We start from the raw sequence: 72,089 nt of genomic DNA, 5'->3' as shown, positions 1-72,089 counted from the left end.
CGAGATGCGGGCTCAGTCAGCATATCAACTGATTATAAGCAAGCCTCTTAATTTATACTGCAATATGCAACTGCTCATGTATAACGGGTATGAATTTCAAGTGTGTTTCCACATCTACGACTCTTGCGCTTCAGTAATGTAGATCAAATACAAAATAATTATCAAAATTAATACAATAGTGTCCATTATTTAAATCATCATTTTTGGTTTGGTTTGAGGAGTGCATTAAACGTTACACCAGGGCTAACATAGATACATGCCTCTTTCTTCTCTTTTTAAAAGAATAAATACATTAGAAATGCCTGTGATTAACTGTTTCGAAACTTTATTCTTTGTTTGACACAGATAAAAACTGTCAACAATGTAATGGCGACATGAAAAGAATGCCTTCATATAATGTTCCTTATCACAAACAATATTAACAAAAATAAACACCGAACATGGAAGAATTTAATCAGGCGATATTACGTCGTCCTTACTTCAAAACATGAAATACCCGATGTAGGTGAAAATGCAATTTCTAGTGTTCAAGTAGCAAATAAAGCAATTTCTGTGCCACGATTCATAATTGTATGTAATTTACGTGTGAAACGATACGCTAACGCAGCAATAGGCAATAGCATTTTTAGATTGTTTCTGCATGTTACCTGATTGTGATGCCATTAGCATTGCTAAAACAGTAAGGACTGCTGTATTAAATATCTTGATATTACGGTTAGTTCCATTTTACTATTTTTCAGTAAGTCTGGGTGATGCTAGGGATTGGCAGACAATTAACAACAGAATATTAACTTTATATCGATGTACGTAGGGACCCGAAGTAGGAGAAACGAGTACGTAGGAAGTATGACCGGCAGATCCGATGACCGTATTATTAGAAAGATTCGTGTCAATGTTTTCAGCAGTGACCGAAATAGCAAAAAAGCAGGAAAATATAGCGAAAGACCAAAAGACTATGGCTGTAAAAATATCATAAATTACAGTGATCATGCAGAAGCAGGGCGACCTTGCATCCGAGCTTACCGTGCTTTCTGAAAGACACACTAAATTGGTGAAGGAGTCAACTGGCGAGAGATTTTCACCAAAGAGAGTACGTGAAGGAGCTCCATAGGCAGTGAAGACTTCCACCAAGAAGGTCAATGGGTTTCAACAATCGTAATCTGCACTCTGCCAAGATGTCAAACGGCTTTCAGGTAGTATGGATAATTTCGCAAAAGGATAAGGGCAACTTTTCAAAAGGAGCTTGAAATGCAGGGCAAACATTTTGCACAACACATTGCAGCCTGTGCATCTGAAAAGAATACTCTAATTGTACAACTGTTAAATGCTGGGGTACAGATGGCCACAGATATAGTTTCAAGCAAAATTAAAGAGTGATATACCCATTCTGACGATCCCGTAGACAACAAGGTACAGAGAGTGACAGAAAAACAAGGACAGGATAATTCCAGGTAGACATATGCTGTTATGAAACAACTGAAAGATGTACAGACAGAAACCAAAGAAATAAAAAGTACGTGGCTCAGAGAGTAATTCCGTTTCTGAACCGGTGTTATGAACAGCGTAACAAATACCAACAAAGCAGGTGGGTGCATCTATGTGCTACAAGACTGCAGGAAGAAAGTGTAATCTAATACAGGCAATTTCAAACCTTATTGGCAGAAAAGAAATCGTGTGAACGTATTTATTTTCTGGCAAAAGCCATACAAAAATCTTGGCCAGACCTACAAAAAACAGGTTTCATTAGTGGCTATATACAGGGTGACAGAGCAGTGAGGGACACAGAAGCTGTATAATACTGCAGAGCATATGACAAGTTTGAGAGGGCATTTCTGGCGAATTGCTGGTCAGATGCGATACTAGAACAACTTTGTAAAAATGTATTTAACCTTAAACAATTTTTAATTTGGTAATGAAGGTCCTACAAATATTTTGAAATATATATCAATAAATTAATTTAGTGGAACAGTCCCATATCTAACAGAGACGTACTTAGAATACTGAAGGCAAAGTTACCAGTACGTATATGGAAAAAATTAATTACAGTCTCCAAGACGAATTTAGACACATTCTTATCGATACTGGATTCGATCGATTTTATACAAGAAGACGCAACATCAGCACCCTACAATAGACGATTGAGTGGAAATCAAAAGGGAGAAAATATTCTGATTGAAGATCACCCTGCAGTTCACAGCAATGGACGAAACTATTTTCCACAAGATCGGCACAACGAGAATATGAATAATGCGCAGAACCCATATAACAACTTCGAAGCAAAGAAGGCATGATAACCGCCAGAATCTGGGCTATATAAATAACAGGAACCACAACCTGTGCCAGCAAACGCGACAAGTTAGCTAAGGTAACCTGAACTGCCATAATCCAGTTCGTATAAGTGAAGAGGAAGGCGATAGAAATCATCCAGCCCTGTAAACCAATCTCGGCCATGTAAAGCCCCGAAATGATGGGTGATGGGTGGGAAATTGGCGAAAATCAATTAGTTAAGCTGATAAGATATATGGATGGACATAGCATCTAGGGTGAGATTTATTGAAGTAATACCAAATGTGATAGTGAAACAACATAGTACCGCAATCAACACCCACTATGTATGTAAGCAATGTGTTAATTACAATAATGCTAAACATGGGTGCCGCCTTGGATGTTCTATCTACGAACTTATATAAGAGAAATTGTGAAAGAATACATGAACACACCTTTTCTGTCGCTAAGCGCATTTTCAGGGAGCAACAGGTACCGGATCTTGAAGCTCCGAGTGGCTGGTCCAGCTACAGTTTGACGAGGAAATGCAGCAATGTTATGTACATTCTTAGTAGTAGTAGCTTTTTTAAAGTATTGTTTTTAAAGTATTGGACTGTATATTTGGGATAGAGTTTCTTCCTGAAAGCTACGCAATGAGTGACCTTTCCGTTGGAATGTGCTACTTCTATATTTACTTTATAAAAGTAGAGGTCGAACTGAAAAAGACTGCCAATGGTAAATATTGCCAGGGACTGAAGATTCAAATAATAAGAGGTAGAATGGATGATACAGATACGCAGTTACATGAACCGGTTTCTGTGATTAATATAAGGAACAGATATTCCGAAAAGCAACAGACTCCACATACGTAATTAGTACATAATGTAATGATTTGAAATGTGTGTTTCTGACATGTGAAAAAGTATTTCACAAGACCCGGTTAAATCCGAGATTTAAATGTCGCCTGAATGTCATAATAACAAAGAACATTAATCCTACATCCTGGCCGGCCGTATTGGCCGAGCGGTTCTAGGCGCTACAGTTTGGAACCGCGCGACCGCTACGGTCGCAGGTTCGAATCCTGCCTCGGGAATTGATGTGTGTGATGTCCTTAGGTTAGTTAGGTTTAAGTAGTTCTAAGTTCTAGGGGACTGATGACCTTATAAGTTAAGTCCCATAGTGCTCAGAGCCCTTTGAACCATTTTTGAATCCTACATCTTGCCCTATTCTATAAATTATAGACCTGTCGTCATTAGAGGCACCACAAAAGAATGCATTGCTTTATGTAATTTTAACCTCTTCAATATATAGAATAAAAAAAACTAGGTGGAATGCAGATATGAGTTACTAATAACACTAACGCAGGTAATGCATATGGACAGAATCTACGTAAACCTCTGCTGCCCCACAATGCTCGCTTTTAAGTCTACATACAGACTATACCTCCCCAGCATTTGCTGTTCAGAACCCTTATGCGAGTAGACAAAATAATTCCCTCGAGCTCGTGTTTACATAGTTGAGTTTATTTCAGTATATTATCTGACAAGGGAATGATCCCATAAGACATGTCGAAACCTACCCTGAAAAATTTTACACAGGAAAAAGACAACAGAAAAAATACACTTTCAAAATTTTAGATCCTAATACTGCAAGTATTAAAAGAAAAACCTGAAAATTGCCGAATTCGTAGCGCGCCAGGCGCCGGTAGAAATGTACACCTCTACTGGCGCTGTAGCAACTGCTCATACGCAACTAGGCACACAAACACACACACACACACACACACACACACACACAGCCGAGGTCAGTGGTACATTGGTAAACAGGAAATACGACACAACCCAGAAGTAATTTGTAAAGGACGTTTCAGGTTACCGTTCGTTGATAGTTTCTCTGACACTACAGTACACAGTTACTATTCTCTAGAATTAGTCACTCAAGTAACATATATAACAAATTATCAGTTGCTTTTTGCAGTATTGGTAACTAGTGACAATACAGACAAAGCTGGATTAATATTTATTGTGCTTTCGTAAGGCATGCCTGCTAATAGTATCATTTTTTCTTCCAGTTTCACAGTAATGTGGAATCCAATTATCGTTCTCAATTTAGCAATGATGAAATATGAAGAACGTCGTTTCCAGCCGAAATCACCTACTTCTCCTGAGGACGTACATATGTGTCATTTGTTAGTTGATTTCCTTGTCATTCATTCGAATAATACCGACATTTAGTTTGAAATTGTGGATACGTTAGAAGAAATTGGAAATAACAGTGAGGATTCCATGAATTTTGGTTCGGACGACGTCAGTTGTTCCAGCGACAAATCTGAAGATGAATACCTTCCAAGGAAAAAAAAATACCGTACTGCAACAGCTTTCAGCGACAAAGAAAAGGCAGTGCAATATTGATTGAAGTTACCCAGTGTGCAAAGGCGTTTTCGTTTCGTAAAATCGGAGCGTGAACTGTACAAATAGAATGAATTACATGAAGTAAGAAATATGCGCCACACGTAAACCCGAAACCATCTGAATGAAAAACTCTTCGAAAGATTTAGAACTGCTCGTGAGATGCTATCCACCGTTACCGATGGAGATCTGGGCCCTCCGAATCGAATCTGACATGAACATTGCTAATTTCCAGGCTTATTCGACCTGGCTACGCAGGTTCAAGAAATAGTACAAAACAGTAAGTCGCAAAATTACCAAGTTTACGTCACCTAAACGTGTAGAGCAGCTGCCAGTGATAGACAATCCTATAGAGAAATTCATAGCTGACGTAAAGACGAAACTTGCTGATATCCCCGCAACTGCTGGTTATAAAGTGGATCAGTCAGGTTTCGAGAAAGAACTGAGTGCACATCGCACTTTATCATTTCGGGGTGAAAAAAAGACGGAGTCGGTAGCCCAATCAATGAATGCAATGATACTTTCATATACGATAATGCCAGTGATAAGCATGAGTGGTTTACTGTATCCGTAGCTGTATATCTGTCTTCAAGAACTGCAAGGCAAATTAGGACCAAAAATAAAGAATGGACTGTTCAGTTGCAAAAATCTTGTAATAGACGTATCAAAATCTGGAAAAATGGGAAAGAATAATTTTCATTATTTCGTTCGAAACGTATTCCTATCAGCTGCAGAAACTAATTCATTGCTATTTTTGGATTCATGGTTTGGACATAACGACGTCTCTGTTTTTGTGGAGGACGACGGAGAAGATGTAGATGTAATAGATCTACTAGTGCAATTCAACATCTCGATAAGGAACACTTCGACAGTGGAAAGCATTTTTCAGGAAATTATCAAACATCATAATTTCCGATATCTCTCACTCGTTTCATGTTTATCGGCAGAGCAGTATCCTTAAGCTCCAGTCATTTATGTATTACCAGCTTTCTTCCCCACGCTTTGTGAATTTCATCAAGTATGCCTTTGGGACTGTTTCTGACCCCATCCCAGTTTGGCCGGCCGCGGTGGTCTAGCGGTTCTAGGCGCTCAGTCCGGAACCGCACGACTGCTACGGTCGCAGGTTCGAATCCTGCCTCGGGCATGGATGTATTTGATGTCCTTAGGTTAGTTAGGTTTAAGTAGTTCTAAGTTCTAGGGGACTGATGACCACAGATGTTAAGTCCCATAGTGCTCAGAGCCATTTGAACCCATCCCAGTTCTGTCTAAATAAGACTAGTGGTTACTGCGACGTGCCTCACTGCATCAACTTTTCCTTTGTCCGGTGTGCCTGGTGCAAGAAAAAAATAACTTTTGTTTTTGTTATTCAGTAGACACTTCGCATTTTTGTGACGGCTACAGTTAATATACAGAGAACTGTTTCATTGACAGTCAAATGTAGACTATGTGATCAAAAGTATCCGGACACCCCCAGAAACATACGTTTTTCATATTAGGTGCATTGTGCTGTCACCTATTGCGAGGTACTCCATATCAGCGACCTCAGTAGTCATTAGACATTGTGAGAGTGCAGATTTGGGCGCTCCGCGGAATTTACCGACTTCGAACGTGGTCAGATGACTGGGTGTCACTTGTGTTATACGTCTTACGCGAGATTCACACAATCCTAAACATCCCTAGGTCCACTGTTTCCGATGTGATAGTGAAGCGGAAACGTGTAGGGACACGTACAGCGCAAAAGCGTACACGCCGACCTCGTCTGTTGATTGACAGAGACCGCCGACTGTTGAAGAGGATCGTAATGTGTAATAGGCAGACATCTATCCCGACCATCACACTGGAATTCCAAACTGCATCAGGATCCACTGCAAGTATTATGACAGTTAGGCAGGAGGTGAGAAAACTTGGATTTCATGGTCGAACGGATGCTCATAAGCCATACATCATGCCGGTAAATGTCAAATGACGCCTCGATTGGTGTAAGGAGCGTCAACATTGGACGATTGAACAGTGGAAAAACGTTGTGCGGTGTGACGAATCACGGTACACAATGTGGCGATCCGATGGCAGGGTGTGGGTATGGCGAATGCCCGGTGAAGGTCACCTGCCAGCGTGTGTAGTGCCAACAGTTAAAATTCTGAGGCGGTGGTGTTATGGTGTGGTCGTGTTTTCCATGGAGGGGGCTTGCACCCCTTGTTGTTTTGCGTGGAATTATCACAGCACAGGCCTACCTTGACGTTTTAAGCACCTTCTTGCTTCCCACTGTTGTAGAGCAGTTCGAGGATGGCGATCGCATCTTTCAACACGATCGAGCACGACCTGTGGCGGAGTGTTTACACGACACATAACATCCCTGTAATGGACTTGTCTGCACAGAGTCCTGACCAGAATCCTATAGAACACCTTTGGGATGTTTTGGAACGCCGACTTCGTGCCAGGCCTCACCGACCGACATCGATACGTCTCCTCAGTGCAGCACTCCGTGAAGAATGGGCTGCCATACCCCAAGAAACCTTCCAGCACCTTATTGAACGTATGCTTGTGAGAGTGGAAGCTGATATTAAGACTAAGAGCGGGCCAACGCCGTATGGAGGTCGCCACGAACTTGTAAGTCATTTTCAGTCAGGTGTCCGGATACTTTTGATCACATAGTGTACAACATTCAAACATTGTTTTAAGAAATGGCCTCCAAGAATTGTTATAAAATGTAGTACTGCAAGACACATTTCATTTCAACAAATTGCAAGTCCTCATTGATGGAAGTCGTCTGCGACTTCAAACACTGCCGTGATTTTATTTTCTCTGCTAGCCACTTTTATTAGAATTATGTGTGCAAAAATTGAATTGTCGATACGAAGTTGTTGAAAAAAAGGTTTGTAAAGCTTATGCCTGGTTTTCACGGCGCAAACAAGCTAACAAGCACAAGTAAAAGAGAATTACGTCTGATGTACCCGAAAGGCCTCTTGCAGGCCTTCCAACTGAATGCCACTGCAGCTACTTAAGTGCCCCTAACCTTCCCCAGTTACCTAACCGGAAAATGGAAACCTGTAGTTTAACGTGGAATTCGAAACACTTGTATATCGTGGCCACTCCAACATCTGTGAGAACTGAATACTCGGTTAAAAATAATAGTGAAAAAGTTGTAGTCTGAATGGGATTTGATCCCGTGCTCTCTGGATCACAAAGCGCGCGCCTTGCCACTAGACCATTTTTGTTAAAAAAAATTACTATTAGACCTTACACGCGTAGTGGAAATGCTAGCTGTGTCATGTCTTGAGATGATGTTCGACGTCGGTAATGAGCGTTCTGTTTATAAATTTCCCCTCAATGGTAATGAGAAGCCAGGGAAAAATGGCTGTCCGCATCTCGTGGTCGTGCGGTAGCGTTCTCGCTTCCCACGCCCGGGTTCCCGGGTTCGATTCCCGGCGGGGTCAGGGATTTTCTCCGCCTCGTGATGACTGGGTGTTGTGTGCTATCCTTAGGTTAGTTAGGTTGTCAGTCTGCTTTCCGCAGGGCTGCGGCGAGGACATCTTGTTTACGTCCCGTCCGCGCGGTCGCGAGTGCCCGTCGTTGTTTACTACTGCGTTGTCGCTAGTTTAGAGTCCATCACTACCGACGCAACATGGCACATTCATACAGGCAAACCACCATCAAGATCAGTATTCAAACCGATCATGCACGACCGCGAGCTTTTGAAGTGGAACGTTTTCTACGTGACGACGTTAAAATTGACCCGCGAGACATAATTGGTATCCATCTCTCTATCACGAGCAGTGTTGTCTACGTGAAGCTAGTAAGTGACGAGGTCTGCAACAGAATCGTGAGCGCACATGCGAACGATCTTAAATTAAAACATTCTGATGGCCATATTGGGGCGGTCTCTATCGATCACGCGGGGCTCCGTACGATAAGCGTCTTCGAACTCCCTTTCGAACTACCCCCGGACGTAGTCACCGCGGCTTTCCGGCCCTACGGCAGAGTGATCATCCATATGGCCGAAAAATGGATCACCTTTACAACGTACCCCGTTCTTAACGGGGTACGACAGATTAAAATTGAACTGACCAAACATGTTCCGTCATATCTTGTCATCGGCGGATATAGGGCGATCATTATGTATGACGGTCAGCCACGCACTTGCTCTGGTTGTGGCCAAGTAGGGCACGTCCGGTCGGATTGTCTCCGACGACGGCTTACTCAAATCCCGACAGGTGAACCTATGACTCCTTCTACGGTGACGATCCTTCCTCTCAATTACGCCGAAGTTACACGGGCAGCAACCTTTTCCGATGCTGACGACATTAGTCCGATAGCCGCCCCCGATGGCGAGACCATAATGGCTTCTGCAGTACAGGTTCCGGCCTCTACAACGGCGCCCCCACCTGAAGATAATCACCGACCGACCTTGCAAGAAGGCGTGGATGCCAGGATGGACATTGACCCACGGGTTGTGCCGACAGCGGCTTTTCTTCCAGACACCGGAGCAGCTGAATAAATCCACCCACATTCAGATACTGAAACACACGTCCGTAAACAGCGTTCCCCGCGAAAACACAAGAGACGGCGGCGTGCTCCATCGGACGAGTGTTTGCAGCGATCATCTGACATGGACTGTGGAAATTCCGACGACGGTACCGGCGGTACAGAGGCCGCTGTAATTTCAAACTCAACAGATCGCCGTGGTGACGGCTTCAGCCCCTCCGACCCAACAGAACAGCAGGATGACAAGCAGACAGCCGCTGCCGATTCCCAGCCAGCAGAGCCGATGGAGTCAACGCCGAGTGCCGCAGCAGCCACAAACAGCCACCAACAGCCGATGGTATTTCATGGCGACTGGGCGGACGACTGTGAGGAACACTCCTTGCCCATCGTGTCGGACGACACGGGGGAAAATTTACCCCGCCAGTGTTGATCCTTTCCCGCCGTCAGTTACAGTGACGAGACAGCCTTACAAGGGTATTGATGGCCAACACGGATGCTGTGGATAGACCTCAAACTTATCGCGTTGCAACTATAAACATCAACACTATACGGACGCGTGCTAAGTTATCCTTGCTTCAGGATATGTTGAACTCTGCTTCCATCGACATAGCCCTTCTCCAGGAAGTGTACGTCGACGACTTCCCAGGCATGTACGTTTACGATGCTTGCGTCTCTCCAGCTTCCCCAACAGGCAGCGGTGTCGCTGAACTTCTTCGGGAAGGGATAGTGGCGGACGATATCCTGTTTCTGCCTGGGGCAAGAGGAATGGCACTCACAGTACTGGGTGTCCGCCTTATCAATATCTACGCACCTTCCGGGATGGACAAACGTCGCGAACGTTCACGATTCTTTGCGGAAGACGTCGCCCCGCTCTTACAAGGCCGCCACGACCATCTGGTGTTTGGAGGTGACTACAATTGCGTACTGGCGCCCAGAGACCAACTCCCACGACATAATCCGTGCCCGGAACTCGAGACGCTAATTCGAGACCTGCAGATGGTGGGAACTTGGGAACATCTTCACGGCCACCGACAGGGATTCACGCACTTGACAAGTCACTCTTCCAGTCGTATCGATCGGATTTATGTCCCACGCTCTCTCGCCGCTGGAACACAGGATGCGGAACTGTGGCCTGCAGCATTCTCGGACCACTCAGCTTACATTTGTGCCGTCACCCTGCGGCGGCAACAAGTGTGGAGAAGCCGCAGCCCGTGGAAATTAAACATCGCTCACCTGTCGTACCCGGATTGCCGCCAAGCCGTTGAGGATACGCGGCATTCGTGTGAAAATCGCCTCCGTGCATATCCCACAACGATCCGCTGGTGGTTGGACTGCGCCAAACCGGCACTGAGGCGAACGTTGATAATCTACGGTCGTGACCACGCTACTTGGCGAAGACATACACGCGACTTTTACTTCCGGGTCCTGCGCGAATGCGATGCTATGGCGCCGTCTCCGGAACGACAAACGGCGGTCCACCGTGCTAAGGCTCAGATCCTCGCTCATATGCGACGCCACCTAGAGGGGGTAGTCAGCCGCTCGAGGACGCAGGATCGGATACCTAGCGAACGCCCGTCAATGTTCCACGTCCTTCGTGAACGTAAACGACGCCAACGAGCGCTGATACGCTTCGTCGACACGGAGGACGGTAGTCGCCTCACCACGCAACAAGACATTAACACAGCGTTCTACAATCATTATTCCCAACTCTATTCCGCCCAGACCCCTGATCCGACAGCACTGGAGGACGTCTGTCAGACGATTTACGGCACCGTCACCCCGGCAATGGAAGCGGCCTTGATGGAAGAAATTACAGACGAAGAAGTGATCGACGCCATTAGGAAAGGAGCTGTCAACAAGTCTCCGGGTCCTGATGGCCTCCCCTTGGAATTTTACCGGACTTTTCAATATTTATTAGCCTCCCGATGGACGGACATCTGTCGCGAACTACTATCCCCGGACGTGCCGCTCCCTGCGGCCCTTGTGGAAGGGATGATTATTCCTATTCACAAACCGTCCGGTGGCTCACGACTGCAGGACTACCGCCAGTTGACGCTATTGAACTGCGACTTTAAGATCTTTTCTCGACTGTTGGCGGCGCGGATAAGCCGGACCCTACGAAATGTTATCTCACCCGATCAAACGTCATTAGGAGGCGACAATAATATTCAAACAGCACTCAGTGAATATCGTGACTTGATCTCACTGGCGAGGGCATGTCGTCTGAAGGGTGCACTGGCGGCAATCGATTTTAGTCAAGCTTTCGACCGAGTGGACCACAACTATTTGGAAGCGGTCCTCCAACATATGCGGTACCCACAGCCATTCGTCACTGTCGTCATGCGACTACTCCGTGGCGCGACGTCCAAGGTGATCGTCAACGTCCGACCTTCGCAGCCCCTCACCATTTCTCGATCAATACGCCAAGGCTGCCCTCTGTCCACTTTACTTTACGCTGTGGCCATGGAACCTCTCCTCTGCGGCCTGCGCCAACGACTAACGGGTATGACGTTACGAGGCCACACTTTCCGGTGTAAAGCGTACGCTGACGACCTGGTGATTGTCAAAAAAAAAAATGGTTCAAATGGCTCTGAGCACTATGGGACTTAACATCTATGGTCATCAGTCCCCTAGAACTTAGAACTACTTAAACCTAACTAACCTAAGGACATCACACAACACCCAGCCATCACGAGGCAGAGAAAATCCCTGACCCCGCCGGGAATCGAACCCGGGAACCCGGGCGTGGGAAGCGAGAACGCTACCGCACGACCACGAGATGCGGGCTGGTGAGTGTCATCCGCAACGGTGACGACACCGCTAGCGCACTAAATTGGATAGCGAAATATGGCATGGCCACTGGTAGTCGTATCAACGTCGCAAAATCGGTGGCGATAAACATCGGGATCGGATTGTCTGAGAACAGTGTCACCCTCTTACAGCTCAGAGATAGTTTGAAATGTCTCGGCATTGATTTTACAGACGATATACGATGGACCGCTGCTCACAACTTTCGACGGCTTTTACGAAATGTTCGGACTGGAATTGCCAACAACCGCCTACGAGCCCTGGACATCGTCCAACGGACCCTGTATGTTAACACACATTTAGCGTCACGCATTCCGCACATCGCCCAGATATTACCTATACCGGTGATGTTAGCTCGCCGTATACTTGCGGCTTTTGGGTCCTTCGTGAGTTCAGGAATGCTTTTCAAGATCAAATATGAGACTCTCACCCTTCCCCCGGATCGGGGAGGGCTTGGCCTTTATCACGTTTATGACAGAGCGGTCGCCCTATTTGTGAGCACATTAGTCAAACTATGGCACCGCCGTCCGGACAGTCTGACCAGTTTGTTAATAGAAGAACTAGCACCGCCCTCCCTGTTGCCGCCTGTGCCGATACACCACGTCCCCTCCTCGCTCTTCTACATCGGTGTCTTTTACCTCGAACTCAGTTACGTTCGACTTGCCTTACCAGCGACTCAACTGGCGTCGGCAAAGACGGTTTATAGGGTCCTGCAACGTGGACGACCCGATAACGTCGTGGAGAGGAAGCACCCGAACGTCAACTGGCGAGTAGTGTGGAGGGCAATTCACCACGCAACACTGGACACTGACGTCACGGCGATGTGGTATATCACTGTCAACGGTAAGCAGGTGACCAGATCAAGGCTACATGCGATCCACATGGTAGACTCACCCACGTGCACGAGCTGTGGCGTTCAAGGCAACGATGAACACCGTCTTAGCTGTGGCGAGTCTGCGGCAGTGTGGCACTTAGTGAGGCAAGTGTCATCATACTTCCTTCGGGTAACGCCGAATCATATCGACCCCAAGACTATCTTATTCCCGGATGAAACGTATTACCCACGCACTAAAATTAATGCACTGACGTGGCTTCGTGGACATGCAGTGCATTATTTGTTTCAAGACGACGCTAAGGACACTTTAGACTTTTGGAACTATTTGCAGGAACGACATTGCAAGATCCTCCGTAACCCAAAGTATCGACAATATTTTTCCAATTTTTTGTGGAGTGCGTTCCACGACCCTCCACGTAGCTGGAACATCACGGGTAAGAGAAGCTAAAATTACAATACGATGATAGAACACTACACGGTACAACGTGGGATCTACTTTCATCATTACGAGAAGTCATACCTGGATGATACAGCACATGGAGAGTTTCGTTGTGAACCCTCACACTCTGTAGCAGTATTTGCCCCATTTCCTCTTTTTGTCCCCGGTGCGAAAAGGTCTACGCAGTTTTAGTTTTCCCATCCGGTGCAAGATGTAGCACTGGTTAATGGTGGTATGGATTCCACCCTTCAGTTTTGTTTCATGGTTTCCTTCGCCCCGCACTTTGCTCTCTTTCTTTATGCCTTTTTCTACAACTATTAGCATGGTTTTAGTTATGTGCGTCCCCAACTCGACGCAACGAGTGCACTTACTAGTTTTCAGTTCCTTACTGTTAAAAACTATTTAAAAAAATGTTAAGAAATGAAAAAAAAATTTTAAAAAAATTAAAAATAAGTAAATGAATAAATAAAATAAAAAAATCACAATAATACACCAACAGCATCCTTTGTACCTCATCACATCCCCAGGATAGGAGGGAGGAGACATCGTGGACAGGCCTCGGGTCGCGACCACTGTCGACCTTGCCTCCGCCAGCCCACTACCTGCTCCATCTCAAAAAAAAAAAAAAAAAAAAAAAAGTTGTTCTAAATTCTAGGGGACTGATGACCATAGATGTTAAGTCCCATAGTGCTCAGGGCCATTCGAACCATTTTTGAAAAATGGCTGCCGACATACAAGGAAAATTTTGGACCAGTACTAAGGAGAGATGGAGACGCAATTCCATGTAAAGTGCACGATCCCCACGCGTGTCACCCTTTCATACAAATTGAGATACTAAAATCGTTACTTCCTTGCACCAATTTGGATACTCCGTCAAGAACAGTGTGCTCGCCATGCAATATAATCCTCACTGAATAGCAAAGTTTCGCACTGTGGCTCTAACAAGATAAGAGTTTTATCTTGATGCCGAATGTTAGCTCCAAAAACTAAAAACTAATCACAGCGTTCATAGGCACTGATAGCTTCCTCGAGTTTTCTTCCTTTCTCTCTAGTATAAACGATTCAACCAATGTACAAGCGAATGTTAGTGAATTTTCAGCAAATGCTCATTCGCACGTGTTCACTTCCACTCGCTCCATTATAAACCAGGCTTTAGGTGCTTAAAATTGGTGTCTGTGAACTCCGGATAATTCCGCTACGTGGCGCTGCGTGAGTGATTCGCAGAGTCGCGCGCTAGGCGGGCAGGGTTGTACAAACCGCTGTTATAACCTGACTTACGCTGCCTCTTAGCAGTTAAAATTTTGGCAGTGCATTTCTTTCGTCATCTTCTTCCTGTATAAATAAATGCAGGATAGGATTCGACATGTCTTATTGGCCCATTCCCTTGTGAGTACTGACTTGAAGTTGTTATGTGAGTTATTATATAAAATACGTTCTTAAAAACAATGGCTGTGAAGTGTATAATTTGTAGTGTTGGTGGGAAATGCACTGGATTGGGAAGTGCGGCACACTCCTGCAATCTATCGATTATAGCGTACTGTAAAGCATTGTTATTGTGTTTTAGCCACTTAGTGGTCAGTTAATTAAGAACCATAAAGTAACTTCACTTCTCTTGTCTTTAATTGTGTTTGTGGTAGTCTGCATAAATTTCTTTCATTCAAGAATTACTCTCACTTGTAAGGCGGGCTGCACTGAATGGAGCAGCTTGACACGCATCTACAGTATATCTTCCAACGTGGGTGTGAACATGTCTGACGAAATGGGACTGCTTGTGGTCTAGTGTAAAGCAGTAGACTCGAATAATAAACTGCTTGACTGTATTGAAATCTATTAAGTTCCACAAAATCTGTGTAACCTACTTCCGTTGCAGGAAGATGCAATTTAACCCTCTGAGCTTTCAGATGTTGGGGAAGCTGAGGTTTGATACCCAGTATGATGCGAAAAGTCCTCCATCCAGGCCGGCCGGTGTGGTCGAGCGGTTCTAGGCGCTACAGTCTGCAACCGTGCGACCGCTACGGTCGCACGTTCGAATCCTGCCTCGGGCATGGATGTGTGTGATGTCCTTAGGTTAGTTAGGTTTAAGTATTTCTGAGTTCTAGGGGTCTGATGACCTGAGAAGTTAAGTCCGATAGTGCTCAGAGCCATATATTTTTTTTCCTCCATCCAGTGATAGTGAAGAAATGAAACTGACATTGTTATTGTTGTGTTCTTCAGTCCAGAAACTGTTGTGATGCAGTTCTCCATGCTTCTCTATCCTGTGAAAACTTCTTCATCTTAAAGTGCCTACTACAACCTACATCCTTCTGAATCTGCTTACTGTATTCATCTCTTGGTCTCCCTCTATAATTTTTATCCTCCACGCTGCCCTCCAATACTAAACTGGTGATCCGTTGATGCCTTAGAACATGTCTCTTCCTCAAGTCAAGTTGTGCCACACATTCCTCCCCTCCCCGTTCTATTCGGTACCCCCTCATTTGCCGGCCGTGGTGGCCAAGCGGTTAAAGGCGCTACAGTCTGGAACCGCGCTACCGCTACGGTCGCAGGTTCGAATCCTGCCTCGGGCATGGATGTGTGTGATGTCATTAGGTTAGTTAGGTTTAAGTAGTTCTAAGTTCTAGGGGACTGATGACCTTAGAAGTTAAGTCCCATAGTGCTCAGAGCCATTTGAACCATTTTTGAACCCCCTCATTTGTTATGTGACCTACGCGTCTAATCTTCAGCATTCTTCTGTAGCACCACATTTCGAAAGCTTCTGTTCTCTTCTTGTCTAAACTATGTATCGTCCATGTTTCACTTCCATACAAGTACTTTCAGAAAAGTCTTCTTGACACTTAATTCTATACTCGATGTTAACAAACTTCTCGTCTTCAGAAACGCTTTCTTTGGCATTGCCAGTCACATCCTTTCTACTTCGACCACCATCAGTTATTTTGCTCCTGAAATAGCAAAACCCATCTACTATTTTAAGTGTCTTATTTCCTAACCTAATTCCTTCAGTATCACTACATTGCATTATCCTCGTTTTGCTTTTGTTGGTGTTCTCCCTCGACCCAACCACTGCTTCCACTTCATGCCCCTCGACTCTTGTAACTGGCATCTGGTTTCTGTACAAACTGTAAATAGCCTTTCGCCCCCTGTATTTGACCCCTGCCACCTTCAGAATTTGAAAGAAAGTATTCTAGTCAACATTTCCAAAGCTTCCTCTAAGTCTACAACTGCAGAAACGTAGGTTTGCCTTTCCGTAACCAAGCTTCTAAGATAAGGCGTAGGGTCAGTATTGCCTCACGTGTTCCAACATTTCTACGGAATCCACAGTGATCTTCCCCGAGGTCGGCTTCTACCAGTTTTTCCATTCGTCCGTAAGGAATTTGTCTTAGTATTACAGCGCCATCTATCACAAAGCGAAAAAAGTGGTCCAGCTAAAACATTCATATTTCTTTACGTACTACACGAATATGTAATAAAAATGGGGGTTCCTATTTAAAAAAACGCAGTTGATATCCGTTTGACCTATGGCAGCGCCATCTTGCGGGCCAACCATAGCGCCATCTGGTTTCCCCCTTCAAGCTAGACGAGTTTAGTTCTTTATAGTGTTTTCGTTTGATGCTTATTTCGTGAGATATTTGGCCCGGTCGCTATCAATGGACCACCCTGTATAATGGTACTATTGTGGTAGGCGTGGGCTTCGTGTCTATCTTGGCTACAATAATGTATTCACTATGCTGTTCGTAGTAGCTTACCAGCGCTATTATTGTTTTACTCATTATTAAACCTACTCCTGCATTGCCTCTATTTGATTTTATATTTATAAACCTGTATTCACCTGACCAGAAGTCTTATTTCTCCTGCCACCGAACTTCAGTAATCCACACTATATCTAACTTTAATCTATCCATTTCCCTTTTTAAATTTTCTAATACAACTGCCTGAATAAGGGATCTGACATTCCACGCTCCGATCCGTAGAACGCCAGTTTTGTTTCTCCTGATAACGACGTTCTCCTGAGTAGTCCCCGCCCGGAGATCCGAATGGGGGCCTATTTTGCCTCCAGAATATTTCACTCAAGAGGATGCCATAATCATTTAACCATACAGTAAAGCTGCATGCCCTCGAGAAAAATTACGGCTGTAGTTTCCCCTTGCTTTCAGCCGTTCGCAGTACCAGAACAGCAAGGCCGTTATGGTTAATGTTACTAGGCCAGATTAGTCATCATCCAGACTGTTGCCCCTGCAACTACTGAAAAAGCTGCTGCCCCTCTTCAGGAACCACACGTTTGTCTGGCCTCTCAACAGATAATCCTCTGTTGCGGTTGCATCTACGGTACGGCTATCTGTATCGCTGAGACTCGCAAGCCTCCCCATCAACGGCAAAGTGAAACTAGCATTATTGAACACGTATTGACAGCATCTTACACTTTGGAGAGGCTCTTCAGTGTGGTGTGCAGTTGAAAGCTCGAGCTATAGAATATGAGTTACCAAAGTTATCGTTGTTACTAACATCTGCATTAAATAAAGTTTGAGCGCATTTTGTGCAAAATAAACACTCTCCGGGCATGTCTGCTCATTGCGTCGCTTATGATTCAGAAGGCACGCTGAGGAGTGCCCAAATGACTTTGTGAAACACCCTTCAATTTCTTCTAGTGTTGTTGTGGGGGGGACAGAGTGACGAATCAGGTCATCGACCTTCAGTTTGCAAACCTATGAAGAAATGAAGCACATCAACACAGCTAGCGACCTACTTTCCCTCGTGCTTCCACCCCCCACGTATCCCACCTCAAATATGATACAACCCCCCCCCCCCTTCCCCAACCAACACAATTTTCCCCTTAATACGGCTTTTCTGCACTGAGATGCTATAGACACATTTAACATTTGTTTCAACACATTTTATTCAAAAATAAGCATTCATTTTATACCATTAAAACAATATTTTTAACACAATGGCTCTGAGCACAATGGGACTTAACATCTGAGGTCATCAGTCCCCTCAGTATTTTTAACAATTTGCGATTTTTCCATCTCCTGAACGCGGAAATTATTAGTCCTACTGAAACGTACCTACAACAAATATGTGACATACCTTAAACAAATATAGCCTATGCTCATCTGTGAATATGGACTTGATAAGCAGCCTGAGCTATCAGTAATCGGAATCTAACTGTGGGGCGGCGAGTAAGAGAAGAGAGAAATATATTGTTGTTGCTGTATAAAAGTTTGCATTTTGAATCAGCTTCTGGCTATTAGAATATTGTTAAAGCTGTCTTTCGCCGTTCTCAACACTGGCTCTCTATTTACGTGTTAGCCCCCAGAAAGCGATTTAATAAAACGTGAAGCTTGTAAAAAGAGTTCCTAGTGCCCACTTCACCTGAGAAATCTATTATAGCTGCAGCTTGTAGCTCTGAGGAATCAGGAGATTGTCCGGAATTTATAATCAAACCCGATTTTCCAAAATAGTTGAGTATATTCTGAAATTCACTGGTACACTGCAAGTATCCTTTCAACCTACTAACAGAGCAGTTCAGAGTCTAATGCGCTGATGCAACTATAAATGTCCAAATTAGATGTTAATAAGAATGCTCGCCATAATTTGATGAGAGTATTTCATCAAACGCCACGCTAAATAATTGGTAGAATGTCTGTCCCGCGACGGCACGTGAAAATACGACAATACGCACACTGAAGCTAGATAATGAAAATCACTTGAAATGATTTCATGGTTACGCGCATCTCTAGTAACTTAATACGGCACCCGAGGCTGTTTGTAGCAGTGATACCGGCGCGGCGCGGCTGCCGACACAGATGGCGTATCATTCAGCGTCTGGAGAGAACTGGGGCTTTGCTTCCTCGCGCAGCGCTCTTTTATATAAATCCGCGGTGCGGACGGCTGAGGGAACGCCTGATCAAATCGGCTGTCCCGACTAGGCGCTGGGCTAGTAACGCACCACTTCAAGTTACATAATAAATTATAGCTTCTCTTGCTGATGGCCGAATAAGCTCTTAATTTAACTGTGCATTCAACACGCAGGTAAGTATTGATAATAAAATTTTGACGTGGCTAAGTTAAGTATTGTGGGCGAGAGAATTAATTTAATTGCACTGCACGCAGCAGATGAGCTCTGAACTGTCCCTTTTGAGATCCGCTATCGCTATAATTTTATAGGTATTCAAAAGAAACTTCACACATCTTCATAGTCATAGCGGACCTCCAACCTATTTAAATCTAAACATCCTAGCCTTAATTACTAGCCTACTTAATCTATCTTGCTTCCTTCAGTTTTGAGATGAAAACCACAAAATCTTGAATTTCCACTAAAATCTTAATTTGTGAAATCCAAAGTACAGTTTTCATTAAATCGTTATGAAAGATGAATCTAAATATAAATTTTGAAGTCTCTAGCTCTTTTCTGTTGCGCCAATTATTTTTACAGAAAAACGTCCAAATTTCGGAAATGGCTTAAGTTATCGAACTGATATTTAACACACATTAATTTAGTATTATTTCTGACATGCTATAAAAGATTTAGGTTATTTGCTTGATTATTAAAGTATTGCGCAACATTTATGACGTCAGAGCTAGTTACAGGACTGGCTGGCACACAATGGAAAGACTGATATGCATTTACTACAGCGTGAGTAGGCTGCTTCCCTACATCACCCTCTACTTAAATTTTTTGTTTATGAATGTTAATGAATGAAAAAAAAATTAATTACAAAAAGGGAAGCAAGAGTACAGTTTAACTCCCTATGAAAAATCAAAATTGAAATATAAACATGTAGAAACATTAAAAGAAAACTGATTACCTACATTAATTATTTAAATTGTGGGCATGTTCCCTGCCTTTTAAACAATGTCATTACTCAAAATTTTAAGCAAAGTCAACGAAATATTTTGGCATACATATTGCCTTAGACAAACAGACACATACATATACAAATTGAAAAATTATGAAAATCTTAGATCCATTAAATACATTAAATACATTTTTACATACACAAATTCAAAGTAAATAACATGATACATAAACAGATGATTATCTCTTAGCAGTCTTTTCTAAACCTGAAAGAAAAGTTCACACATAATTTTTTTTTTTACACACGTGGGTGTAGCCGCTTTGGCTGGCGTCCTACACTTCCATTCACAAGGGTTGAGGAGGGGAAGTTGCTATGGTGTGCGTCCTTCTCGATCACTCTAAATTACATGGGGAAAGGGGAGGGGTCACTGTGAGTTGTATCCAAGTCACTCCACGCTTTCACGCAGCTACCAGGCTGCCATTATCTGGTTTGTCCTGTAGAACAAACAAAAAGAGTGCCTCAGACTCTGTTCACTTAATATCTAAGGGTGGGTCACAATGAAATGGGGATATATACATGTTATCCTTCAGTTTTGTTGCTGGAACAAAGTTAACAGAATTTTTTCAATTTTACTCTCACGGTTACTTAACTGTCATACAATCGGTAAACAAATGGCTCAAAACGCCGTTAGTCACGTACTAGAGAAAATTTATGCTCAAGGCATACAATCATAAATCATACTTAATCTGAATTTATTGTTTCTGGGTCGGAACACTGAACCACTGCTCGGTACATTCTTGACACATCTATATTTTATTCACTTAGCTGACATCTTTGATTACCTTATTCTTAGAGATAGTATGAGTATGATTAGTGGTTGTTTTCTCAGCTTCTTATACATATGAGTAACTTTTGGTAATAGTACAGTTGTGAGTGTTCAAAACACACTACGTTTAGTTGATTACTAACTCCACTTATTGGTCCTCTGCTGTTGTCAGTTCCACATCTGCAATTAGGTACTTACTTACTTTCAAGTGTATTTATGCTGAGCTAAAATTTATGTTTCACGTCTGTCATTATGTTATTCAATTACTTTGCTAGTGTATATACTTATTTAACACTCACCCTATTAATATTTAAAGCATAGGATAGCACATTTATTTCATATCCATAGTGTATTGCAGCTGATTAGTTTGCTCACGTGGCAATCCATTTCCACTCGATCGGACGCTGAAACCACAGGTAGTCTCTCTCGACTTACCACTAAAATGCATCAAGTAATTATGGACGAGCGTAATGCTAAATTCCTTAAACCTATAGGTTACCATGAGCTGCTCTGTCTCATCTAACATAAGGGTACCTATGGTCGCATTCACGCCTCCAACTCATAACCTCAATACGTGTAGGTGTATCCTTTCACACACTACACCCAAAATAATGGCTAGCTCCAACTTTATAAATACTTCAGAGACGTGTCCTTCACGTCTCAACCACAAACACTGCTCAATTCTATTACACTGCCTTTCCTTGCTACCCAAGGTGAGTTCAACCCTACAACTTATCTGCATATTTTTCCTAACACTAAGCAATCTCTTTTACTATTTCTTAGTTAGCTCTAATACATACACTAGGTTTCACTACCACTTCAGATCCTACTTGTACATGAATTCATATATCTTTTTAAATTACTGTTGTGGACCATTTCCAATAAAACAACACTTTGTACTTACTATATTACCAGGGTACTATACATACTTGTTACTCAAATACATTTTATATCTTAATTACGTCATACTTCTCTATTGTTTGTCACTATTTGGTTTGTCACATTAGGTATTTTTCTTCACTAATCGGTGGATAGAATGGTTACATAATTCATGGATTGATAACCATAACGGAAAATTTTAGTATTTGGAAAGAAAAAGCCGAAATTTTTGTGGACAGGAAAGATGAAGAGTGAGTGAGACCTGAAAGGGAAAGAAGATCTCACACAGCTGGGACTGCACAGCTGCCACACTGTGTAGAGGTTACAGAACAACCTCCTCCCTACAGCATTCATTAGTTGAATGCTGTATTGATAACCATAACGGAAAATTTTATGTTGGAAGAAGAGATCGAAAATTTTGTAGATAGGAAGGATGAAGAATGAGTGAGACCTGAAATGGGAAAGAAGATCTCACACAGCTGGGACTGCACAGCTGCCACACTGTGTAGAGGTTACAGAACAACCTCCTCCCTACAGTATTCATTAGTTGAATGCTGGCTTAATAGTCATAACGGAAAATTTAATTTGTTGGAAAGAAGAAGTCGAAATGGTTGTGGACAGGAAAGATGAAGAATGAGTGAGACCTGAAATGGGAAAGAAGATCTCACACAGCTGGGACTGCACAGCTGCCACACTGTGTAGAGGTTACAGAACAACCTCCTCCCTACAGCATTCATTGGCTGCCTATGAACACGCCACGTCGATCTGAAAATACTTTATGATGCCTTTTTAGAACCTGTCTCATTTCTTCCTTTTGATCGGCTGAAATCTTATCGATTTCCTGCAATTTAGCTTCTAGTTTGTCTAAAATAATTGCTTCTTCTTCTTCTTCTTCTGTGTTCAGCTTACTTGTACTAAGTTTAACACCATCGTCCCAATATCTCCTATTTTTCAGAACTCGTATAGGCAGCTCCCAAGTTTCATCATCAGTTACTACATGTTTATCACTAAAAGGGACTGTAATTACTCCGGTTATTGGCAAGACCAATTTTAACTGGCTCCTTTCAAAGTCAACAACACTCTGATATTTTGACAAGAAATCTGTGCCAATTAAAACCTCAATACTGAGATCGTTTACAACTAAACATGGATGATCAATTAAATTACCATTAATGTTAAAGGGCAGCAACGCTTCTTGCTTTACTGTTTTTGACACCTTGCCAGTAGCACCAATTATTCTTAGTCCTGATACCCTCATTACTGTAAGCTTGTCTTTACCAGGTAATGCATCAAAGAAGGACTGAGATATTGCACTCACCTCACTTCCACTGTCTAAGAGACAACGTACATTGATACCCAACATATTTACTGTTATTATAGGGTGGCTTATTCTAGGTTGTACAGGTGGTTTCTCAAATTCATCTAATAGTTCTTTTTGGATTCGTCTCCAACTAAAGTGATCGACATCAGTCTTCATTACCTTTAGGTCACAGTGTGTAGGGGTTTCCTGAATTACATTTTCAGCTGCCTTTTCCAGTCGGTCTATTAATTTTAAATCGAAACACCGCACGACTTCATTACATTTAGTTTGCTGAACATGACCCAAACTACTGTAGTCTGAGCGATTCTGCGCCTCCAGACCGGGCATAACATTAGTTACAGCTAAACCACTTTCACCATTATCGTCGGTTTCCTTCTCAAGTGACAACTGGTCACAGCTACTGGGTTCATCGACCCTCAACAGCCTACCCTCTACATTCTTACTTCTCTCCTGTCCTAAATCTATTAGTACATTATCAACATCCTGCACAGGCACTTTAGATAAGAGCACATCATCTTCATCGTAAATATAAGCATGAATTTCTTCTGATTCTTCACCTGTCAATTCAGTATTTTGTAGCTCTTCCCTATCATTACACTGCTGCGCCTTCTCTTTCTCTTCCCACTTAGAAAGCGTCTCTAACACGGTATCTATCAAATACTGTGAGTGATCTAATATTTCTGTTGTATCCTTAGGTGCTACCGACTCTTCATCCACATGTTCAGTTTGAGTATTTTGATCTGTCTTACCAATTCCCTTAACTACTGGCTTAGGAAAAGTAACCGCCTGTTGAGCGCCAGTGTCCTCATAGACGGGAACTAGTTTTCCTGCCTCTGCCTACTACTGTTTCCTTTATTTTCATTATAGTTAGCTGGCATGGCATTGCTTTTCGTACTGTGGTTTACTTGCATAATTTTGTTTGGTACAACATTACTGTCATTTGGATGCCATTGTTGGTTCTGATAATTATTTCCCCAATTCCTACCTCTCCTAGGATGTCGAACACCTACTGTTCTGATGTTTACATTGCCATTTTGCTCGTTCCTAAAATTACTATTACTGTTATTGGCATTTCTGTTATTACGTGCTTGCTCCTCATTGGCAGCAACACGTTCTACACGTTCCAAATATTCAATGAAACGATCCAGATTATCTCTAGGGGCAGATATAATTCTAGTTTGCCAAAACCATGGCAGTTTGGCTTCAAGACCTAGTATAATCATTTCAGGTTTCAGCTTTTCGTCCAAATGTGACAAACGTGAAATCCATGACCTAGCAAACTCTTTAATGGATTCCTTGCCTGCATTGAAGCGTTTTCCACTCCAAAATTCTCTCAACACTTCATTTTGCTTATTGCTAGACCAATACTCATTAATGAAAGCAGTTTTGAACTCCGCTAATGTTTTACACTTTAACATAACGTCAGCTGACCAACGCATGGCGTCACCTGCTAAATGGCTTCTAACAAATGAGATTTTCTCTCGTTCAGACCAAGTTGGTGGAATTACATCTTCAAAATCGTTCCAGAAATCTAGTGGATGGATATTTTTATCGGGATCGAACCGCAAGAACTGCCGATACCCGATAAAAGCGGCGTTTGCAGCTACAACTTGTTGTATGCTACCATTACCAGAAGCTACTGAAGCTACTTTACTCTCAAGGTTAGCCATGTTAGTATTAATATTTTCTACTTTCATCTCAACATTATCTACTCTTTGTACAATATGAGTAGTATCAGTTTTGATTGCATCTATGTCTGCTTGACATATGTTTACCTTTATATTAACATCTTTAAATCTATCTGAGCACAGTTCAGATTCCGCCTCGATCTTTTCTGTTAACTTGTGCTCCAGCTTCGCATCTTCCATTTGGAAGTCTTTGCGAACCTCAGCGACTTCGGATTTAACTGTTTTATACATTTCTGAAAATTGTTGAGCAACCTTTTTCTTAATATCCTCATGATTGTAGTCAATTTTATAATTTAAACTGTCTAAATCCTCTTTCAACTTATTGCAACCAGCCTTGAAGGTATCGTCCATTACCTCCAATCGTTTATTAAAATTAGTTTGACTGGCCACAATCCTGTTATTTACCTCAATTATATCAGATTTTAATTCAGCATTACTGCTTTTGACCTGTTCACTTATTTCATACTTTAATTCAGCATTCATTCTAGCTGACATTTCTGCATGACTGCTTTTGACCTCAGTTATTTCAGATTTTAATTCAGCATTACTACTTTTGACCTGTCACTTATTTCAGACTTTAATTCAGCATTATTGGATTCTAATTTATTGTCCATTGCCTCAAACCGCATATTAAAATTTGTTTGACTGGCAGCTATTGCTTGTAAAATAACATTTAAATCAACAGACCCAGCACTCTTGGGTTGCTCACTAGCTGGCTTTTTATCACACTCAGGTGACGAAAAACTAGCTCCAATACCAGAATCATCAAAACTAAATGAAACTTCAGATTGATCAGTTATATCTAACTTCTCCTTCTTAAACTCTGCCATCTCTGATGATTGTTTCATTTTTAATTCATCAGAGAAACTATCATCCAATAAATTAACAATTTCTGGTTTCTGCTTAACTACAGGGGTCTCTATTATTGAATCATTGCCCTTTCCCACACTACTGTCAGGAGACAATACTTCATATTTCACTTTAACATTACTACTTTCATGCATGTTTGTACTTGAAACGTAGTCTGAATTTACAGTTCCCTCAACAGACATACGTTCTAATTTAAGTTTAAACTCAGTTTCTTGTGGCGGTTCCATCGCCGACAGTCTTTTAGTGCAGGTCAGTAAAATTTTTAACAGCTTTTTACTTAACTTAGTTCCTTCTGCACGACGTAGTCGGCGCGGCGTACCAGGATTACTGATGCGACGTGGCACGTTGAACTGCAGACGGCACTCCGACGGCTGTTGCGTGTTAGCGTGGCCCGTAACTACAGGCTCGGCTCCGGCTGCTGCGGCTGACGACTGCGGTGCGGCGAAACTGGCTACTCGCGATGCCGGCAACACCGCTAGACTCAGTGCCAGCTCCGTGAATCCAGATGCGTTGTTAATCCAATTGCGTCGTCCACATGCACACGTAACACTTTCACTGTTCTATTACTCAGCTGCGTGTCGCATTCCACTCGCGAATCCGAATCGTTACAAATCACTTTCACTTAGTTGATTTCCCGGCCGATGCACCATATGTGGGGCGGCGAGTAAGAGAAGAGAGAAATATATTGTTGTTGCTGTATAAAAGTTTGCATTTTGAATCAGCTTCTGGCTATTAGAATATTGTTAAAGCTGTCTTTCGCCGTTCTCAACACTGGCTCTCTATTTACGTGTTAGCCCCCAGAAAGCGATTTAATAAAACGTGAAGCTTGTAAAAAGAGTTCCTAGTGCCCACTTCACCTGAGAAATCTATTATAGCTGCAGCTTGTAGCTCTGAGGAATCAGGAGATTGTCCGGAATTTATAATCAAACCCGATTTTCCAAAATAGTTGAGTATATTCTGAAATTCACTGGTACACTGCAAGTATCCTTTCAACCTACTAACAGAGCAGTTCAGAGTCTAATGCGCTGATGCAACTATAAATGTCCAAATTAGATGTTAATAAGAATGCTCGCCATAATTTGATGAGAGTATTTCATCAAACGCCACGCTAAATAATTGGTAGAATGTCTGTCCCGCGACGGCACGTGAAAATACGACAATACGCACACTGAAGCTAGATAATGAAAATCACTTGAAATGATTTCATGGTTACGCGCATCTCTAGTAACTTAATACGGCACCCGAGGCTGTTTGTAGCAGTGATACCGGCGCGGCGCGGCTGCCGACACAGATGGCGTATCATTCAGCGTCTGGAGAGAACTGGGGCCTTCCTTCCTCGCGCAGCGCTCTTTTATATAAATCCGCGGTGCGGACGGCTGAGGGAACGCCTGATCAAATCGGCTGTCCCGACTAGCCGCTGGGCTAGTAACGCACCACTTCAAGTTACATAATAAATTATAGCTTCTCTTGCTGATGGCCGAATAGGCTCTTAATTTAACTGTGCATTCAACACGCAGGTAAGTATTGATAATAAAATTTTGACGTGGCTAAGTTAAGTATTGTGGGCGAGAGAATTAATTTAATTGCACTGCACGCAGCAGATGAGCTCTGAACTGTCCCTTTTGAGATCCGCTATCGCTATAATTTTATAGGTATTCAAAAGAAACTTCACACATCTTCATAGTCATAGCGGACCTCCAACCTATTTAAATCTAAACATCCTAGCCTTAATTACTAGCCTACTTAATCTATCTTGCTTCCTTCAGTTTTGAGATGAAAACCACAAAATCTTGAATTTCCACTAAAATCTTAATTTGTGAAATCCAAAGTACAGTTTTCATTAAATCGTTATGAAAGATGAATCTAAATATAAATTTTGAAGTCTCTAGCTCTTTTCTGTTGCGCCAATTATTTTTACAGAAAAACGTCCAAATTTCGGAAATGGCTTAAGTTATCGAACTGATATTTAACACACATTAATTTAGTATTATTTCTGACATGCTATAAAAGATTTAGGTTATTTGCTTGATTATTAAAGTATTGCGCAACATTTATGACGTCAGAGCTAGTTACAGGACTGGCTGGCACACAATGGAAAGACTGATATGCATTTACTACAGCGTGAGTAGGCTGCTTCGCTACATATCCTGCATAAAAGTTTGTGCGTGTTGTAGGAGTGACAGTTTCACTATCATTTAAGCCCTCAACAGATCGTTCTATGAAAAACTCAAAACAAACATTTGGATAAGCTATCTGACTGCGTATTTGAATATGAATCTACAAATGATACAGAATCTGGCTTGTTCAACAGAATTTACTGCATTAGGGTACGTGACGTGTTGTGATGTTTCAGTGTCTCTGTTTTGCCTCTAAGTTTTGTACTCACCTCTTCAGATGGCTGCCTTTTTCCCAAAAAAATGGTTCAAATGGCTCTGAGCACTATGGGACTTAACATCTGAGGTCTTCAGTCCCCAAGAACTTAGAACTACTTAAACCTAACTAACCTAAGGACATCACACACATTCATGCCCGAGGCAGGATTCGAACCTGCGACCGTAGCGGTCGCTCGATTCCAGACTGAAGCGCCTAGAACCGCTCGGCCACACAGGCCAGCTGCAGAGTTAGGTATTCACGTTATTATGTATCCGTTGTATATGTTCATACCCCAGTAAAAGAGTTTTAACCTATACGCAGTACCGAAGCATTTCACCTTTTCTTGTTCCTACTCGCTTCCTACATTCGGCCTACCCTTCAGTTTACAGGAGCAGACCCATGCGCCGCCTACCAGGCGGGATACAAAAGACACAAGTATCAATAATGGCTGAGTGCCAGATTAACAAATTATTTCAGTCTCAAAGTTACATTAACATTTAATAACCACAGCATATTTATGAATGAGGTGTGGAGAATAATTATTATTATTTGGAGGATAAGGAGGCTTCTTTAACTGCCAAGCAAAACATGGGATCTTTGGAAACTCAAACAATCACGAGCCTAAGCTTGCGAATTTTGCCTTGAATTCCATCTTCAAGCGTAGTTAAGCCATCTAAATCTCTCCTGCCATATAAATGAAATCAGGCCCTGAGTGTGGTAAGATGTGCCGTCACCGACTTGAGGGCGCGTGACACGTCTTCTGTCTCCGAACTCTCGACGAACACTACTGACTCGTCTCACAACCGTGCTTAGAATCGCGTACCCATGTTTCGTCCTCAGATTGTTACTATCGATATCTGAGTGCTTATTTCTTTACAATGTTACACACTGCAAAGAATAGCCGTAAGTTGTTTTCGATACTCAGTGTAATATTTAATCAGTGTAAAGGAGAGTTCTGACACACTACTTACATAGCCTCCCTGTTGCTTGGTTAAGAATTTGAATGGGAATTACGTACAAATAGGACAAAAGGAGTTTAAAATTCATAATTATGAAATATATATACACTGCTGGCCACCGTAAATGCAACACCAAGAAAGACAAGAGGTAGCACAACAAAATTTATTTTGTAGATAACATGTTGACCAAGTATCAAATGATTACGTTTACAGACGTCTGTGACATGTGGTTCCTGCCAGAATCAGTAGCCAGAGTAGCCGCCATTGTTGGAGATCACCGCTGCCACACGTCTCGGCATTGAGTCAAAGAGACGTTGGATGTGTTCCTGGGGTACAGCAGCCCAAGCAGCTTCGACACGTTGCCAAAGATCATCTGGTGTGGCAGCTGGGGATGTAATCTGGGTCACTCGTTGAGCAACCATGGACGACATGTTTTCTATCGGCGAAAGATCCGGAGAGCGAGCCGGCCAGGGAAGGAATTCAATCTGGTAATCGACGAAGAACCTTTGGACAATGCGTGCCACGTGTGGTCGCGCATTATCCTGTTGAAATATGGCTGTGGCCGAGCCCTGAAAGTAAGGAAGGACAACTGGCTCCAGCACCTCGGATATGTAGCGCCGGCGCAGGGTGAGTCACCTAACATTACCGCTGGATATGTTTCGTAAACCACATCAAATACTGAGGAATCCATTCCACAGACCGAACGTGAGGAGAGGGGCTAGTGTAACTGGTTAATACAAACCATACAAAAATGCACTGAAGTATGTGTTTTAACACAAACCTACGTTTTTTTAAATGGAACCCCGTTAGTTTTGTTAGCACATCTGAACATATAAACAAATACGTAATCCGTGCCGTTTGTTGCATAGTAAAATGTTAATTACATCCGGAGATATTGACGCTTGGGTACCACTCCTCCGCTGTTCGATCCTGTGTATCGGAGAGCACCGAATTACGTAGGGATCCAAAGGGAACGGTGATGGACCTTAGGTACAGAAGAGACTGGAACAGCACATTACGTCCTCATGCTAACACCTTTTTATTCGTCTTTTTCACTGACGCACATGTACATTACCATGAGGGGTGAGGTACACGTACACACGTGGTTTCCGTTTTCAATTACGGAGTGGAATAGAGTGTGTTCCGACATGTCAGGCCAATAGATTTTCAATGTGGTGGCCATCATTTGCTGCACACAATTGCAATCTCTGGCGTAATGAATGTCGTACACGCCGCAGTACATCTGGTGTAATGTCGCCACAGGCTGCCACAATACGTTGTTTCATATCCTCTGGGGTTGTAGGCACATCACGGTACACATTCTCCTTTAACGTACCCCACAGAAAGAAGTCCAGAGGTGTAAGAACAGGAGAACGGGCTGGCCAATTTATGCGTCCTCCACGTCAAATGGTTCAAATGGCTCTGAGCACTATGGGACTTAACAGCTATGGTCATCAGTCCCCTAGAACTTAGAACTACTTAAACCTAACTAACCTAAGGACATCACACAACACCCAGCCATCACGAGGCAGAGAAAATCCCTGCCCCGCCGGGAATCGAACCCGGGAACCCGGGCGTGGGAAGCGAGAACGCTACCGCACGACCACGAGATGCGGGCGTCCTCCACGTCCTATGAAACGCCCGTCGAACATCCTGTCAAGGGTGAGCCTAGTGTTAATTGCGGAATGTGCAGGTGCACCATCATGCTGATACCACATACGTCGACGCGTTTCCAGTGGGACATTTTCGAGCAACGTTGGCAGATCATTCTGTAGAAACGCGATGTATGTTGCAGCTGTTTGGGCCCCTACAATGAAGTGAGGAGCAATGAGGTGGTCGCCAATGATTCCGCACCATACATTTACAGTCCACGGTCGCTGTCGCTCTACCCGTCTGAGCCAGCGAGGATTGTCCACGGACCAGTAATGCATGTTTCGTAGATTCACTGCCCTGTGGTTTGTGAAACCCGCTTCATCGGTAAACAGGTAGAACTGCAACGCATTCTCTGTTAATGCCCATTGACAGAATTGCACTCGATGATTAAAGTCATCACCATGTAATTGCTGATGTAGCGACACATGAAACGGGTGAAAGCGGTGACGATGCAGTATGCGCATGACACTACTTTGACTCAGTCCACCGGCTCTCGCAATGTCCCGTGTACTCATGTGTGGGTTCATGGCAACAGCAGCTAACACACCAACTGCACCCGCTTCTCCTGTGACGGGCCTGTTACGGACCCGTTTGCGTGCTACGACCATACCTGTTGCATACAGCCGGCCAGTGTGGCCACGCGGTTAAAGGCGCTTCAGTCTGGAGCCGCGCGACCGCTGCGGTCGCAGGTTCGAATCCTGCCTCGGGCATGGATGTGTGTGATGTCCTTAGGTTAGTTAGGTTTAAGTAGTTCTAAGTTCTAGGGGACTGATGACCTCAGATGTTAAGTCCCATAGTGCTCAGAGCCATTTGAACCATTTTTTTGTTGCATACAGTTGGCGGTAGATGTTTTGCAATGTGTGGCACGTTGGATGCTCTCTGTGCGGGTACCGTTCTGCATACACCCTGTAGGCTTCAGTTGCATTTCGTCGACACTCGCCATAGATGAGTATCATCTCCGCCTTTTCAGAGTTCGAATACACCATGGTCACAGTTCCTACAACACTACACTATCACAGACGTCTGGTAACACGGTGTACTACAGTTGGTCTGCGTGCGGAGACGAATGCAGAATAACAATAGCAGCAAGCGCTACATGCGGACACTGCGACAGCTAGACCAAACCACAACAGTGCACGACAGCCACACTCGTAAACACGGTCGTCATCGTAAACATGTCCCTGCAGATGCTGCTCGCCGACCGTGGCCCGTGTTCGTTACAACACGCAACTGAACGTCGGAGGTTACAATCGTCCACTTTAGGTTACAATATCTCCAGATGTAATTAACATTTTACAATGCAACAAACGGCACTGATTACGTATTTGTTTATATGTTCAGATGTGCTAACAAAACTAACGGGGTTCCATTTAAAAAAACGTAGGTTTGTGTTAAAAAACATACTTCCGTGTATTTTTGTATGGTTTGTATTAAACAATTACACTAGCCCCTCTCCTCACGTTCGGTCTGTGGAATCCGTTCGTCAGTATTTAATGTGGTTTACGAAATATATCCAGCGGTAACGTTAGGTGACTCAATATATATATATATATATATATATATATATATATATATATATATATATATATATATATATATATGTGTGTGTGTGTGTGTGTGTGTGTGTTAGACAGTAACCTACACTGTGTACACTAGCTAGCAGCTTGCTCTGATATCTCAGCAGTTTTTAGTCAAGAAAGGACTTGTGTTTTTAGGGTCCCGTACCTCAGTCGGTAAAAACAGAACCCTTATAAGATCTCTTGTTTGCCCGTCCGTCCGTCTGTCTGTCTTTCCATCCGACAGTTAGAAACCCTTTTTCTAATGAATGTGTAAACATCTCAAGTTGAAATTTGCATTACATATTACGGTCCCTTGAGTGTGTAAAAATTTGAAGCTTCTTGGTCAATGCAGTAAAAAAAGACGGACAGTCATGTCACATATTGTCACACACGCAAACTCACTCACTAAAACTTATAGATTATTTTCTGTTAACCTGAAACCATGAAACTTGGGAAGAAAGGCATAACTGAGAAAAAAATCCGATAGTTGCTAATTTCTAATTATATCACACAAAATTTTTTTTCATTTGTTACCTGACTCTGACCGTCGGTCTGTTAAGATCCCTTTGTCCCAGTAATGGGCAGAAATATCAAGTTGAATTTTATGTCACATACTAAGGCCCAGAGTCTCTTGGCATTTTGATAAATGTAAGTTTCCAAGCCAATGCAATCAAAAGATATGGCCATTTATGTCACGTATTCTGATAGCCGAAAACTCACTCATCAAAATCTGTAATGTTTGGTCTAGAATCATGAAATTTGGGAAGACTCAAACGTTCACAGCAAAAGTGAAGGAAAAAGTCAGAGAGTTATTAATTTTTAATTATCTCCCACGAAAATAATTTTTCTGTCTCTTTTAATCCGACTGTCAGTCTTTTCTTCCGTCTGTGAAGACACCTTTTTCTCAGGAACGGAGAGAGGTATCTAGTTGAAATGCATGCTATATAATAATGTTTATAGTCCCTTGGAGGTGTAATAAATGTAAGCTCCTAAATCAATGGAATCTAAAGATACAATCATTTTTGTCACATATCTTTAAACTGGCAGTCACGCATCAAAACCCATACGGTAATTTCCCGTTAACCTGGACTCATGAAATTTGGCAAGAGGCAAGGGTTCACTGTACAAGTAAAGGAATAATCAGAAAACTGTTAGTTTGTCACCATATAACAAAAAATATTTTTTTTGTCGTTTGTTATCCAACTTCTAACTGAAAATTAAGACATTCTCCAAAGACTTGGAATTCCTGGAATTGATATCTTGCCATTATCAGTGTCTATAAGAGGCAAAAATCGTCCAGATTCTCGATTCTCAGGATGGATGAAATGCCTACATATATAATTAAGTTTGTATGGAGCCCTCAGAACGTGGCCAATTTTGTAAATAAACATTTTGATTTGAAACTATACACTATTGTGCCACCTAGTTTAATTTGTAATATCGACTCCACCTAGTCACATTAAATTTATACTGAAGTTAGCAAGATATGAAAATAAACTTGATAAATGTTAATTTAAAGAACGGACTGTTTTGCATCCATTCGCTGTCGTCTCATAAGGCATTATTTTTCGAGGCAAAGTCTTTATTTCGAATCCGACCGAGAGCTCAAGTTCCGCACCCAGGCTGTAAAATGAATTTATAATTTTTTTTTCAACAGGAGGTGAATAAAATGTCACAAATGGGGCCTCGAGTCAGGGATTGTAGGAGACTTGTAGTCGCGGCAAAACTTTAGGTATCCGAGACTTCATCTTGCTGTATTCATGACTTTTCGTATATGAGAATTCACACCACTTGAGCCAACGCGTCGGTTGGAGACTTACTCTCGCATTGCACCGTGTGCAGAGACGATACACCTGGGAAGTGTTGCCGTGCATAGGACCGCGTGCGAGATTGGAGAATTACGTCAGCACATTCGGCAGGCGTGCGGTGACTCCGAGAACGTCTTTTAAGTACTACGCACATGTCAAACGTTTTCCATCGTAATAGCTAAGTTTTAACGATACTTAGAAAGAAATAATTTAATATACTTATACGGCCACAAAAAGGCGCCATGGAACCTCCACTCCGACTTCTGTGGTAAACAGTAGTGTCCGCGTCCGTGGAAAAGATACTCGCGTTGTCGTCGTCCACTGAATTTGAGTCAAGGAGCGTCGCGCTTGCCCACACAATTAACGCCCCCCGTCGGCCTAGTTAGTCGGCGTCGATTGTGCACACTGGCTACAATGCGCTACCGCGGTGTGGCGGTGCCTCCCGCAACCGCGTACCTTCGGCAGCGGCCGGCAAGGCCTTCATTATCTAACACTCCGATAAATTATTCAGGCAATCCGCATAATTGACGGCCAGGCGGGCGCCTCAACTGCATTAACCAGCGCTGCGGGCCGCAGGCTAATCCCCTCGCACCTCCCGAAACAAGGACCCTCTCCTACTCGCATGTGCTGGGCCTCAGGTAGCTGATCACACAACAGCCGCATGTAGGATCCCGTTCTTCGTCACGAAATGTGGCTCCCTTAAAAAATGTGGTGTTAGAAGGCAGCAAACAACATGATACTGAGCTGCTACCACAGAAGCATAATTCACCGCAACAAGCTTTTGTAATTGCGATGTTTACGACTATCGTATGCCGAACTTTGTGAGCGGAGCGAGAAAGCCGTACTGCTTCCTTAACGGATGGCTCTCTCCAGTGTTTTTGTAATTTACCGTAGTTTTCACGTTTCGAGAGTGAATAACCCACTAGTATCGAATTTCTAGTATGGTAGCTCCAAGTTACACCCCCGGGCCTTAAACTGCAACACCAGGAAGGATAGTAAACAAAAAAATTTTACTTATTGAGTGTATGCAGTACATCAGTAAGAGAGATGATTAAATTTGTGGATGGTTTCTAGGAGTACAGGGTGTGAAATTTAGTAGATAGAGCTGCCCCTTCTGTCAACAACAATGGCTCTAATCTGACCGTTCATCGGTTCGAAATGAGATATGCCAGAACTGATGATTCCTACTGGCGGGCGACTGGTGGCATCACACTCTCTCGCCAAATCTAGCCATATGTTTCTTTGGACACATCTGAAGAACTTGTTGGCAACAGTGGACAACCCTGTACACTGACGTAGGTCAAGAAGGCATGGAAAACCGGCGATGTTGCATTATCTTGCTGAAAGACATCATCACGAAGACCTCGAAGACAGGGCACAAATGGTTCAAATGGCTCTGAGCACTATGGGACTTAACATCTGTGGTCATCAGTCCCCTAGAACTTAGAACTACTTAAACCTAACTAACCTAAGGACATCACACACGTCCATGCCCGAGGCAGGATTCGAACCTGCGACCGTAGCGGTCACGCGGTTCCAGACTGAAGCGCCTAGAACCGCTCGGCCACTCTGGCCGGCCTACGACAGGGCACAGATTCCGCTCTCAGCACGTCAGAAATTTAACGGTAGTGGTCCACACTATCGATTATGCAAACCAGAAGTGCTCATGGCTCTGAGCACTATGGGACTCAACTGCTGAGGTCATTAGTCCCCTAGAACTTAGAACTAGCTAAACCTAACGAACCTAAGGACAGCACAAACATCCATGCCCGAGGCAGGATTCGAACCTGCGACCGTAGCGGTCTTGCGGTTCCAGACTGCAGCGCCTTTAACCGCACGGCCAGAGAAGTGCTCATGTTGTGTACTTAGGGGCACCTCATACCATCACGCTAAATGTTGGGCCGTATGACGATGACGAATACAATCTAGCGACGTTCGTTCTTCACGTTGCCTCCACACATGGATATGTCCATCTTGATCGCGTGCGCAGAACGGAGAGGGAATTGTCTGAAAAGACAACGTGGTTCCACTCCATCGTTCAGTGTTTCTGAATGAGAAACCAGCAGCGTAATCGTCTGTTATACAAAGAAAATAAATCGCGCAACTCCTACGTACTTCGTGCGGTTGGGCGGAAACTTTAATCTTTCTAAAAACGTAAAACAAACACGTCATGCCGGTTTGGTGTTTTTTCCATGAAGTCTTCATGATGCTGCAATGCCCCATGTGACAATCGGATTACCAAGAACAGAGTATCCTCTGATAAAGAATAAAAGTATGCAATTCCAGCGTCACGTTTCCTCACTCCTTGGGACACTGAGGTCGAAATATTCATGCACATCACAGTACACGTCCTGCCAAACCTATATGTGTTTGCCTCAGTACTCTGTAATCAGCCTAACGTTTTATTGATCTTTTAATTCGTGGAGTTTCTGCGTAGGTATTTAAATTTTAATTATTGTCCTCGCAAAGAGGACTATTTTAGTCTGCAAAGTATATTGATTGACTAACTTTTATTGATGACAGGACAGGTCAAGTGAACAAAGCACCTAGATGGCGATTTAAAGCAAATTTGTAACCCTGGTAGCTTTGCTGCAACTCCTGGGCGGAGTGATAAAAGGCGGAGAAAATGACGCTGCGTTCTTCATAATACAGGATTGCCACCCTGGGAATGACGAGTCCACTTTGCGTCTCGAAGTAGTGCTTCGTATTCCCTTTAATTATCGTATGATCGTCTTTGGAAATGATGTATTGCTTTGGTAGTGTAAGTTGGCCTCTACTAGGAGCGGATTTTGGACACGTTAGTAAATGCGTCACCAAGGGCCATTGGGAACTATTTGTTTGCAGCAGGACCGAGATCACGTGTGCCTCTCGCCAGGCTAACACTCTCTTTTATTCTTGAGTCAGAAACATAAATAGGTGCACATTTTACATGTCATACGGTCCTTGACCAAAATTTGACCACTTCCATTTCATTTTCTGTCGCTTACTGGAGGTTTTCTGAAATAAAGGAGGCTAGACACAGTTGACAATTAAGCATGTGCTGGACAGTCTGGACTTCTCCATAATCATACTTAATTTTGTTTTCTGTACTGTAGCCCCATCATGTCAGATTAAACCTTGATCTATCCACTCCTGATCTCAGCCTATTCGAAGATTTCTACGTGTAATCTCCCCCTCCTTCCTAATTTCAGTTATTGTCCACAATAGGCAAAGTCATTAATGAAAAATTTGAGAGGAGCGGAGATTACAATAAACCTTCCAGTTTACTTAGATTTTCGTGTAGAGTAGGCTCCACTTCCTCTCGTCTAGGGGTCTGATTCTTGAAGCTGATATTCTCACATTTTAGGTCCTCATGATTGAAATGATCTAAATAAATCTGAAGATTGTTGTTGCAGAATTTTTGTTGTTACATTAATATATTTTGTCAAACTTTAGTATGTCACACAGTCTTTTGAATTTTCACATTAACAAATCCGAAATTATATTGTTCGCCCAAAATACAAAAATAGGTCCGATCACATTAGAGGAATGCTTACTACTATCTCACTCAGCGGAAATAACAATGTTCCAAATGGTTAACAATTTTTCTTCACAAATGAATTTCTGTTAGTTTCGTTTATTATTTCATAAATTAATCCAGAAACACACACAATTAAGAGTACTAGATTGCGTAATTAATGACAGAAATTTTAAGTGTGTTGTTGTTGTGGTCTTCAGTCCTGAGACTGGTTTGATGCAGCTCTCCATGCTACTCTATCCTGTGCAAGCTTCTTCATCTCCCAGTACCTACTGCAACCTACATCCTTCTGAATCTGCTTAGTGTATTCATCTCTTGGTTTCCCTCTACGATTTTTACCCTCCACGCTGCCCTCAAATGCTAAATTTGTGATCCCTTGATGCCTCAAAACATGTCCTACCAACCGATCCCTTCTTCTAGTCAAGTTGTGCCACAAACTTCTCTTCTCCCCAGTCTTTTTCAATACCTCCTCATTAGTTACGTGATCTACCCACCTTATCTTCAGCATTCTTCTGTAGCACCACATTTCGAAAGCTTCTATTCTCTTCTTGTCCAAACTGGTTATCGTCCATGTTTCACTTCCATACATGGCTACACTCCATACAACTACTTTCAGAAACGACTTCCTGACACTTAAATCTATACTCGATGTTAACAAATTTCTCTTCTTCAGAGAAGTATACCAAATAATAAGTAATTTCATTCAAATGTTTCTAAAAAAATAATTTTAACTTTACATTCAGAGCTAGTACTTATCGAGTGTAACATCGAAAATAAAGTAATTCGTTTTCATAAATTTTAGCATCCAATATAACATACTGTGTATAAAATTACATGCAAGTTCTCAGAAAAGCTGCTGAGATAATACTGACCTGTCAAAAATTGGAAAAATAATACTGCTGTCGATAAATACTGTTGAGGAAAAGTAAGGCCAGAGGAGGATATCCCGTTACACAGGTCATCCATTCCTCATCATTTCTTAGAGGCAGAGTTTAAGAAACACATTTCTAACAAGAGGAGTGGGGGGGGGGGGGAGTCTTCAAAGTTGCACCCTGGCATTTTCAGCAGTGGTGGTAAGTACCTTTGACGTTCTAAGGAGACTCTTCCTTGACTTCAGTCGCAGCGAATGCAGTTTATATCCATACAAGGGATGAGTATGTTCTTGTTCCACTTTCTTTTGATCCTTATTCGGCGCAAATTCTCTTCGAATAGGAGGTTGTGCTATTCCTGCAAGGTACACTCTGTACTGATGCGACGTTTTGGCATCCTTTATCGTGATATGTGTGTTTCCTTTGGTGTGAATTTGGTATCATATACTACAACAATGAGGAAATACATGTCATCAGTTGTTAATAAAATGGCCTTGTCCTTGACCGTGTTGCATTTTTCTACGACTGTGTGTAACCAAGGTGGTGTGGTCATTTGCATTAGGGTACTGTACTTTGTCGTCATGATCACAATCTTCTGTACATATTAGGCTTTAACTGTGACGCGCATTTATAAAGATTTGTCTAACTCCTTCAACCAGATTTTGAGTCTCAAAAAGTGGTTCAAATGGCTCTGAGCACTATGGGACTTATCTTCTAAGGTCATCAGTCCCCTAGAACTTAGAACTAATTAAACCTAACTAACCTAAGGACATCACACACATCCATGCCCGAGGCAGGATTCGAACCTGCGACTGTAGCGGTCGCGCGGTTCCAGACTGAAGCGCCTAGAACCGCTCGGCTTTTGAGTTTCCCTATGTTCCTTTCTCCTATTGCATTTCTTGTACATTTGGTGATTTGTCATAATCCAGCCTACTGATGTGCTTTTCCATTTCCCTTTGTCTTCTTCTATTGTTTGTTAAGAGATATTATCGCTAGTACAACTCTAAACAATAAAATTATTTCTTGTGGCTCAATGGCCTGGTGCAAGCGTTTCAGTTGGACACAGTTGGGCAGCTAGTGTGTTCCTAACCAGTCCCAACCTGGAAAAAATTTGCTTTTATTTATATATTTTGCTCTCGGTCATATCTTACGTATCCTGCTACATGTCTGAGTAATCTAATTTCCGCACTTTGGATTCTTTGTGTATCTTCCTTGTTGTTCCTGTCTCCATGGGATATATTGCATCTAATGTACACTCCTGGAAATTGAAATAAGAACACCGTGAATTCATTGTCCCAGGAAGGGGAAACTTTATTGACACATTCCTGGGGTCAGATACATCACATGATCACACTGACAGAACCACAGGCACATAGACACAGGCAACAGAGCATGCACAATGTCGGCCCTAGTACAGTGTATATCCACCTTTCGCAGCAATGCAGGCTGCTATTCTCCCATGGAGACGATCGTAGAGATGCTGGATGTAGTCCTGTGGAACGGCTTGCCATGCCATTTCCACCTGGCGCCTCAGTTGGACCAGCGTTCGTGCTGGACGTGCAGACCGCGTGAGACGACGCTTCATCCAGTCCCAAACATGCTCAATGGGGGACAGATCCGGAGATCTTGCTGGCCAGGGTAGTTGACTTACACCTTCTAGAGCACGTTGGGTGGCACGGGATACATGCGGACGTGCATTGTCCTGTTGGAACAGCAAGTTCCCTTGCCGGTCTAGGAATGGTAGAACGATGGGTTCGATGACGGTTTGGATGTACCGTGCACTATTCAGTGTCCCCTCGACGATCACCAGTGGTGTACGGCCAGTGTAGGAGACCGCTCCCCACACCATAATGCCGGGTGTTGGCCCTGTGTGCCTCGGTCGTATGCAGTCCTGATTGTGGCGCTCACCTGCACGGCGCCAAACACGCATACGACCATCATTGGCACCAAGGCTGAAGCGACTCTCATCGCTGAAGACGACACGTCTCCATTCGTCCCTCCATTCACGCCTGTCGCGACACCACTGGAGGCGGGCTGCACGATGTTGGGGCGTGAGCGGAAGACGGCCTAACGGTGTGCGGGACCGTAGCCCAGCTTCATGGAGACGGTTGCGAATGGTCCTCGCCGATACCCCAGGAGCAACAGTGTCCCTAATTTGCTGGGAAGTGGCGGTGCGGTCCCCTACGGCATTGCGTGGGATCCTACGGTCTTGGCGTGCATCCGTGCGTCGCTGCGGTCCGGTCCCAGGTCGACGGGCACGTGCACCTTCCGCCGACCACTGGCGACAACATCGATGTACTGTGGAGACCTCACGCCCCACGTGTTGAGCAATTCGGCGGTACGTCCACCCGGCTTCCCGCATGCCCACTATACGCCCTCGCTCAAAGTCCGTCAACTGCACATACGGTTCACGTCGACGCTGTCGCGGCATGCTACCAGTGTTAAAGACTGCGATGGAGCTCCGTATGCCACGGCAAACTGGCTGACACTGACGGCGGCGGTGCACAAATGCTGCGCAGCTAGCGCCATTCGACGGCCAACACCGCGGTTCCTGGTGTGTCCGCTGTGCCGTGCGTGTGATCATTGCTTGTACAGCCCTCTCGCAGTGTCCGGAGCAAGTATGGTGGGTCTGACACACCGGTGTCAATGTGTTCTTTTTTCCATTTCCAGGAGTGTATGTCGATGACTGTCCATTTCTGTCGTCCCTAACAAAAATGTGGTAACATGTATCGATATCACTCCATCGGCATCTTTAAGCTGGCAACGGAACTGCACGTTTCCGTCAGACGCCGATAGTGGTCGTGCGGGATCTAGCAGACTCAATGATTCGCGTCTGCGGGGCCACGCCTCCAGCGGCTCTGCACTACAAGCACCTTCCGCCGCAGCGATATACACTGAAGCGCGAAAGGAACTGGTATAGGCATGTGTATTCAAATACAGAGATACGTAAACAGGCAGAATACGGCGCTGCGGTCGGCAACGCCTATGGAAGACAAGTGCCTGGCGCAGTTCTTAGGTCGGTTACTGTTGCTACAATGGCTGTTTATCAAGATTTAAGTGAGTTTTAAAGTGGTGTTATAGTCGGCGCACGAGCGATGGGACACAGCATCTCCGAGGTATCGATGAAGTGGGATTTTCCCGTATGACCATTTCACGAGTGTGCCGTGAATATCAGGAATCCGGTAAAGGATCAAATCTCCAACACCGCTGTGGCCGCAAAAAGAGGCTGCAAGAATGGGAACAACGACGACTGAAGAGAATCTTTCAACTGACAGAAGAGTAACCCTTCAGCAATTGCTGTAGATTTCCATGCTGGGCGATCAACAAGTGGCGAACCATTCAACGAAACGTCATCGATATGGACTGTCGGAGCCGAAGGACCACTCGTGTATCCTTAATGACTGCACAACACAAAGCTTTACGCCTCTCCTGGGCCCGTCAACACCGACATTGATGACTGGAAACAATTTGCCTACTCGGGCGAGTGTCGTTTCAAATTGTGTCGAGAGGATGGACGTGTACGGGTATGGATACAACCTCATGAATACATGGACCCAGCACGTCAGCAGTGGACTGAGCAACCTGGTAGAGGCTCTGTAATGGTGTGGGTCGTGTGCAGTTGGAGTGATGTGGGCCCCCTGATACATCTAGATACGACTCTATAGGGTGACACGTATGTGGCTGATCACCCGTAACCATTCATGACCATCGTGCATTCAGAGGGACTCGAGCAATTCCAGTAGCACAATGCGACACTCTGCACGCCCATAAGTTTTACAGAGTGGCTCTTCTAAGTTTAAACACTTCCGCTGGCTACCAAACTCCCCAGACATGAACATTATTGAGCAAATCTGGGATGCCTTGCAACGTGCTGTTCAGAAGAAATGTCCACCCCCTCGTACTCTTATGGATTTATGGACAACCCTGCAGAATGCATGGTGTTAATTTCCTCCAGCACTACTTCAGACGTTAGTCGAGTCAATGCTACGTCGTGCTGCGGCACTTCCGTGTGCTCGCGGGGGCCCTACCCGATATCAGGTAGGTGTACCAGTTTCTTTGGCCCTTCGGTGTAGAAAGGTCACCGGCAGCCACTCAACCCACTTGCACTTGGAGCCTCTTCGCTATGACACCATGGTTCATGCTTATTACAATGAGCCTCATCCCGGTTGTGGTAGCTGCACAGTGTTTCTTGCTGCATTGTTTGTATGCTTGGAGAAATACAAGCTAAGTAAATCCTGTGTGTGTTGTGTTAACATGCTTGCTAATTATTTCTGCTCCTGTCCAGCTTTCTTTCGACGACAGTTGTCACACCGTTTTGTAGCCTACCTCTCCTTACTGTTGTGTACGAAGTTGTACACTATAACAAAAAAACCCTCAGTCTAGCCACAAATTTCGCTTGGTAACTAGTACTTCTGTCAATAAACGATAATGTGGCACTAAGTCAAATGACTTTTGGAAGTCGAGAAATACTGAATCTACGTGACTGCCTGCGTCATTGGCTTACAGTACGTTATGTGAGAAAAGGGTGAACTGAGTTTCATTTGATTTGTGTTATCGGAATCCATGCTGGTATTAGATAACCTCTTTGCAGGAGCGCGAAATTAAAGCATTATTGTACAGTAATGCTGAACCAAATGGAATTTTTCTGTTGTAAGCAGACTGGTCTTGTGTTCGGGTGGATGAAGGTTTCAGTCTCGATCCGGGCGTCTTGATTTAGGCTTTCTGTGGTTTCTGTAAATTATTCAGGGAAATGCCGGGATGCTCTGTGCTGTAAGGCGGCGGCCTAGGTGGCCGAGCGGTTCTAGGCGCTACAGTCTGGAACCGCGCGACCGCTACAGTCGCAGGTTCGAATCCTGCCTCGGGCATTGATGTGTGTGATGTCCTTAGGTTAGTTAGGTTTAAGTAGTTCTAAGTTCTAGGTGACTGATGACCTCAGAAGTTAAGTCCCATGGTGCTCAGAGCCACTTTTTTTTTCCTGTAAAGCCAAGGCCGACTACATGTCCTATCCTTGTCAAACTAGATCTGCAAGTATGTAAATACCTGTATATGTGAGTTTTATTTCCTTTTTTTAAATCGTAATACCGGAACATGTCCAGTATCCATGTGAAAGAGACCCGTCTAAAATTCAGCCATAAATGAACTCTTTTACAGTTGGAGTTCTTTCTGGTCATCAAACTTTAACTAACAAGGGGAGGCCGCGAATTGTGAAATTCAGATTCGATTCATACTGCGCATAATAAAAGCTCATGGCCAGAGGAGTAATGTGGCAAAGCACCAAGATGCACTTCTCAGTCGTTGTCGAGAAAATCGAGTTAAAAGAAACCGTTGCGGTGAAATACTCTCTACGATTAACAGTTTTCTACAGCGTCGTGGCGCAGCGGTAAGCGCTCGGGTTCGTAATCCGATACATGGCGCGAGATTCGATCCGGCGACCTTCGGATTACATGCATGTTGGTGAAGGCGGATCGGTCTCCAATTGTACCGCCTCCATTTTTCCGTTTTTTTAACAGGGTGTACCAAAGCTCTCCCGTCCGCACTGATTTTCGACGGTGTTATAAGTTGCGCTAGGGACCGCATCTACCTTCTTTCGAAGTTAGCAGGCAACTACGCTGTTATGCGGCGGCTCGTTTCGGCCCAATCAACATCTGTCCTTCAAGTGTAACGAGCGAGTAACGGAGTTTATATTTCCTACCTGCCACAGCGAATGTGTGTTCGTGGGGCCTCTATTCTAATTCGAACGTTTGACTTACGCTATACGTATTCGTTTCGGAATATCGTTTCTACGTCTTCCGTTAACTATACGTGGTTAACATTATGAAGACAATGAAAAACATTTGTGAAATACAACTTTGTTTGCGGAAAACATAATGATGTTCGAAGTCGCGTGTTTTTCCACGACAAACGACTTTCAACAACTTATTATATGCATAATTGTTGCAACTTATTGCCGGGAATTATATATATATATATATATATATATATATATATATATATGTGTGTGTGTGTGTGTGTGCATATATATATATATATATATATATATATATATATATATATATATAATTACAAAAAACAAATACTAGAAAAAAAAGTTGCATGGTGCGAGATTCGATCCGGCGACCTTCTGATTTCAAACCCGAGCGCTTACCGCTGCGCCACGACGCTGTGGAAAATTATTAATCGTAGAGAGTATTTCACCGCAACGGTTTCTTTGAACTGTCGATTTTCTTGACAATGGCTGAGAAGTGCATCTTGGTGCTTTGCCACATTACACCTCTGGCCATGAGCTTTTATTATGCGCAGTATGAATCGAATCTGAATTTCACAACTAGCGGCCTCCCCTTGTAAGCTTAAATCGCCGGATCCTTGCGTCCGAGGAAAATTGCAGTTCACGAGAAAGTAAGCGAAGTACAAGGAACTGACTCTTGACTTCCACAAGTTAAGCGTATATCATAGGATGCAGTCAGAGACAGTTGATAATAATGTGAATAATTTCACAGTAGCATAGTTATCCTGAGGAAACGTTTCCGAGTCTACCACCTGTCCTCTATCACCGAGTCTTATCACCGCTGACAGGCATGCTCCCACGGTAGTACTGCAGGGCGAGAAGACCAACTTCAGCAGCGGAACGGAGCGATTCGGAAACACAGTCCAACGGCAGTGGCAGTGAGAAGACGATGGCTTAACGTATCTCCTGATGATCTCTTTGAAATGGCTCCCAGACAAGAACCGAGTTCTGCTTGGTCTGTGGCCAGTCATACTGCCAGTTTCATAGTTTCCCAGATGGTCGCCAGTCATGGGGCTAAGTTACCGACACTTCCGATGTACATGGTCGCTGCGACACATACGAATTCGTCCGCCAATGGCAAAGATATTAGACGAATGAATAAAACTAATACTAGTAACGCGTTATGCACCAATATGTAAAGTGCTCACAGACCGTCATCAAGTAGCTGGCCAATGACGCCAACTGCCGATCCCGAGGTTCGTCAGGGCCAATTTCAGAGAAGAAGAGATAAGATTTTGGTTCAAGCATCAGCATTTGTGTGTGGCTACCGTATGCAATGCGTTGTTAAGGGGCCGCTCTGGGTTTCAGGACGTCAGGGTCTGGCAGCGGCGCCAGCGACTGAGCGCTCATCCTGCAGAAATAGAAAGTTGCCCACGTCGGGCCGAAAGCAGCTCTTTATGAGTCACATTTCCATTAACACTCGGCCGGCCAACTGAGAATAGGTGGTCGCGTACTAATTGTCCCCTCCCCGTCTCCGCCCACCTGTTGGCGACCCGTGACTCACGTTACCGAGCGGCTCTTTTTTGTGGCTCCAAGATTGATGAGGCGTGGAGGCCCGCGCCCGCACACGTGTCACTGATTGAAGGAAGACGCAGCAGAAAACAGCTGACGCCTCCTCACTCCCTTTTCCTTAATCTACGGTAACGAGCAGCACGCCTACTGCTAAAAGACCTCTGAATATTTATTCTGGGCACAAAGACGTCGACCAGACTCTTCTCCACAACTCATTAGCGGTCGCAGCGGAGAAGCATCCTCCCTTTCCTAACTGCGAGCCTGCCCTTCCGAGGAAATCACGTGGGTTTTTCGCCTCTAACGACAACATTTATCCCCGAGAAAGCAGCTGTAAAAATTCTGTAGGGTAAAAAATTAGACAGCGTTCCGCCGAGCCTCTCATATCTTGTGACTGCGTAATGCAATGAAAAACACAATTGGAGTGGTGGCCACTCGAAGCAGAATTTTAACCTTGGAAATGCTTAAGAGTTCCTAACAAACAGTGTTTCCTGAAATATTAGTGCAGAGGTAAGTGAGATAAGACTGAGCAGTGAGCTGAAACCAGGCACCATGTTGCTGACGTCATTATTTATGCCCGCAGGTGGAAAGATGCAGAATTACACTCCAGTAGTCAAGAAGAAGGAGCGACCATATTGGCGTGTTGTTGTTGTTCAGTTAACCGCATATGTGAAGGTAAACTTGTTTGACGGTGTCATCTGACCAATGTTCTTTTGTTTTTAAACTGCGATAATTTCATAGTCATTAAATTTATAAAAACTCTATTTAGACAGTAATATTAGATGAAAAGTATTTATAGCTAATAAACAACAGAGATTTGGTTCAACAACAGCGTGCTTTAGTTTCGCTTTTAGGTCCTCTTCACTTGGGGTAAGACCGGGTACGCTGAGTCGGGCAAAATCGGAAATGAAAATTAAAGGAAAGGAAACAAATACATCTGAAAACGGTATCAAGGAAGAGAAAGTTGTTTTTTGGAGACTCGGAAAAGAAGGAAAAGACATCCCCAAATCAGGTCATCAATAAGACACCCTTGTAAGGAACTGACATAAAAAGTAGTGTCGTCAAAAAATTCTCAGATTTTCGACAATGCTTGTATGAATGAAGACGATAAAAACAAATTAGACGTCAGTTGCTTCTATTGTGACGTCGTATTTTCAAATGCAGAAGAGGGAAAGAATTGGATTGAGTGCGGTCTTTGCTGGACCTTCGAAAGCTGCACTGGAGCAGATGACGAGGATTCTTATCTTACATGTGAATTTTGTGAGTAATATTGTTAGTTAAATTATATTTCAGTAAACTTTTCCGCTGCTTTCCTACTGAAAATCTTGTTTTTCTATGTTCCTATAGATGTTACCGCTAATACCAGGTGGTTTCACTTTTTCTATAAAAGAACCTCTCATTAAAACAGTAATTAAGCTATGACTCGTAGTGAATAATGTATTGTACTCAATTAAACTGTGGTGTCACAGCCAGACACCACACGTGCTAGGTGGTAGCTTAAATCGGCCGCGGTCCTGTAGTACATGTCGGACCCGCGTGTCGCCACTGTGTGATCGCAAACCTAGCGCCACCACAAGGCAGGTCTCGAGAGACTGACTCGAACTCAGCCCAGTTGTACGGACGACAGAGCTAGCGACTAGACGTACGAAGCCTTTCTCTCTCATTAGCCGAGAGACAGAATAGCCTTCAGCTAAGTTAATGGCTACGAACTAGCAAGGCGCCATTAGCCTTACAGTGATTGTAATTAGAGTCTCACTTGTGTTCACCATAGAGATGTACAAGAAGAAATTAAAGATAAGTATATGAGAAACTCCGTTCTTTTCTTCATAGCATTAATTACGTATCCTGTTCCAGTACTTCACGCCCGTCTGCGTTAGTCTCGCGTGCCTTTTTAAGCCACCTCTATCTACAAGGTGTTGGCCCAGCTGCCGACACATCATAAACAATGATTACTTTTGCTATATCTGACAGTCTCTAGATTAAATGATTTAACTCCAAAGGGCCTAAGAGTTTTAGCTGCCCGGTCTTACCCCACTTTCCCCTGTCACTGAGAAAGTATATATATTTATAAAAATTTTCGTTAAGTGCTTGTTTCACGACCATAAGCACCTGTGGAGAACTAGAATCAAACACATTTTTAACTTCTATTTAGACCACTCAATTGTCTGGCATTCATCCCACTGCAATGTGTGCTCTACTGCCAAATTCTCGTCCAATAACAAATATTGCAAAATTACTTTCACCAATTATTTCATCCTTAAACAATATAATTTTATTATACTGAAGTCAGAAATATTCCTTTTTGATAAAATCTTGTCGGATGATTAGCCGAGTGGTGGCGTCGTCTTGTCGCAGCGTTTCAATGAGTTTCATACCAATCATCTTCAGGATACGAAACTCATTGGAAAGTTGCGAGAAGATGACGCCACCACTTAGCTGATCACTCGAGAAGATTATGTCATTGGAATACGCCGAAAAAAAAATTCCATCCCGTATGTTCCTATTTCTGTCAGTAGAGGAGAGAGTTATACCTGGCGGATAGTGTATCTAGGAACACATTGTGTTTCCAGGCCCTTGTTTAAAAAATGTTCAAATGTGTGTGAAATCTTATGGGACTTAACTGCTAAGGTCATCAGTCCCTAAGCTTACACACTACTTAACCTAAATTATCCTAAGGACAAACACACACACCCATGCCCGAGGGAGGACTCGAACCTCCGCCGGGATCAGCCGCACAGTCCACGACTGCAGCACCTAAGACCGCGTGACTAATCCCGCGCGGCGGCCCTTGTTTAAATTTAGTGACTGATTTTAGAATTACAAGAGGAATGTGCACTAGAAACCACCGTAATCAGTTCCGGAATTTTCTACTGTTTTTATTGTTGTGAGGAGTGATGTGTTTTCTGAAGCGTTTGTAAATATTGTTAGTTCTACCTTTTTATGTGCTGCATTACATGTTTAAGATATTTGGAGGATATTGTCAATTCTTCGGTTACAACGTTTCATGGTAAATAAAATTCTGTACGTTTTTAAAGCTAGTTACATAACGTATGGACCGGTAAGCTATATTTCGTCCGTCGTTCACCATCTAGTGCCTTGAAAGGGATGAGGATCTTCTACCATGGACCACTTGGTATGTGCAAATCAACAGAATTTCTTTCTGTCTTAACAATTTTCCCTGTCCTAAAAATGGACATCCGTGTTAGCTACCAATGGGTTCTACTTTTTTTTCTTTTTTTTTTAAGAGACCAAACAGCAAGGTCATCGGTCTCATCGGATTAGGGAAGGACGGGGAAGGAAGTCGGGCGTACCCTTTGAAAGAAACCATCCCGGTATTTGCCTGGAACGATTTAGGGAAATCACGGAAAACCTAAATCAGGATGGCCGGACGCGGGATTGAACCGTCGTCCTCCCGAATGCGAGTCCAGTGTCTAACCACTGCGCCACCTCGCTCGGTGGGTTCTACTCCAAAACGTTTTTATCGTTACTGATTATAATACACTATCCAGTCACATTAATGTGCCACCTGTCAAAAGTTTGAGTGATCACCTTTTGCAGCGTGAGACGTGCAGGAAACGAGTCAGTGAGGTTCTGGAAGGTGCCGAGATGATGTAGAGCCACGCCAATTCCAGCGCATACGTGTTGATCCAGTGTGCCTTCCACAATGACGAAAACAAAAAAATGGTTCAAATGGCTCTGAGCACTATGGGACTCAACTGCTGTGGTCATCAGTCCCCTAGAACTTAGAACTACTTAAACCTAACTGACTTAAGGACATCACACACATCCATGCCCGAGGCAGGATTCGAACCTGCGACCGTAGCAGTCGCACGGTTCCGGACTGCGCGCCTAGAACCGCGAGACCACCGCGGCCGGCGACGAAAACATTCCCCATATCCTAACGCTCCCTTCTCCGGCCTGGATCTTCCAACGACTGTTGGAGAGTGTTTGCTGTCAGCTGTTTCAGGCCTTAGTACTGCCACCTGCCGTCTATGGGTGGTTATTTCAAGTTGACGTCTAATATAGGCAGTAGTCACATTCATGTGACTGGACTGTGTATAATTCACCACTCTATACCACGTTGCTTTTATGTCACTGGTCAATATGGCCGAATTTATATTTTTCCAAAGATGACCAGAGTGGTCCCGCTACCGTTCCCCTTGTACTGCTCGTAGTCGAGTCTGAAACAGACCATCAGTCTGTCACACTTACAGCTGGACCACTGCATAGTTCATGTCTAAGATGCGCGTGCATGTAACACACATGGTGAAGCCAGTGAGGATACCCAGACATTTGCTGTTGCAATTCTCTCACATCACTTCCAGGGTCCTTTCCTAATGGCCACCAGAGATCACCATCACGGGTTGGTTAATAATACAGGATGATTACAGTTAAAGTTCAAGTTTCAAGGTATTGCAAGAAAAACTGCAGATCAGAATGGCATCAAATTTGAAAGTAATACTATTGAAGAGGATACCCAGACATTTGCTGTTGCAATTCTCTCACATCACTTCCAGGGTCCTTTCCTAATGGCCACCAGAGATCACCATCACGGGTTGGTTAATAATACAGGATGATTACAGTTAAAGTTCAAGTTTCAAGGTATTGTAAGAAAAACTGCAGATCAGAATGGCATCAAATTTGAAAGTAATACTATTGAAGAATGGGGAAACGTTATGGAAATAGAAAAATATCAAAAATTTACCACTAGATTGCGATCTGAGCGTCATGACGGAAACAGTGTCGGCTAAAAATTACAGATGAATCGCAGTACGGCGGCTGCGATGTGAGTTGCACATTAAACCACCTGTTCTGTGGAATGTACATGACCGCAAATTGAAAAACTTTGGCACTGATAGCTAGTCAGCCCATCTATAACGGCAAGGTCGTACCACATCGGATAGTAAAAATCGGTTTTTAATTCTCCTGAGACCAAAAATCGCATAAAAAGCAACAATGACATCGGTCGTGAGACAGGCACAAGACATGTCCAGTATGCTATCCACCGTTTTTTGCCACAAGTTGAAATCGAGAAATAGCGCGTTCCATCATAGATAGGAGTCTTAGGAGTCACGTTTATAATCGAAGTACTGAATACACCATCTTGCAGACTTCCCAATAGCCAGAAGTTCAAATGGTTCAAATGGCTCTGAGCACTATGGGACTCAACATCTTAGGTCATAAGTCCCCTAGAACTTAGAACTACTTAAACCTAACTAACCTAAGGTCATCACACACACCCATGCCCGAGGCAGGATTCGAACCTGCGGCCGTAGCAGTCCCGCGGTTCCGGACTGCAGCGCCAGAACCGCTAGACCACCGCGGCCGGCATAGCCAGAAGTCCCACGGGTTAAGATCAGGTGATCTTGTCGGTCAGGCTGTAGGGAACTGACGGCTGATAATTCTAGCACGGCTGATTATTCTAGCATTTCCAAAATGCGACTGCAACAGCTGCTTCACTGACTGTGCAATGTGCGGGGGAGAGCCATCTTGCATAAAGATGATCTTACTCGGATATCCACGATGTTGAAGCGTTGGAATAACGCTGGTGCGCAAAGGACTCTCATTGCGTTTACTAATGACGGTACAGGTAGCAGGACCCATCTCCTCGAAAAAATATGGCCCTACGATAAACAATGCCGTCAACCTGCACCACACAGTTACCTTTGTAGAATGAAGGTTGATGGGCGGGCAGATTTTCCGTTGTCAAAATTCTGCAATTGCGCGTGTTGACGTGTCCTTGGAGAAGAAAATGGGCTTGGTCAGTCAGCAGAACGTTCCGTGGTGATTCATTGTCCACTTTGATGCAAGCAAGAAATTCTAGTGCAAACGTTTGTCTTACTGGGAGGTCAACATGAAGCAACTCCTGAACACAGGTAATTTTGTTTGAATAGCAATGCAGGATGTTTCGTAGAATTTTATGCACCTTCTCAAATGGATGTCCAAAGTTCAGGCAATTAACAACGCACTGCATGTCTCCACACCTCTCTTTTACCGCCCCTGCACTGCTATGGCTAGCCACATCTTCCACTTGGAGTCGGATCAGTGGTTTTCCAGCTCTCCGTTACATTGCAAATCTAAACAACCTGTTTTTTTTTTATTTCGTAATTTTTTCCTTCAGACCTTTGGCAGACATCGGACCATCGCCTTTTTTCGTACCATTCAGCGTCTGGAACTTCTGCAGTGCTAATGGTGCATAGTGCCCCGATAGCTAAGTGGTCAGCGTGACGGATTGCCGTCCTACGGGCCCGGGTTCGATTCCCTGCTGGGTCGGGGATTTTCTCCGCTCAGGGACTGAGTGTTGTGCTGTCTTCATCATCATTTCATCCCCATCCGGCGCGCAGGTCGCCCAATGTGGCGTCGAATGTAATAAGACCTGCACCAAGGCGGCCAGACCCGCCCCGCCTCCGGACCAATAACGCCGAATGCTCATTTCCAGTTCCATTTTCATTGGTGAACAGTGACCGTTCTCGTAAAAGAGCTTTAACGGAAACGCACGATTCTGCATTGAGACCGTCATGCCGAGCGTCTTAGACGTAAACTGAGAAACAGGGATGTGCCCTGCGTCTTTTATTTGCATATTCTGCGGCTTACAGCGTCACCTAGTGGTAAAATTTTCGTTTTTTCCCATCAGTTTGCGTTGGATATGTCGATAGCTTTCGGGTTTCTCTCCCGGGCAGCAGCAACGTTGGGGCGTCTGTGTCGAAAGTTATGGCAACTCTGGTGCTTCTAGAATCCCCCAGAACTCCAAAAGCAGCTGCGTCTTCTGATGCACATCATCTCATCAGTGCATCTTAACTCTAGGGTGCATGGCAGACAGTGGCCAGTTCACGTATCTGTGTGAGGAATGTGAGCGTGGGTACTGACGAGCAATTAGAGAGAAGCGCAAGTTATTGCAGTTTGCATGGGGTATCGTAGAATAGGTGTACACTATTATAAACGTATATCTTTAGCATCAACCTGTCGCAGAATTGTAAATAGGAATCAGTCCGCAGAGATATTGTGAAACAGCTGACTCTGTTCGCCCACGACACCCAGACCGCCGAACACAACGGCACCCAGGGCGACATCGTGTTCGGTGACTTCCGGAAGCCATTCGACACAGTTACGCATTGTCGCTTAGTGAACAAAACGCAAGATTACCGAGTATCGGAACAGCTTTGTGGCTCGAAAGCTTGATGTGAGTGTTCGTGACCGTTGTTAATACAATGCCAGAAGACTGCAGTGAAATCTAGAAGAACTGCAAATTTGTGTAGGGACTGGCAGTTTATCCTCAGCTACAATCAGTGTAATAATAGGCCAAAAGATCCATTGCTGCTCGATTATAACATTGGCGACAAAACGCTGGAAACATTAATAACCGTACCATAACTACGAAATACCGTACGTGGCGATAGAAAGTGGAGTGACCACATGGAACTAGTTGTAGGAAAAGCAAATGCCACTGATAGCAACAACTATGTGAAAGGAGGAGGTTGTGAAACACTCATTCGACCGATTCTTGGGTATTGCTCCTTATACTGCGATCCTTACCACGTATGATTAACATCGGCAATAGAAAAGATCGAAAAGAGGACGGTGCATTTCGTCCCTCGATCGATTAGTAAACGTGTAACTGGAACTGATATCATCATCAAATGTCAGTAGTAAACGCTATAAGATAGGCGTTGTGCATTACTTACTGTTCAAATTCAGAACTCTTACGTTTCAAGAAGATTATTACTTCCTTTCAGATTTATATTGTCAAACGACTCATATGGAAGTTTAGCGTCTGTCGATATTGCACCTTTCCAAAGTGGAGCAGGAAGATATGATAATTATAATGGTACTACAAGCATCCTCCACCATTCACCGTAAGGTGGTTTCCGGTGTATACAGTGAAGTGACTAATTTTTTCACCTCAAAGTATCTTTGTTCCGTTAAATACATATGTAATCTGCTACAACGTAGCGAACATTTACCAGAGGTTCATGAAAGAAACGGGAATGCTGCATCTACACTTGCCCGCGAAAGGCAAAGGTCCCGTCTTCGAGTCTCGGGCCGGCACACAGGTTTAACCTGCCGGTAAGTTTCATCATTCAATCAATCAAAATTATAAAAATGTAATAAACCATCGATAAAAATAAGAGTACAGAGAGAATAGTAAAGTACCCAGACACTCCCAGACATCCCAAGAGAACATCCCAGAGTGACCCAGAGAATACTAGAGTACCCAGAGAATCCCAGAGTCACCCAGAGAGCATCCCAGAGTCACCCAGAGAGCATCCCAGAGTGCTACAGGGAGCTACAACACTAAGAAGAATCGCTTCTCGGCTTTTGGAAAGATCAATGTGTAGTTATAGTTTATCAATCAGAATTATAAAAATGTAAAAAATCATCGATAAAAATAGCGCCCAGCCAGCCAATCAGCTCCTGACCGGATGGGCGTTGGCCGCACTTCCTGCCTTTTTTCCAGCGGATCGCACTTAGTTAGAACTGAGCGCGATCCTCCAGCTCTGGCGGCAGCCAGGCGAAGCTCGTTCAAGGTCACCCACCTTGCGTAGCTGATGCGTGTAAATGAAGACAGCCATGCATGAATACCCACCCACCTCCCCAGAGGTCGTAACCCCTGCAACCCATAGAAGATAAAGATGCTTCAGTAGCTGAAATAGTATTTTAAGCTTTAAATAAAAAAAATCTCACGAAATAGAACGAACTAAATCTCACTTTATTATAGAAATAATATCTCATATATTCGTCTCAACAACATACAAAGGACAGAGTATACCCAAAGATTCCCTGAGTGCCCAGAGAGTACTAGAGTACCCAGAGAATCCCAGAGATCCCAAGAGAGCATCCCAGAGTGCCCCAGAGACTAAAACACTAAGAAGAATCGCTTCTCAGCTTTTGGCAAGATCAATGTGTAGTTATATTTATTAAAATGTAAAAAATCATCGATAAAGGACAGAGTACACCCAAAGATTCCCAGAGTGCCCAGAGAATACTAGAGTACCCAGAGAATCCCACAGATCCCAAGAGAGCATCCCAGAGTGCCCCAGAGACTAAAACACTAAGAAGAATCGCTTCTCGGCTTTTGGCAAGATCAATGTATATTATTAAAATGTAATAAACATCGATAAAAATAAGTACCCACCCACCTCCCCGGGAGTCGTAACTCCCGCAGCCTAACCTAAACTAAAAGATATGTACAACAGTATAAACATGCTTATGTATCTTCAATGACAGTGAAGCATGGCTGTCTGTACAATGCTGTTGCTTCGTGAACAGTCAGAGATGCGGTGGCCTCAGTAGCAGCCAGCACGCGGTAGTCGTTACTGATAAGAGCTGCGCGCTATGTCACCACTGATAAGTGCCCAGCCAGCCAATCAGCGCCCGACCGGATGGGCGTTGGCCGCACTTCCTGCCTTTTTTCCAGCGGATCGCGCTTAGTTAGAACTGAGCGCGATCCTCCAGCTCTGGCGGCAGCCAGGCGAAGCTCGTTCAAGGTCACCCGCCTTGCGTAGCTGATGCGTGTAAATGAAGACAGCCATGTATGAATAAAATAAGGTAAAAATGAAACATAGAAACAGTGGCCAGCCACTCAAGAGCACAACCAAAGGACCTGAAAACCCAGAGGCAGCACATGCAGACAACGCAGGAGACCACATCACTTCAGGAAAAAGAGACAGGTGGTACACACTAACATACAATAACAAAATATCACATCTTGAGAAAGCAGAGGATCCCAGTAACATTCAGAACAGAAAGACCTCAGACAAGTTCAGCAACAACTATTTTCTGCATGTTTTAGATTTTAAAAAACCTACTGATGATGGTGATATTTGTCGCCGAAACTAGTTTGGGAAATAAATAAGTAAACAAATAACAAGGTGTTTTCATCAAGGCGGACTCAAATTGTGATATTGTTGTCATTTGTCATGTAGGATGATACTTTTAGCGTAAAGTAAAAAGTAATAACACAGATTTATATTGCAGTGTAGTAAGAATTACACGAATAATAGTGATGGAAGGAATGGAAAGGAAACTTGACGCGAAAGATATAAGAAGAAAATAATGACTTCCATCCGCACACGGCGCTGCGGCAATGTAACGGCGAGAGAAGAAAATCTGTGCCGGATTGAGACTTGAACGCGGTTGCTCTGCCCTTCTGAAACGGATGCCTCAACTGCCTCGGCCATCCAGACGCCGTTTTAAGCACACCCAAATTCCTTTCATCCCATGCACCGCCTCGCAACAACCCCCTGCCCGTTAAGAACAAAGGGCTGTCTGAAGTTAACACTAGAATGTAAACACTCCATGGATACCCACTGAACTTGAGTTTTAAACGCGAAATACAGGAAACTAATGAAAACTAAGAAATTGCGATATTTTTAACCACAATATTAAAGAGACACCATCCGGAAATTATCAAAAAGCACTGCAGTGTATTCAAAACAACACATAGCGTTCAGCTACTTCTGGTGCTAATGTCAGAGCACTTAAGAGTGTGTGACAGACTGCCCGCCACGGTTGACAACTACCAACGAATAATAGTTTTATAATAAACCCACTAAAGAGACACCTAGAGAAGAAATAGTTGATGATGTTTTCCGAAGAACTATTAACTCATTCTCTGAAAATGAACTCTTTTATGTTTTTAGAAAACACGCTGTGTTCAGTTGTCAATAAAAAAATTGGATCATATCAGCAACTGATGTAGCACATGACCAGGAGTCAGTAAACAGCGCAGACTGCTTCACATTTTTGCTTGTACATATTGATGACAACGTTAACTGGAAGAATTACATTATTGGAGCTGCTCAAACAATGCAGTTCAGCTACTTTTGCTCTTCGTGTGATTGGTAGTCCTGAAAACAAACGAATCAACCTCCTGACATATTTTGCATATTTACACTTAATGACTTGTTATGGTACAATTTTCTAGGTTAACTCTTCAATTAGAAAAAAAATATTGATTGCACAAATGCGAACAGGAATAATAATATGGGGGTTCAGTCTTAGCCGTCATGTAGGTACTTCTTCTTGGAGTCTGGTATTTTAAGTACACCATAACAATCTATGTATTCACTAATGAAATTTGACAAAAATAATCCATCACAATTTGAGAGGAATAGTTACGCCCATTCCTGCAAGACTAGAAGGAAAATTGTCGTTTTTCACCCGTTATTAAAGTTGTCAGCGGCTCAGAAAGAGTTCAATACGCAACAACAAAAATTTCTGGTCATTTGCCGCATAACATATACGTTTCTCTCCAGACAGCTCCTTCTATTCCATGGACAAATTTTTATTCAGAAATTGGTAACCTGTGGAAAAAGTGCCCCAGTTTTTAAGGTGCATGGATAGGTTTACAAAATAATCTATTCATTAATGTTAACACTAATTATGTATACTTGTACTGTAAACTGATTCCTTTCACATCATTTCGATAAAATAATCGTTCAAATGATCTACGAAACAAGTATGTAACTAACTCTCTATTTAAGCACTGCGCACTTGACACAGAGATCGGTATTCAACCAGACGTTCAGCTGAATTGATGCCTAGTACTACTGCGAGCGTTTCAGGGCAACGGCATTTCTTAACTGTTCTTATCTGAAGTACCCAGATTTCAGTGATACATGTCACAGCCTTTCTAAACAGGAACAACTACGAGAATAAAAACTGTATCTACAAATGACTCTTTGTAATAGTTACAGCATGTGACACTATAACTGTAGTACTTCAAAACTGTTCACCCCCATACAGAAACAGAATTTCAGGCATTTGATGGTACCGGTACTCAATGGCGGAAGTATTTATGTATGGTTTCCTTTTCTTATTATCGAAGTTCTGAAGCAACAGACGGATTCTAAAAAATGAAACCACATAATTTTTTTCTTTAGAGCGTTCAAGACCTGTTCAAAAAATGTATACAGCTTGTTTTGGAAGTTAAACTTTTGGTTAAAAGAAGTGGAAAATAAGCTACGAAGACCAGGGCCGCTGACTCAGCGCGTATTACACTACGTTATGCATACCAACTATGGAGACAGCTCTGGGTAATACTTCTGTCTCGTAAAACGGAGATTAAGGTTTGAGTTCCGTCTCGGACATGGGCGTACGCTTTTAAATGTTCCGTAACTGAGTGTGTCCTCCAAAGCGGTAGAAAATAATGATAGCTCGCGAGACGACAGCTGCGTATAGTCGTCGAAGACGGCCGGTAATGTGGCTTCCAAACTCTCCTCCATCCTCAAAGCACAAACTGCAAGCTGGAAAGTTGATGTCACAGACAGTAAGAAAAATCAAAAACAAAGAGAAACTACAGGTAGTAAGCACGAGCCCCACCTGCAGGCAACTAAAATCACTGAGAACCACCGTCAGTAGTTTTGCTATATTACCGAATTATTACGTAGGTGAGTAAGTGGTAACTTCTTGCCGCTCGCGTTCTTTTCAAAGAGAGAGAGATATAATTCAAGCAAAACTATCCGTCCTTGTCGATGACTCCATGCAGTAATAGAACGTCAATCCGCCAGAGTACTATGACAATCATTTGCAGTGAAGGTCAAAATATCCGTATTGGAATAACCTACCAAAAAGGCAGCAGTGAGGGAGTGCTCAGTGGCCAAAAATCTGCCTAGTTTATCGGCATCTAGATCTACATCTACATACGTACTCGGGAAGCCACCGTACGGTGCCTGATGGAGGGCACCATTTATCTTCGTGGTGGTTACGCGGAACGTACGTTGGTGGCAGTAGAATCGTTCTGCAGTCGGCTCCAAATGCCGATTCTCTAAATTTTCTCAATATCGTTCGTCAAAAGAACGTCTCCTTCCCTCCAGAGATTTCCATTTGAGTTCCCGGAGCATCACCTTAATACAAACAATTTTCTGGGATTTGCCGCTAGTTAATCTAGTAGCCAGACTCTGAATTGGTTTAAAGTCTTTCTTTAATCCGACCTGGTGCGGATCCCAAACGTTAAGGCAGTACTAAAGAATAGCTCGCACTAACGTCCTATATCCGGTATGATTTACGGGCCAGCACCACTTTCCTAAAATTCTCCCATTAAGTCGACATCTCGCCATGCCAACTACTTTCTGTTCTATATCACTTTGCAGCGTTACACCAGGATATTTAATCGACGTGTCTGTGTCAAGCAGCACACTACTAATGATGTAATCGAAAATTATAATTTCTTTCCCGCTAATCTGCATTAACTTACATTTTGCTACATTTAGAGCTAACTGCCATTCATCACACCAACTAGAAATTTTGTGTAAGTCTCCTGGTATCCTCCTACAGTCACTCAACTATGACACCTTCCCATACACCTCAGTATTATCAACAAACAGTGACAGACTGCTGCTCACTCCGTCCGCAAGATCATGTATTTATATAGAAAACACTAGCGGTCGTATCACACTTCTCTGGGGATTACGTTCTTCTCAGCGATCTTATACAGTCATGGTTGTCTGTCCTCAATATGGGAAACCGCAACTCCAGGGATTACTATAAAAAAAAGTAAATATCCCGTCCATATGATAAGACAGTCTGAAATTTACAGGCTTCAAGAGCTAACACTCGAAGGTACAAGACCTGACCAGAAAGAAGGAGACTCGTGTAGATGACGAATTTTGAAGGTTTAAGCTTTCATCAAAGGACCTTTGAAAGGCAATGGACAACGACAAAAATTATGGAGCATCAATATGCAGTAGCCAATAGGCACTTTAAGAGGGAGTGACATGAGACACTTATAAACGTAAATACTGGTACTTAGATAAAACAGCCACTGGACGCACCCAGTTTGATTTTATAACCGTTTTCTCTCGTCACACGTTAGCATCATCAAGTAATTGTTGTCACGGCGGCAACAAGTTGGGGATTAAAAAATGGTTCAAATGGCTCTGAGCACTATGGGACTTAACTGTTGAGGTCATCAATCCCCTAGAACTTAGAACTACTTAAACCTAACTAACCTAAGGACATCACACACATCCATGCCCGCGGCAGGATTCGAACCTGCGACCGTAGCGATCGCGGGGTTCCAGGCTTTAGCCCCTAGAACCGCTTGGACACTCCGGCCGGCTGGGGATTAAAGATACCGCCCGGGACCACAGTCAAACCCAAAGTAGTGTGCACTAGACCCAACCCACACGACTTTGTTTGACAGTGATTCAGAGCGGTTTATCGCCTGTCTAAAGTGTTGCCACCATGGCTACGACCATCTGATGATGCTCATGTCTGACGCATGAAACCGCTTATAACATCAAATTGTGCGCAATTTCTGGTTGTTTTATATGAATCTTATTTACAACGGTCTCTGTGTCTCTGGCAGGCCAAATCTGCGTTTGCTGTCCATACGTATTATAAAAGTGTATGTATGTTCCACATCTCCTCCTAAACCATGGGTCCGAGTCCAATCAAACTTATAAATATGTCATTTACTGAAACTTCCTGACACGCTCCGCTGCAGAGTGAAAATCTCATTCTGGATATCATTTACTGTCTGGAAAGAACCACTGTGGGGACAAGAACCACTTAATCGTCGAAGGTTGGGGGCGGGGATGAAAAAATAGCGTGCCAGTAGTGCGCTAGTAATCGGATTAAATTCATCCAGAATTTGAGAACTTAGTGACTTGCAAACAACTCTGCATACTTTTTAAACCTTTGTGAGACTTTTTCTCTCACGCCTCCCACAAAACGATGAAAGGAAGAATTTTTATCGGTCACTTCATTTTCGCTGTTCATTCAGTAAATCTGTCGCATCACACATGACCTTTTTATTTATTACTTCTTTACTTCTAACTCTATTTGCAATACGTTTTTGAGACAATATTCACATATGTCACTGAATGTACCTGCAAAAATATAGCGTAGTACGGCAAATAGTTCACGCTATATGACGTCATAAACATCATGATGCGTAAAAACTAACGCATCATGCACGACGTTTTCATTTATTACTTCTTTACCGCTAACTCCATTAGCAACACATTTCTCAGACAGTATCAACATGTACCACTAGATGTACTTGGAAAATTATATCATTGTACGACTTATAGTTACGAAGATAGGACGTCTTAAACGTCGAGCTGAATGTAAACTAAACTGCAAGGCGAAATTCTCTAGAGATACATGTGAAATTTGCGAACAAATATGTGAGAAATATGTCAATCCTTAGCACTCCAACACGAGTTGGCCTCGACAATGCACATTTTGTTTACCGCTCCTATATCGAGCCTCATTCGACACGATTATTCTTAGCTCTAACATGCTCCATTCTCGATTGTGACACTGTTTTCAACGCTACGTAGTGCTGAATATATATGAAAGTAGGCACTACTTACTTCTTTTTTGCGTAGTTCAGTTCAATGTATTTAAGCATTATTTCAATCCTACACAATGTGCAGTACATAGAATTAGATGAATCACGCGCTACCCTTATTCCATACGCACAAACTAATAAATCGAGAACGAAAGTAGATATGGCTTTACGGTAAACACTAAATAAAACTTTTGTACGTTAGCTACATTTAAAAGCCAATAATGTTTGACCTAATGTAAAAGAAAAGTGAATTAGTAGCAGCATGAAAAATTCACTGTAAGCAAATGCAATGGCTTACTTTATTTCAAAGCTGAACAATAAACGTAACGAATTACGAAAAGATTGTCTGTTCAATATCAAGCTAATATATTTGCCTATGAGATGTTAAAAGTTTCGTTTTTTATGGTTAACAGTTTCCTTAAAATCGGATGAGAAATATTTCTGAGAAGCTGTAACTTTTGCGCTGGCGAAGTTCGTACTGTAAAAATATCACACCATTAACAGATTTACTGTAATGTTTCAGTAAATATATTTGAATGAAACCGCACTTTTTGTTTTAATGTCCACCCTAATTGTTGATCAATGGCCTCATTGTTTCCACAAAGAGATATGCGGAATTCTCTGTGCCATGCTGCCGCCCAGGTAGCGGCGACGTAAGCAAGAGCGTGCGATGCCGCCCTGTGTATGCTTTACGGAGTGAAAATGGTTAAATATATGCGAAATACACGTGGAATGTACGTACGGAGGCCACGCCACAGCTAAAATACTCCTTCTAAACTTTTGGATGGATTTGAACCGAAAATGGTACATATATTACCATCTGGAAGGAAATATCGTGTAGGTAAGAACCAGCAGTCTCCTACTGGGGTGGGGATGATAACGTGGATAGACAACGTAGGAGGAGGAGATGGACAGTAAGAGAGAGGGATATGAACTAATAGATGATTGGAATAAATACATGCCCAAACAGTGGCGGGTACTTAGCTAGTGTTAAATAAGTCAGATGTAATGTATATTCTAAACAGCAGTAGCGAATCTGCAGTATGGAAAGGACCATCATGATGCCGAAGTTGTTAAGCACTTCAGATTTTGAGGTAGTGTAGCTTCAGTTTCCACAATCATAGTACTAAGAATCAGCATCCGTGTTAAACGAACAGTGGTGTTTTACCAGACTGCTTCTCACCAAGGTTAAATTCTTTATTGATTTAAAACAATACAGCAGCGACATAAACTCAAGTGTCCAAAGTGCCGACTGACTCTCTTAATGCATGCACCTTAATACATTTAAAAAACACAAGTATCGATTAAAAATCCATTGGCCCCTCTTGTTGGCGTGTTGTTCATGATAGGGGTATACGTATTGATCCACGTGTAGCATCCACAATTGTATTTTTCGAAGTATATTTCACGGACAAACAATGAAAATAAAATGAAATGATGGCATGGAGACTCGGTCTGGTGTTTATGGGACGCGTGGTGGAAGTCCTTATTTGACGCCAGTTAAGCGACTTACACGTCGATGAATATGAGATGAAGTGATTAAGACAACACGAACGTCTCCGAGCAAAGAAAATCTCCGATTTGGATGAGAATAGAACGGAAGACCCGCGATGTAGCGGCAGCGTCGCTGACCACTAGGCCACGGACAAAATGACTGGTGCTCGATAGTAAATCACCTTCTACACGATCCACCACCATCCCCTATAATTCTACTGTGCAAACAGTTTTTCTGTTGAGAATTTTGACAAGCTCCCTGTTGCTTCAGTTACCCAGTTCCTTGCAAGTTTTTATCTTCGGGGATAAATTTCTTCAAATTACGGTGAGTAATGTTGTGAAGTTTTTCTCTGTACATCCGTTTGGGTTCCTAGAAACTACGTCTTGCTGCGCCATACATTAAATGGAAGTCATCAAGTCCATGTAACGAGTAATGCGCCATTTCGACAATTACTGAAGTATAAAGAGTGCCGGAGGACACCGTGGACTGGTCACAGATAATTGTACTTTAGTTTTGAAGGTAGCGCCAACGACATCGATAAGGCAGACACTTGTCCGTTATAAAACGTATGTAGTTCTAAAACACACTTTGCTCAATCTGTACCTCGTACCGCCTGAAACATAATTCCCAATCAATGGTTCCCGACTGCAAAACATTCAGTTTCCGAAGAAGTTTGAGAGAACTTTGGGGTTTAACCTTTCGTCGACAACGAGGATATTAGACACACAGCACTAGCTCGGATTGGAGCAGAATTTCGGCCGTGTACTTTCTGATGGAACTATCCCAGAACTGAGTTTAAGCGATGTAGGTAAAATTCGGAAAACTCAAATCAGTATGGCCGGAAGCTTACTTGAATCACCGTCTTCCCGAATGTACTGCATCACACTTGTTCTCAGTTTATGTCTTTTAGCGACAGTATAATTTTGCCTCTAAAGACTATTGGCACCCTGTTTGCTAATCTCTACTGTCTGTAATCATTTTACCCAGTGTGATGGTACGTAGTAATAGAGACAATTTCGTTTGAAATTTATTAGTTATCCGAGATATCAATCTAATCTTCAGCATTTTTCTGTAAAACTACAGTTAAAAAGGTTCTGTTCTCTTATTCTCTGCACTATTCATTGTCCACATTTCAGTTTAGTGTAGGGCTACGGTTCAAAAATGTTGAGAGAAAAAATTCTAACACTTAAATTTGTATTTCATTTTAAAATATTTTCTTTTACCAGAAACGCTTTTGTTGCTGTTGCCAGACTGTATTTTATGTATCATCTCTACTTCTGCCATAGTGTTATAAGTACACCCAAATAACAAAATTCAACTACCAGTTTCAGTGTCTGGTACCCTAAGCAAATTCCCTCATTTCAGTCTTATTTAAACTACATTCAGTTATTCATATTTTACTTTTGTTGATATTTAATTTACAACTTCCTTCCAAAACTTTATCCAAACCGTTTAATTCCATGCCCTTTCCATCTCTGACTGAATTACGTCATCGATAAATCTCAAAGTTCTCATTTCTTCATCCTATCCTTTAATTCCCTTAGCAACTTCCTGCTTGATTTCCTTCACTGCTTGCTCATTGTAGATATTGAATGACACGGGGAATAGGCTACATACCCGTCGCAATTCCTTCTCAAATACTATCCCCCTTTTTCGTGTCCTTCGACTCTTATCACTCTTTTCTGGTATATGTACAAGTAGTAGATATTCCACTCCCTGTAGTTTATCCCTACTATCTTAGAATTTCAAAGAGTGTATTCCAGTCAATATTGGTAAAAACTTTATCTAAATCTACAAATACTATAAACGTCACAGATCTTTATTTCAATTTATCTTCCACGCCAAGTCATTGCCTCGTGTGTTCCTACATTTATTTCTATAGCCGCTTGTTCTGTGGCGGCTTGCCACGGTTCGCGCGGCTAACCCCATTGGAGGTTCGAGTCCTCACTCAGGCATGGCTGCGTGTGTTGTCCTTAGCGTAAGTTAAAGTTAGATTAAGTAATGTGTAAGCCTAGGGATCGATTGCCTCAGCTCTTTGGTCCCATAGGAACTTACCACAAAAAATGGTTCAAATGGCTCTGAGCACTATGGGACTTCACTTCTCAGGTCGTCAGTCCACCAGAACTTAGAACTACTTAAATCTAACTAACCTAAGGACATCACACACATCCATGCCCGAGGTAGGATTCGAACCTGCGACCGTAGCGGTTCCAGACTGTAGCGCCTAGAACTGCTCGGCCACTTCGGCCGGCTCTTGCCACAAATTTCCAATTTTTCTGTATATAATTCATGTTAATATTTTGCAAATATGATTTATCAAATAAATGGTGCGCTAATAACCACTCGTGTTAGGACCTGCCTTCTTCAGAACTGCGATTATTACATTTTTCCTGAAGTCGTAGAGTATTTCACAGGTCTCATATATCTTGCACAGTTGATGGAATAGTTTTCTCAAGTTGGTCCCATCCAAGGTTTCAATAATTCTGGAAAAATGTTGTTTGCCTTGTTTCGACTTACGTCTTTCAGTGATATATTAAATTCTTGTGACAGTAACACATGTCAGATCTCACGTTATCTATTTCCTCTTCCCTTTCCCAAACACTTCAACCGTTCAAATGTGTGTGAGTTCCTGAGGGACCAAACTGCTTAGGTCATCGGTTCCTAGACTTACACTACTTAAATTAACTTATGCTAAGAACAACACACACACCCATGCACCAAGGAGGACTCGAACCACCGGCGGGAGGGGCCGCGCAATTCATGACGTGGCGCCTCTAACAGCGCGGAAACTACGCGCGTATCCGAAACACTCTCTTCAAGTCTGTTTCTTTTGTATAGCTCTTCTACGTATATTCCATCCACTTTTCGACCATCCTTTCTTTGATTAGTACTGGCTTACCGTATCAGCTTTTGTATGCGTACAGCTGCCTCTCTTTCCCCCAACGGTCTCTTTAATTCTCTGTGAGCAATATCCATCTTTTCCATTGTTATGCATGTTTCTACAACCTTGCGTTTCTCCTCTAGCCATTTCTTACTGCTTCGCCATTTTAAATTTTCTCCAAACCACTTGTGCCGGCCGCTGTGGCCGAGCGGTTTTAGGCGCTTCAGTCCGGAACCGAGCTGCTGCTACAGTTTCAGGTTCGAATCCTGCCTCGGGCATGGACGTGTGTGATGTCCTTGGGCTAGTTAGGTTTAGGTAGTTCTAAGTCTAGAGGACTGATGACCTCAGATGTTAAGTCCCATAGTGTTCAGACCCATTTCTAAACCTCTTGTTTTAGAAGCCAACATTTTCTTTACCTTGCTCAACTTACTGCATTCTTATGTTTTCTTCTTTCATCAATTAAATTCAATCTCTTGTACTTTACTCTACTATTCCTAATGGTTCTTACTCTTTTGCCTTCATTATATCATCTCTCAAAGCTACCCAATCATTTTCTATTGCGTTATTTTTCCCTGTTTCAGTCAATAGTTGCTTCATGTTTATTATGAAAATCCCACCAATCATTGATTCTTTCAACATACTCAGGACCCATTTTCTTAATTTACAAATTTTCTGCAAATACTTTAGTTTTAATCTGCACTTCATAACAAAAAAATTATGGTCAGAGACAACATTTATTCCAGGACATGATTTACTGTTCAAAAATCCCCGACCAAGTTTTTGAAGTGATTAAATTATTTTCTGCGCAAAATTTCATCATCTGGCTTTCCATTTCGTTCGATTTCCCGCTCTTGAATTTTAGTGTCCCGTCACAGTATAATTTTCATCTCCCTTAAAGTACTTAATAATTTCTTTTATCTCATCATCTGTTTTTTGAAGCTCTTCAGCATCTGCAGAACTAGTAGGCATATACCCTTTTACTACTGTGATGGATCTTATCGTTGTGTCGATTTTGGCTACGATAAAGCGTCCACTACGCTGTTCATAGTGGTTCACCCACATTCCTTGTTTTTTATTCATTATTAGACCTACTCCAGCGTTACCCGTATTTGATTTTGTGTGGACAATCCTGTACTCAACTGATTAGAAATCCTCTTCAATTTGGCACTGCCCTTCTCTGACTCGCAGTGTATCTGACTTCAACCTGTCCATTTCTCTTCGCAAATAAGCTACCTAGTATTCCACGTCCCGACTCGTAGAACGCCAGACTATATTTTTTCTGATGACAGTATGTTCCAGAGAGCTCCCACCACAGAGATCCGAAGAAGAGACTATTCAGGAATATTTTATCGAAGAGAATATCATCGTCGTTAAGCCACCCAGAAGAGCTGCACGTTTTCGGGAAATATAACGGCTGTAGTTTCCCTTGCTTTCAACAGTTCGCAGTATCAAAACAGATGTTCTCCCAACGAATTTCCTTAAATCACAATATTGCCATTATACACGACATTTTCAGAAAGTCACCTTTAGCAAGAATATCTAAATATGCATCTCTCAGAGCTTCTTGGAAACGTTCCTCTGGGTACCTGCTGAAATAAATGGAACGTAATCGAGTACCAACATAGCAAAGCCGAATTGATATATGTGGCAGCTCCAGATAAGTAAATCACCCCGACAGTTTATTGTAAATATCTTAGTTACGCAAAAAGTTTTATTGTTTTAATGGATTCATGTGTGGTCCCGTATGACTATCTTTGATCCTACGTCCCTCTCCCCTCTCTTTGCAAATAAGCTACCTATTATTCCATCCCGAAAAGAGGTATTTTGGCGATTTTCCGGTTGTATCTCGTAAGCTACTCACAATTTTCGAAACCATTGCGGTACTAAAAGTTGTAGGGTATTAAATTCGGCACTGAATTAGACCAGACGCATATTTTTTGGACCACTCGTTCCCATTTTAGTGTTCATCAAAGTTGGAAAGATTTTACATATTTATGAAAAATTTTCGTTTGAACTTCTGCTTTATGGTAATATCATCTAAACTAAACCATCTATCAATAAAGTGGTCTGTAAAAAAGTTATTTTTGAATCACCTGTTTCCGTACAGCTGCAACTTAAAAGTTGGACCGTTTCTCATCATCAGTTAAGGCTCTTTAAACTGCAGTTCTTCAATAAGTGTTATTTAAACTATATTAAACTCAGTGCATTAGCACTCAGTTGTACTAGTCGTGTACTTAGCAAATACAGCAACATAGTAAAGTACCAAAATTGCAGAATATATAAAAAGATGTTATTAGAAAATAGTTCCATGTAGAATATGAAGAGATCCATTCAACTGGTATTATGATAGAGGCAGGATAAAGAACACAATTCTTGAAATCAATTAGTGATGACTGCATTTCATATTAACAAAAATTGTAATTATATGTATGAAGGTGCAAAGGGGAAAATACAGTAGGTAGGTACACAAATTTCACAGACACCGACGTTTGACTGTCGTTGAGACACTCGACTCCTCAAAGCCTCTAATTCTCGTCGCTCCATATATACAGTTCATGTATTCGTCAACATCTGGTTCGTCAGTTTCATCTGACTGCAGGTAGTTAGTGCAGGAATTGCCCTTGCAGTTGGCACAAATCAGTGATCACTTCATCTCAGCTTTCCGACGCCCACAACCACCTACACATCCCTTGTTACATTTGCAGAAAATTATGGAGAGAAAAGTCTGTGGAGCTGGTTCCTTAGAGACAGTCGCTGGGTACAAGACCAAACTTTGAAGCCTGCCATCCCCGGAGATGCAGATAAATTTTGTGTCCTAACCACATTTGTACTTGTAGGTGAGTTCTCAAGCAATGCTGGAAGGCTGTTTCTGATGTTTTTGGTAGGAATGTCAGGCTGAATTTGGATTTCACGAGAGCTTTGAAAAACAGACCGAACCGCAATTCATCTAAACTACTTCCTGTCTACCTCCGTAGAGGATTGTTAAAAATCGTAGGTCAGCTTCGGCAATAGCTTCGGCTTGAGTATTATGCTCGAAGAAAGGTTTTATTTCTTCTAGAAGACATTTATTTTCGACCAACAGCTTGCTCTGCTTGAAGATAGGTGAAATTGTGTCACATCCACTTATGGCGTTGGAAATATGAGTGACCTTCTGATGTTGCCTGCCAGTTTGAGGCTGTTCGGACCAAATGTTTTTGATGGGGTCGTTGCTTTTCCAGGTTTGAGAAATATATGTTTGTTGATGGTGTGGCTAAGGCATTGAGCATGATGAGAACCTTAACATTCCCATGCTCCTGTGATACCTGAAGGGCCGTGTAAATAATGAGGTTGGTACCGTCTTCATTAGCTTGCTTTATTGAGAAGCCTTCACTTCAAGCCTCTCAGTAAGCAGCCTAATGAGAAAGACTTTATTTCTGTCGTTGGAAAGGAATTGCCTCTGAGCCATGGCGACCACCATTAACTCGATAAAGATGACCTCAGGAGTAGCGTGTCTTTTTCTTCGGCGGAGGTTCTCAGCATATTTTATCCTGTTGGTGGGCAGATCTTCTGGGTAGCCATCAAACAACACGCTGGTCGCACTTCGGTTGTAGTGTCTTTTTAGGTAGTCAAAGTATTTGGTTAGAATTAATTGAAATGTTTCACCATTCCTCCAAACAACCCGGTACAGAAGAAATCCACCAACGATGACAAAAGCTGCTCCTTCCACGTTTACCTCATTCAGTGGTATCAACAAATCTTATAACACTGACTTCGGAGACTTCCTCATTCCAGCTGCATCGAACAGAGAGGGGGGGGGGGGGACAGGGTACCAGCTCATAATGAAATAATTCTTTCAGCTGTTCATTGGATTGCTTGAGGAGTGCTATCCGATGGAATATCGTTTCAGAGTTCACTGGTACATCTTCCCCGACAATAGTCAACTTAGTTTTGAATCTTTGTATATTCATTACTCTTTTTTTCGGGCGAACTTGATGTTGTAAAAGTTTTGAACAACCAAGGTGAGCGTTGAGGAATTGCCAATTTCAAAGGCTCCAAGTCAGTTGAGTGATTCATCTCCGACGAGTCCTGTAATGATGGAAATAACGAAATTATTAAGAAGGAAAGTATCATGGAACCGAAAGCACTCAATAAACTTCTGAAAGTCTGCAGTGTCACGCTGCACTCTAGCATCCATCATGTCAACATGTTGCACAGAGGTAGTAAGTGATGGACTTCCAAGAATGACATGAATAGATGAAATCCTCTCAACCGCACTATGACTATGCCCAAATCAGAGTCTGGAGGGAAAGAAGGCACTATCTCGAGTGCCTTAAGATATATAGGCTGATCAAGTGTAACAAAACTGACATTTACTTGGTGCTCTTGCATTTATTTATTGTTGTGAGAAGTGAAGTGTACACAGTGTCATAATTGCCAGGAGGTGCATTGATGAATGAATGGAAAGAACAGTGTCTGTTACGTAGAGTACAGTTGAGATCACGTTATTTGCTCCATGAAGCCATTCCAACCTAGAAGATCATCGTCTTTCCATTTACCAAAAATCCAATTGAAATCGTCATTTTAATGTTCACTTTTGAACCATTTTCCTTAAAGTCTTCAAACATGATTCTCTTCAAAGTTTCTCCAGGATGTTCAAATGTTGTTACTGGAATTACACATAATTCTCCAACTGTGGTGGCTTTTGGAACAGTACTTGTGCTAGCAGTTGCTATACCACTTCAAAAGGCAGAAATAGCCTGCGTTACACGTTGGATGTTACCAATGGCATGGAACATATTAAGGCCATCAACTGTGTCAACATTGACATCTGCGTTGTCAAACGCCCATTGAGTAAAACAATTTGGATGCTTAGAACTCCGAGGACGAGTCATACAGGACAACTAGGAAACTAGCCACAGGTTCGTCTCAGAGAGGACCCATTAGTAATGCGAATGGTGGAGGCCTGATGTTCTATGCAAACTCCAGCCAGCACACACGACATTCATTGGTACAACGCAGTCTCCTATCTTAATTTGACCCTGTTGCAAGACTTTCGTGTCGAGCTAGGTACATGTAGTAAACTAATAATTTAATTAACAAAATACATATGCCTTCCGAAATAGTGGTTGGTAAGAATTAAGACACTACTTATTGATGCATTGATAAATGCAATCCTACCAGTACATCCCTACGTGTGCAACAGTTTTACAGATATTACCCACATTTGTTTCTTATAATATGCGTTAAGGTGCTGATAACTTCAGCACTAAGGGTCTGTACACTTCCTACACACACAACCATCACAATGTTATGATAATTATCTTAAAAAACTGGTAGACCTGCCTAATATCGTGTAGCTCCCCCGCGAGCTCGCAGAAGTGCCGCAACACGACGTGGCATGGACTCGACTAATGTCTGAAGTAGTGTTGGAGGGAATTGACACCATGAATCCTGCAGAGCTGTCCATAAACCCGTAAGAGCACGAGGGGGTGGAGATCCCTTCTGAACAGCACATTCCAAGGCATCCCAGATATGCTCAATAATGTTCATGTCTGGGTGCTTGGTGGCCAGTGGAAGTGTTTAAAGTCAGAAGAGTGTTACTGGAGTCACTGTGTAGCAATTCTGGACGTGTGGAGTGTCGCATTGTCCTCCTGCAATCGCCCAAGTCCGTCGGAACGCACAATCGATATTAATGGATGCAGGTGATCAGACACGATGCTTACGTACGCGTCACCTGTCAGAGTCGTATCTAGACGTATCATTGGTCCCATATCACTCCAACTGCACACGCCTCACAGCATTACAGAGCCTCCACCAGCTTGAACAATCCCCTGCTGATATGCAGAGTCCATGGATTCATGAGGTTGTCTCTATACCCGTACACGTCCAACCTCTCGATACAATTTGAAACGAGACTCGTCCGACCGAGCAAATGTTTCCAGTCATCAACAGTCCAACGTCGGTGTTCACGGACCGAGGCGAGGCGTTAAGCGTTGTGTCGTACATTCATCAACGGTACGGGAGTGGGCCTTCGGCTCCGAAAGTCCATATCGATGGTGTTTCGTTGAATGGTTCGCACGCTGACAGTTGATGGCCCAGTATTGAAATCTGCAGCAATTTGCGGAAGGGTTGCGCTTCTGTCGCGTTGAACGATTCTCCTCAATCGTCGTTAGTCCCGTTCTTTCAGGATCTTTTTCCCGCCACTGCGATGTCGGAGATTTGATGTTTTACCGGATTCCCGATATTCACGGTACACTCGTGAAATGGTCGAACGGGAAAATCCTCATTTCATTGCTACCTCGGAGATGCTGTGTCCCATCGCTCGTGTGCCGAGTATAACACCACGTTCAAACTCACTTAAATGTTGATAACCTGCCATTGTAGCAGCAGTAGCCGATCTGAGAACTGCGCCTGTCACGTGTTGTCTTACAGGGACGTTGCCGACCGCAGCGCCGTATTCTTCGTGTTTACTTATCTCTTTATTTGAATAGGCATTCCTATACCAGATTCTTTAGCGCTTCAGTATATTAGTTCAGAATTAATGTAACGGAATAACGGTTTTTGGGACAAAAGTGCAAATTAATATGCAAACAGAGAAAGTCACGAAGAAACTCTCAGACAATTGCCTCTCTACAGCACAAGCGAGTTTCTGATTCATTGTGTGAGAAACTGGCCAGTAGTGGCCGTCCGACAATTAAAGCATCAATCGCAGCGGTTTAACATGTGCTCCTGTCTTCTCACTACTATGCCGTGTAAGGCGGGTATCTTTAGCTGATGTCACTGTTGCCTAAC

The sequence above is a fragment of the Schistocerca nitens genome, chromosome 3, assembly GCF_023898315.1.
Source record: "Schistocerca nitens isolate TAMUIC-IGC-003100 chromosome 3, iqSchNite1.1, whole genome shotgun sequence".
Classification (NCBI taxonomy): Eukaryota; Metazoa; Arthropoda; class Insecta; order Orthoptera; family Acrididae; genus Schistocerca; species Schistocerca nitens.
Note: the sequence above shows the minus strand (reverse complement) of the source record.